This window comes from Ictalurus furcatus, chromosome 10 (assembly GCF_023375685.1).
Source record: "Ictalurus furcatus strain D&B chromosome 10, Billie_1.0, whole genome shotgun sequence".
Lineage (NCBI taxonomy): Eukaryota > Metazoa > Chordata > Actinopteri > Siluriformes > Ictaluridae > Ictalurus > Ictalurus furcatus.
Window position 1 is genome coordinate 30,873,261 of NC_071264.1, and position 72,089 is coordinate 30,945,349.

At 40.1% G+C, this 72,089-nt stretch overlaps 3 protein-coding genes, 1 long non-coding RNA gene and 1 other non-coding gene across 8 annotated transcripts; 2 read left to right on the forward strand and 3 right to left on the reverse strand.

The window, feature by feature from the left end:
• Positions 1-8,951: 8,951 nt before the first annotated feature.
• LOC128613945 (histone-lysine N-methyltransferase KMT5B) lies at positions 8,952-23,467 on the reverse strand. 2 transcript variants are annotated; one of them, XM_053635141.1, is made up of 10 exons: positions 22,339-23,467; positions 21,057-21,224; positions 20,375-20,522; positions 19,087-19,252; positions 18,877-18,986; positions 18,623-18,789; positions 18,496-18,515; positions 18,248-18,384; positions 17,964-18,163; positions 8,952-13,659 (listed from the first exon to the last, which is right to left on the reverse strand). In XM_053635141.1, the coding sequence occupies exons 2-10, from the start codon at positions 21,187-21,189 to the stop codon at positions 12,368-12,370; spliced, it is 2,373 nt and encodes a 790-aa protein (XP_053491116.1). In that variant the 5' UTR covers positions 21,190-21,224; positions 22,339-23,467; the 3' UTR covers positions 8,952-12,367. The 2 variants fall into 2 exon arrangements, with proteins under 2 accessions (XP_053491116.1, XP_053491115.1); XM_053635140.1 differs by having other exon boundaries at positions 21,057-21,229.
• A 1,694-nt stretch (positions 23,468-25,161) lies between these two features.
• LOC128614050 (heat shock factor-binding protein 1-like) lies at positions 25,162-32,290 on the reverse strand. Of its 3 annotated transcripts, none has more exons than XM_053635310.1 (4): positions 32,097-32,290; positions 31,074-31,140; positions 30,161-30,319; positions 25,162-28,564 (listed from the first exon to the last, which is right to left on the reverse strand). In XM_053635310.1, exons 1-3 carry the CDS (start codon positions 32,139-32,141, stop codon positions 30,198-30,200), a joined length of 234 nt encoding a protein of 77 aa, XP_053491285.1. In that variant the 5' UTR covers positions 32,142-32,290; the 3' UTR covers positions 25,162-28,564; positions 30,161-30,197. The 3 variants fall into 3 exon arrangements, with proteins under 3 accessions (XP_053491285.1, XP_053491283.1, XP_053491284.1); XM_053635308.1 differs by having other exon boundaries at positions 25,162-29,639; positions 32,097-32,264; XM_053635309.1 differs by lacking the exon at positions 25,162-28,564 and adding an exon at positions 29,978-30,072 and having other exon boundaries at positions 32,097-32,264.
• Positions 32,291-32,756: 466 nt separating this feature from the next.
• Positions 32,757-32,860, forward strand: LOC128614290 (U6 spliceosomal RNA). The gene has a single exon (XR_008387026.1). It is a non-coding gene; the product is annotated as a U6 spliceosomal RNA (small nuclear RNA).
• A 4,121-nt stretch (positions 32,861-36,981) lies between these two features.
• LOC128614044 (uncharacterized) lies at positions 36,982-41,565 on the forward strand. The gene is made up of 3 exons (XR_008386972.1): positions 36,982-37,092; positions 37,215-37,303; positions 41,169-41,565. It is a non-coding gene; the product is annotated as an uncharacterized LOC128614044 (long non-coding RNA).
• A 6,156-nt stretch (positions 41,566-47,721) lies between these two features.
• On the reverse strand, positions 47,722-51,764 carry LOC128613328 (uncharacterized). The gene is made up of 9 exons (XM_053633993.1): positions 51,485-51,764; positions 51,218-51,280; positions 50,903-51,073; positions 50,635-50,697; positions 50,172-50,426; positions 49,905-49,967; positions 49,584-49,754; positions 49,325-49,387; positions 47,722-47,859 (listed from the first exon to the last, which is right to left on the reverse strand). Exons 2-9 carry the CDS (start codon positions 51,254-51,256, stop codon positions 47,722-47,724), a joined length of 963 nt encoding a protein of 320 aa, XP_053489968.1. The 5' UTR covers positions 51,257-51,280; positions 51,485-51,764.
• Between the last annotated feature and the right edge of the window lie 20,325 nt (positions 51,765-72,089).

Below are 72,089 nucleotides of genomic sequence, written 5' to 3' on the forward strand. Positions count from 1 at the left end.
TTCACAGCTGCTATAACGCCGGTGAGAACAGGAAGTAACTTGTTTCGGAGACGTTCCACAGTATTAAATGCAACCATAAACAGATTTTTTTTTTTTTAAAGCAGGTGTCGCTCTGTAATAAATTGCTGTGATTAAGAGGAATAAAACATTACAGGATGTATCCCAGCAATCAATATTTTGCTACACAAGGAGTGTTTTATTTCTTACAAAATGGATGCCGGTGGAAAATTTCAGGCATTGCGTAAAAACATATCTAATGTGTCATGTAGGGAAAATGTGTAGTGAGGGTGTGTAGCCTTGAATCTCCTTCCATCTCATGGATTTTTATCAGATCTTTATGAAGATCTTATGTACGAGGTGTCCGAAAAGTCAGGAACCCATAAGAGTGAAACTACGTGTTCTACATTTCCTTATTTACAGAATATGATCTACATGCTCAGAGTTACGCTCTACACATTTGCTCACGTTTTTTTTATTTATTCGGACTCGACATATTCCCGTTGCTTCCTGACTTTTCGGAGGGCCTGTATAACGATCTTTGAAAAGGAGAACGGGTTTCAATAGGAAAAATATATACACCCTACAACCCAAAAATATAAGTAGATCTTAATCCCAAGAGTGCGAAAGAACAAATAATTGGGAATGCCGTATTAAGTTTGTTTAAAAAGCGTGCCGCTGTCTCTTTATGTCCTTATAGCCACAAATATCCCTGCTGTTACTGAGGGAACAACATGGGAAGTTGTCCCAGACCCAGGGGATCCATTGACATTTGAGATGAGCCTGTTTGATCCAAATATGTTTCTTAAAAGCTTCTGGCCCAAAAATATCACTCACGTGACAAGTTGCTGTTAATAACATTGATTAAACCGGCGCAAAATCCCGTAGGACTGAAATCCAAGGCCATGTATATATAATGTGCATTTACATCAGATTGTTGACCTTTAAGAAGCAACATGTTTCCACTGCTTCGACCAATAACAGCTTGAGATGTTGGGGAGAATATGGCAGAAATGCAACGTTACCGTATGTCCAAATGAAATCACTCTCTCAACCTCTCGTACCCCTAAATAACATGGACGTGCATCATGGTCCTGAATAATTGCTCTCATAATCATAAATCCGCTGTGCGACTTAAGTACGTTCAATAATAATTGCTCGGAGATGATCATCACGGTGAGATGTGCTGAGAGCTGCGAGAGGTCATGCAGGGATATTAGATGGCTTATGAATCACGCTTGCCGTCTCGGATGAGGATTCAACCAAAAAAACCCAAAAAAAAACAACAGACGTATGTGAGTGTGTACTGCAGTGCTCAAAAAGCAGCAACAAAAAAGTTGAAGAACGAAAACGCTCCAGGATTGAGTTTCACGTGTTCTCGCCGCGTCCGTGTGGGTTTCATCCGGGTTTTCCTGTTTACTCCTACTGTCCAAAAACGTGCTGGGAGGCGGAACAGACTCTAAATTATGTGAACGTGTGAATTCTGTCGTCACGTCCAGGATGAATTCCCAGTTCACGCCCAGGACTCCCGGGATAGGCTCCGGATTCTCGGCCACACCGAACAGGATGAAGCGCTTACTGAAGATTCATTAATTGTTTGATAATGAGATGAACGCTTGTGACGAACAGAAACTGAATCCTAATCAGACTAATCAGTGAAATTGCAGAGTCTCTCATGGGAAAATCCTGCACGCGTAGCCAGACGGCTTTGACTTTTCATGATATTTATAACTCATGGAAACGAGCCACGGATAAAGGGCAATTTCACCCCCCCCACTTCCCCCCCATTTGGAATGCATTGTTATAATGCATTCCTAAGGCATTAAACAAGTTCTTATAATTAGTTATGAAAATGCACAACACTTTATAGCGATGTTTATTATGCATTAATGAACTCTTAGCGTTATTAGACAACAATTCACGAATGCCATTACGCATATTTAACAGACCGTTAAACAGCTGCAATTCGTTCGAAATGCTGCTGCAAGAGTTCGAACCAAAACCAGGAGAAGTGAGCACATTACTAAAGTTCTCAAACCTTCATACTGGCTTCCTGTTACTTACAGAATCGATTATAAAAAGTGTAAGTTCTGGTCTGTAAATCACAGGAATAGTCTGGGTCCTGAACACACCTCGGACATGCTGATGGTAAGGCTGGTGAAATGTGCAGGTCAGGTGCTAGTACCCTGAACCACAGGTAAACACGGTGAAGCAGAATTGAGCTTTTATGAAGCTCAAAACTGGAATCAGCTCCCAGAACATGTTAGATGTTGGATGGTTTTTAGATCTAGAGTATAGTGTAGGTATGTCTCAGTAATCTCTATATTTCACCTACGTGTTAAAAATATCCACGTGGCTCTCAGCGTGTCTACAACTGGGCATAGTGTAATGCACTACGCAAACTAGGGCTGGAGTTCTTTGGTATTAGTGATATTACGCTTTATAAACACAGCTTATAATGCATTCTGTTACCCATGAAGGTCATACAGCAACCATATATATATACATACATACATACACATACATTATATATATATATACATATATATATGTATTATATATATAAAAAAGTAAACTACAAACACATTCGTATCATGTTATAATGCATTCATAAATCATTATACATAGTTTGAATTATTGATGAAAATGCATTACACTTCATAACTCTCATTATGATGCATTATGGATCATTACCATGGAGCACTATGCAGTACAGTAAGCAGTGTTTATGACGCCTTATATATCACCGAGCCACACTTTGAGAAGATATCACGGAGATATATTGTGTTACAAGGACTACGTATAATGCATTATTTTACATGAATAATTATAGCGATGAAGATAAATCGCATAAATAATTATAACGGTGTGTATAGTGCCTCATGAACGCATTATAGCATGTTGTAAATCATTGTTCATATGACAATCTTAGAAAGTCTTAAAATTTCTAAATGCTTTGTAAAGATCGCAGTGAAGTGCAACACCTCGGCATCTACGAATATAACACTGTGCATAATGCCTGATTAGTGCTTTATAGCAGGTTCCTTAAACATAAGGCTTTCACAGAATGCGGTAAAGACCATTTCCTTTGGGAATCAGTTGAGTAGGTTCTCCAGAGTTCTCGACATTTTATATAATTATATATAAAAATGTGCCAATAACTCTGGAGTGACGGAGTGACACAAGGTGATCAGAAGTAGCTGTAAGTAGGAAGGATGATTGTTGAGAACAGCTAAATGATGAGATCTGAGGAAATGGCAGTCATCAGGAGAGATTCCTCAACAGAGGCTCTCGGTGTAGAACCTTAATCATGGAACGTGGTTCAATCGGCTCTGAAACGCGATGGGAAGCTGCGAAAAGGTCACCTACAAGCAGGAAGAATGAAAGAGCAGACTAAAGCATTAATCAAGGGAGAAGACAGGATAGTGTTCAGACAAATGGGGAAAAAATAAATAAAGAATACATAACTCCAAATAAATAAATAAATAAATAAATAAATAAATAAATACGCGTGCACTTCTAAGTCACGTCAAAGAACTCCCTGTATTTCTTGCTCAGCTCGTGTTCTTGCTGTGATTCTCCCATTTTCCACTGTGCAATTTCATAACACGGAGCTTTCGAATGATAAGGAACTGGGAACATCTCCATGGCAACAGGCTCCCATGGTGCAGCGGTGGGCAGGTGGGATGAAAAGGGGGTCTGCCACACTCAGCAGGAGACTGGAACTACCACGATTTACAGGCTCAGCCGAAGAAAAACAAACAAACTCACCAAGAAGGTGAGATCATCATCATCATCATCATCATCATCATCATCACCATCACAGGAGCAGAGGGTCGATGTTTCCATCACCGCCGCTAACAAGATCAGGATTTAACCTGGAAAAATAGCTTAAAGAGTGGGCGCTCCTGACGGAAAGAAACGCAGGATTCAAAGCTTCAGGGAAACATCGTTAGGGATTCATTCAGATTTATACCACAGAATGCTGGACTCTGATTGGTCAGAAGGTGTTCAGAACGTCACAACATTATCATTTCTATAGCAACACCTCATTCACGGTGACTAATTGATAAACGATATGCTCAGGAGACTTTTATGTATGGAAGGAGTCTCCAGCGCCAGTAATAAAGCCGTAACTTTTCTTCAGGATCTTCAGGACAGAGGACTTTACACTTCTTTTTACGGTTTTTTTCTCTGTAAACATGACAATCTGCATTTTTCGTTGTTGTTGTTGTTGTCTTGAGTGAGAGAAAACAGAGAAGCTGGTGAGGGAACGACTGTTTATATCTGCTGTAACGTAAGTGAGAACAGGAACTCACTTGTTTCTCAGACAGTCCACAACTTTAAAGGCAGCTATAAATGGATAAGTCTTTGATTAACAAATGAAACGTAATCATTAGTAAATTGCTGCGGTACAAGAGGAATAAAAGATTTCAGGACGTGCTATTGTAGAAAAAAGTGGTAAGAGTACCTCCGCTTCATCGCAGCACCCTCTCGGTGAATCGCCCACGCTGACAATTTTTCCCAAATTTATTTCAGAATGACGCACATCGTACTTTTTATCCATTTACCTGTAACGTTACGGAATGTCTGAGAAACAGGGTAGTTCTTCTCGTCAGATACGTTACAGCAGCTATAAACAGTCGTTCCCTCGCCAGCCTTTACCTCTGGTCGTCAGTCCCTCCAGGATTTCACGATTCTGAGAGGAACGCAAAATCAAGGAAACTCTACAATATTCGGAGGAGCGTGCAATTTTTCTAAATTACCGCAGATTCGAGCTGAGACGCGTCACGTGACGTCATCACAACGCACAAACACGAGTACAGCTTAAAGGTCTCATTTACCAACAAACATCACTGTGAAAGAGCGCGCGGAACAATTTCGTGCGATTGCGATTTCGCCGATTTGAGTAGTTTTCCTCAAAAAAAAAAAAAAAACTCGTAAAATTTTGACAAAAAGTCACAGCAAAATCAAGCGTTTTGGCCGCAACGATCACAAAAAGACTCCGCGCAATCCTGTAGGGACTGTACTGTTACAACGCTGATTTATTTCAGCATCTAGCCCACAGAGGCGTAAGGTTTAAACCAGTGCTCACCAACCCCTCTTCCTGGAGATCCACCTTCCTGCATTTCATCTCCAAACAATCTAACACAGCTGTTTCAGCTGATCAGATGGTCAGGTGGGCACCATTACGGTTGGAGATGAACCTTTCAGGAAGGCAGATGTGCAGGGAGCGGCTTGGTGACCACTGGTTTAAATGCCATTTTAAGGCATGGACATTCGGTCTAACTTCCACAGCTACAGGAATGTACAGTAGTACTGTTATCTGACTGACTGTGTGAACCACATCATCTGAGTGGAGGGTAGAATCATTTTTGACATTTTGGCGTCAACACTAAAACAATTAAAAAGCTCATTATCGATGTCATCATCATCGTCCGCTTTTCCCCACACTGTGTTTAGAACTAATTTAGAAATGTGACTTGGCTTGAGAAGGTGGTTCAGACAGGTAAACCAGAGCAACTGAAAAACATGATGAACACCTGGAACCGAGGCTCACAGGAACAGCAGGAAGGTGCTGCCAACATTTAACAGCTCATCAGACGATCATACACAAACTCACAATTAACACAGGATACAGCTGAGCGGTGGGTCTGGGATTTGAACCCGTGACCCTCCAATAGGTGGGCTTATGCCCAGGGCCGCTTCTGAACAGCCTGTAGCCACACTCACAACACCTTTCCTTTAAGCGTCTGAAAATAAACATACAGCACCATTAGCTCGGTGAAACATTTTAACGGGATAGCAACTTAACTCACGTTAGCCTAACACTTCTTACTCTAGATGCTGGCGAGATGGTTACCCCCCCCCCCCCCCCATTTCAGTTCCATCAACAAGCTAAATCCACAGAATTAGCAGTTATTTCTTCTACTTCTGGTCCTCTGAGTTTTATTTTTGAGTTTTTCTGCCACAGAGAGAGATGAACGCTTCATGATCGCCGCTTCATGATATTCCGAAGTTAGTTACCTGATTTAGTAAGGTAAAAATGGCTGTTTCTATTCTTTCCACCCAACCGCAACTGTCTGATAATAAACCGTTTCGCCAAATGATCGTAAAAAGTGTGCATTTGTACATACCTATTAAAAAAAAAAAAACAGTGCCCTCTGGTGGTCTGGAGGTCCAGTATGACAGCTTAGCTACCACCAATTCTTTACTTTAACATTAAAACAACACTATAAAAATGCTTAGACGAGCGAAACGAACGACACCACATTGAAGTTCAAGTTTTCTATCAAATTTAATTTTAAAAAACGTTTCAGATGCTAACTTTTAGATGTTTAGATGTTTTAGATGCTAAATTTTAGATGGTTAGATGTTATGATAACCCTGAGATGTTTTAGAAGATTATATGTTTTAGATGCTAACTTTCCCCATTGGGTTTCATTTTAAACTAAATTTGTTAACCCATTAAACAAGGCTCTGGACAGTTTACTAGCAATTTTCTCAGCAAAGGTGCACAAATGGATGTCCCGCACGGCTTTCCGTACACCGTCTGAGTAAAACGTGTTACAATGCAACGTCAATCTGCTGTTCTGCTATTTAAATTAAGACTTAAATGCATTGTATTGAAAAAAAAATCGAATATTTAAAAATACTAAATACTACAAAATACATTGTGCAGCACAAGTCGAGAGCTAAAGTGAGTTCCTGTTCACTTTCAGTAGAGAGGAGAAAAATAAACCCTGCGCTCTTCAGAGAGTAGAGAACGTCTCCTGCCTCATCATCAACCCATCACAGAGCTGAGAGACTTGGGGAGAAGAGAAGAGCAGGATTCTGTCACGGTTTAGGAAGCGTGTTAAAGCCTCGGGGAACAGCAGACGACTAAAAGAAATCCCTCAGCAGACAAATATGATGTGATGAGCTTCAGAGTCGATTTCTCAGCAAGGACAACAAAATAAAATGCAGAATATTAGAAATGCAAACCCCAAAGCACTGCTGCACTTTCATTTCCCTTCACTGGAGGGTTAGAGAGAGAAAACAGCGCCACCACGTGGATCTCTGTGACAACCACATTCTTAGAGGGGAATTCTTGACACCTCATGATTTGAAAAATGAATAAAATTCCAAAGCACGAATCATCTACATGCTTACATGTTAAATAAGAGGGTGAGTCAAACGCAAAGCTCTAGAAGTGTGAGATAAATGAGAGAAACCGTGCTGCAGAAGTAAAAATGTTTCTCAATTGCTGCTTCTATGTTACACCTGATTTGAACAAACAAATAAACAAAACAAATAAACAAATAATCAAGGTTTTAATTTGCCTCATCCTCATAGATAGATAGATTTTTCTTTCTTTCTCTTACTTTTTAGAATTTTTAATCCTTTAGTTTTATTTTTTCCTTCCTTTCTTTCTCAGTAATTTTCCTTCACACTATTTTTTTCTTCTAATTTTTTAAAAATGTTTTCTTTCTTTTTTCCTCCTTCCTTTATCTTATTTATTCTTTCTTTTGTAATAGTATTTTCTTTCATTCTTTGCCTTAGTGTTTTCCTCTACATTCTTTTTTCTTGCGTTTTTATTTGTATTTTCTTTCTTTCGTACCTTTGGTGTTTTCCTTCTTTCTTATTTTCTTTCATTATTTCTTGATTATTCTTTCTTTTCATTAGTCCATCCATTCATTCATACAGTACTAACTTTCTCTTATTAGTTTTCTTTTACAATTTTCCTTCTTCCTTCCCTTCTTTCTTATTAGTATTTCTTTACTTGAGTGTTTTCTTTCTGTTCATTTACTATTAAAATGATTATTTTCTATTCTTTTCCTCCTTTCTTTTGTGAGAATCTACAGTGCTGACCTCATTACAGTTAAACCCACAGCCTCGCCTCATATCGCTCTGGGCTTTTCGTACGAATGCTGGTGGTCCTGTTGCACTCAGTTTCACAAAAAATCCTAAATAATCTTCGTTAAATGTTCGTTCACTGCAAATAAGATGACGTGGATGCCGAAATTAAACTTTACGCTGTTGTTTTGTTTTGTTTTGTTTTGTTTTTGACCAGTGGAGATTTAAGAGTGGTCCTGTCTGTCACTAAGTAAGGGGTGGGGACAGAAAGTGCTTGGCCCCCTTAGTTGCTGCTTGCAGCTATGTTTTTAATGTATTTTAATGAACTTCTGCTACTTTTTGTCTTTTGTCTTATAATTATTAAAACTATATTAAACCTGGATTGAAAGTGTGTAAATAACTGTAATTGTAAATGGCAACTGCATTAAATAATTTTGACAGAAGTATAGAAAGTACAACCTCGTGTCATTTACGCTGTAAGTTTTCTCGTCATAACGTAATTATATATATATATATATATATATATATATATGTTATACAGATTTTTTATTTTAAATCACAAAGCTTTCAGTGTCAGGATTCACAGAGAATCTCATCCTATTACAAGGACACTCCAAAGTACCAATAAAAGTCCATTTTTAAAGGAGATTCTGTAATAAAGATTCCTCTTTATTACACGTAACTTTACTTATGGACTTTAATGCTGTGAATTCTTTATACTTGTGGATTTTTTGAGTGAATACTGATGTCTGGTAAAAATTTCATGTGAATAACCTCATAGGAAATATAATTACGGAAAGAAATGTTGATGCGTGCAATACTTATGTCCCCCGCTGTATATAACAGAGCGTAATGTCCAGCATCAGGTGATGAGGACTGTTTGTGCTTTTTAGTGATTTTGTGAAGTCCTGTGCATTAAATGTTGACTGAATGAACACAGTTAGCCTGTAAATACTTTGTGAATCATTCGGACAAAAATAAATATCCTTTAGCACTAATTTCAGAACGAAAACCGGAGTTCAGGAGCTACGTTTAGCTTCAGGAGTCGTTATGAACCCGACTCCGGGGGTTTAAACAGAACTCACACACTGACCCAAACTCACAGCACGACACAGAACTGGTCTTACTTTCCCCAACGGGACTTTATCTTCAATTCAAGTATTCAAACCTGTTAAATAAAAAGATTTAAATAGTGGGCAACTTTTGCACATTTGCTTTTCTACTTAAATTGTACCCCATACCCTTATAAACAACTATACACACTTAGAGTCAGAGCTGGAATCTTAACAGGGAACTGTACAGAGATAATAAACGGAGCAGAAACAGAGGACTGGGGGCGAGGTGAGGGGAAATCCTTAGTGGGAAGACGGGATGAAGTCCAGTTCACAGCTGCTGGTGATACGAAGATTTAACGTTCATCTCAAAGCGTCACGTGATATGTAATACAGCATCGACCACCAGAGCAGAACGACCGGAGATGTCAGGGGCCCCGATGCAAGGCACCTTGTGCTATCAGAGGAATGTGTTTTCTTCCCATCTCTCTTAAACCACAGCGCTGTTCAATTCTGAATTCTGATTGGTCGGAAGATGATTCGTTTTCTACGACTGTAGCACTGACAGTAGCGCAGCTGCAAATCTCATTCACAGGGACTTGTATAACGTGTAATCGTTGATCTGGGAGTAACGTGACGAGCTGCGTTAACTTCAAGAGAATTTTTTGCGATCACAGAAACGAGCGGGAAAATCAAGGGAACGCCGCAATATTCGGAGGAGCTTGCACTTTTTCAAATTTACCGCAGGTCTGCACCGAGACGTGTCGCGTGACGTCAACACAACGCGCTTTCAGCCGACGCCCTCTTCCGTACACGTGCGTCGAACACGTCGAACACGAGTACAGCCAAAAGGCCTCAACAAACATCGTTGCGAAAGAGCACGCAAAACAATTCCGTGCAGTTGCGATTTTGCCGATTCGAGTAGTTTTGTTGCGGCAAAATCAAGCGTTTTGTGCCACAACAATCACGCAAAAAGAAAAAACCTCTGCGAAATCCTGTCCGGACTGATTTACAGCTGCTACAACGTAAGTGAGAACAGGAAACAAGCTTGTTTCACATTAAATGCAAATATAAACGAATGAAAAGTGTCGTCTTTAAGAAATAAACATAAGTCATTGATATATTGGTGTGGCATAAGAGGAAGAAAACACTTCAGGAAGTGATGCTATAGGAAAATAACCAACTTTTTCATGGTATCACCTCAACGGTGATTATTTTCCTACAACCGCACCATTTTAAGAAGTTATAGACGGCAGAAAGTGTAACTTTCGCACATTTTCTATAATCGTCTTCTGTTAACTATTTTCCTTTGATCGTATTTATTGATTTATTTTTAAAAACATGACTTGACAATGATTAGTGCTATGATTAGGTTTAACATGTACAGGGAAGAGGTATCGAATGAGAACATGATCGTTAGAGCTCGCAAATCATGCTTGGAATAATGCCATACGTGATTATTACACGCTCGGTTTACAGCGTACTCCGACGTGCATTCAAGAACGGAATATCCAGCGGAGTAGAACGAGGAGCTGAAATGTCGTTAAATCATTTAAATAATGCGCGGAATGTTAACCTGGTCATGAGAAATTCACAGAAGTCCCAAAGTATGAGCACCTATGGCATGGATGTCTGCCATTTACACAACTCCTACACCATATAACTGACATGCAAAATCGTTTCTCGCCATGAACTGTTGGCTCGGACAGAGACGGCGTAGAGAATCAGCACCAATTACATTTCAGAAGGAAAAAAAAAAAACACAGACAAACAAACAAACAAACAAACAAACAAACAAAAAACACAACCTCAGTTCTGTGCTCTGTAGATACGCTTACAATACAATACGACATCGTACGAAAGCGTGTCCATGTGTGAAAAGAAAAAAAAAAAAGAAGTCCCATGGTGCTACATGACTCATCAGGTTGGTTTCTTCGACTGGTTCCAGCAGAGCGAGCACACTGTTTAAAAACAACATCAGGATGATGTCACACAAGTATCGATACTTTACAAAATATTTACAAGAGCGGCGTCCATTTTAAGTGCATTTTAACAATATACAAACGTTAATTAAGGAAATACTCCAATCCGTTCTCTCTCTCGATCACTGTATCTATACTGTGTGTGATTACAAGACAAGAATTTCTACAATCTCTTGTAGGGGGAAAAAAAAAGAACAAAAATATTTATATAAAGACTAAGGGCGGACGTTGGATTTCAGCACTGAACGTTTACGCGAACGTATTTTCAGAGAAAGGAAATTGTGAACTGTTTTGTCGGAGGCTGCTGCTAATGATGCATTACAGACGCAAGGGCTATCTGCCCTCTTCCGCATACGTCACCTCACAGAAGCCCGGGATTGGCTAGTGTTGCTGTGATTGACAGGGGAGTCAGGGTATGCCCCTCCCGCTCAGAAAACTTCGACAATAGCCGTGGTGCATCGTCGGGATTCGAACTCACAAAATCTCCAAACATTAGGATGAATGCTTTTCAAGTTTCGTCAATAAAGCGAATAAAATTGTCTAAGTGATGTCAAGATGAATCGTACGGCTCAAATATGACACAATTTTGTGTCATATTTACGTAAAAATAAGCATTTAAAACGTTTACGATGCCATGTTTTAACTCTAATCAGCTAACTCCATTCTTTTGCAACGTTCCCGAAACGACCCCCGTGACCACAACGCGACCAGAACTCGGCTAACGACGATTTTTCCAGTTCGCTAGCATCAAAAAAGCCCAGTGTTTGGATTTCGCCATCTAAGCAGCTTGTTTTCACGTCCCATTGTTTATACAGTACGAATGTAAACGTTTGCTTGTGCGATGCTAGCATACACTTCACATTAATTTTAAAATAACCTAATTAATAATTGAATACTACATGGTTGAAGTAAAAAAAAAAAACGTATTTGAGAACCATAATCTGTATAAATGATACAGGTCTATCTGTATTAGAGAACTGCTTTTATATACTAATATAAATATATATTTTTCATTAACCACAAATCCTCACAGCGTGTCCCTTCAGTTAAATGGAAGGCGATAAACAGCACATTCTACCCCAAGGCCCTCATTCACATCCCGCGTCCGTCCTTTCCCCTTCGGTGAACTGGCTTTTCTTCAATTTTATTCACGTTTAATTAAAAATGATAAAAGGCTACAGAAACACCGTAAAAACGTCTAGCATCGATCTCATCCTCACACCTTTAGTGTTTCCTTCTAAACTTCTGCTGATTTAAATATTCATTAAAAGACTTGACATCCGCCCATAGACCTCCATTATAAGTTTGCTATTTTTCTAATCAGGGAAACATTGAAATTGTTACACACGGTAATCACACATATGCTACATATACAATGGAGAGAGATTAGATTGGAGGTGGGGAAAAAAGCTCAAGTTATTCCTTAAATGATGTATTTCTTTTCAGTGACGTAATCAGAGTTAACCTGAAGTTTATGTACATGTGAGTCCGAAGGTGAGCTTATGCACTGAGCCTCAACGACTGATCCTCTCTCCTCCTGGAGGAGATATCGATGTCTATGGAATCTTTGCCGAGAATAAGCCGGAGACGTTTTGCTGTTGGAAGCGGAAAATCGTCCTCGTAATCATCGTCGTCATCATCGTCGTCGTCGTCGTCCTCCTCCTCCTCCTCCTCCGATGAAGGCTGCTGATCCACATGGTTGCGCCGGTGACTGCCGTTGAGACACGTCTGCGCGACCAGACGCTCGCTGTCCTCGCGTTTCATCTGGATCTTCAGCTTTCCGGAAGTCTTCCTGGACGCGGAACTGAAGCCGTTGTTGCTGAACCTGGCTCCGTGAGAGCTTCCCTCGTCGCGCTCGCGGTCTTTGCCCAGCTTGAAGCCAATCTTTGAGGAGTCCGTGTGAGCCTGTCTGGTCTCGCCGCTGTCCCTACGTCTGCGCAAAGTCAGCTTGGGAATCCCCGTGCTGCTATCCAGAATCACTGCGTCATAGTGTGGAATTCTGTGTTTCTTCTTCCCTCTTCCCAAACTCCGCCTGCTTCCTTTAGACTTGTCCTTCTTGGAAGAACCGGAACGCCGAGGCCTTTCGGGAAACCCCAGGAGCACGTCCTTGACGCTAGGACTTTGCATAAACCTTGGCGTGAAAGGCTCGCTGCGCTCGTCCTCGCTTTTTATCCTCCTGTCCAGCTGGAGCTGAGGGAACTGGAGATGCTGCGAGTTAGAAACTCTCCCGATGTACGAGTCTTCCGGCGTTTTCTCCTTCAGCGTCAAGCTGTGAGAGAGGTACTCCTCCATGTCAGCCGGCTCCGTTTTAATGACCGGGTTTTGGCTTTCAAAAGTGCTTCGTTCACCGTCGATGCCGTCAGCTTCCTGCGCCTTATGCAAAGTCCTCGCTGACCTTCGAGTCCTGTAAGTGCAGCTCTCCGATTCCACAGAACACTTTAAAGACGGCTGATAGTTTTCCTTTGCGATGTGCTGTGTTAAGCAGCCTCTGGAACCCGCAGAGTTAAAAGTTCTAAGCGAGTCCTTCTCCTTTTTAACACGGACGTCTCTGCAGAGCGCGGCTTTCGGCTCCTTGGCGGAGGTCTTCGCGTCGGACCCTCGGCTCTGGCTCCGTAACCTTACGCTCGTGAGCGAAGGCCTGGAGGGTTTTGATTTCAGTCTCTTTGGTACCCTGTTATTAGCTTGACTTTGTTTGGAAGGTGAGGTAGATGTGTAAGCTCTTGAGAGAGACCGTCCATCATGGCTCCTGGTTTTACTTACCCTCGCACTAGCCGGCGTTCTTTTCCTAGACGCTGAACAGGAAAAAGACTTTGATTAGACGTGTTTTTCCTTCATGCACATCTTTCACACCACAGCAATTTTGAATTCGCAGGTTCATATAGGTTAACGCGCTCGTTCTGATATGTTATCGTTTCCATAGTAACAGCTCGTTCACGGGGATTCCTCAACCTGTAAGGAAACGTTTGTTTAACATGTATGGAAGGAGTCTCCAGTGTCAGAGGTAAAGCTGTAACTATAAAATTTCCGACATCGTCACAACGTAGTAGCTTACGCTTCTTTGCGGTTTCTCGATAACGTGACAAGCTGCGCCCCCCCCGCCCCCGTAAGAGACTGGTTTAGGGAACAACTGTTTATGCCTGAGAACAGGAGCTAACTTGTTTCACGGGACGTTCCACAACAACGTAACAACGTAACTAAAAACGGATAAAAACTTATTTTATAAACAAACAAATGTAGTGTTGGCAAACCGCTGTGGTTCAAGAGGAATGAAACACTCTGGGACATGCTCTTATAAGAAAATAATCAACTTCAGTGTTGTCACGGCGACCCTGCTTCCTCCCACCACCCAGTCGTTGATTATTTTATTGTAAAAGCACCACACAGAGTGCTTTATTCCTTAAACTGAAGCTTTTCTAGAATAAACAATCGGTCCACTTTTTCCCCATGGTGGTTAATCTGATTTGTTCCAGTATCCAGATCAAACATTTAAGCTCAATGGGGAAAAATTGCTGTGCTAGACGTCATAAAAATGTTATGCTAGACGTCAGCTTACAATTCACATCGCTCACAACAAACCAAAATGCCAAGGACTTTCTGTAGAATGTTTGAGGTTAATTATAAATAGAATAAGGTAATTACTTCCTCACAATGTTTGGGACTTTATTACCGAACTCTAACCACTGTAACTGAAGTTGAACCTGTAGGAAGGTATAACAGCGTAAGAATGAGCAAACGGGTAATATTCTGATGCTTGTGCATAGCTCTCCAGTTCCAATGTTTTACCTTCAGCGCTAATATTGGGCCTCATTTACTAAGCTGGACTGCATATGAACGAGTGTTTATAAAGGAATTTCATATTCATGAAAATCCTGTACATTTGTGTAAAAAGAAAATAAAATTAAAAAAAAAAAAACCTTTTTTAAAATAAATAAATAAATTTAAAAAAAAACCGTCGTAGCCTACACGTGCTCCTAAGTGTGCGCAAATTTAATCACAAATGCCTGTTCACACCGGGACGTATTTTTCAGCGTGTTTAACGCCTGTGTCTAAATCAATGCCTGTCAATGACAGTGCTCATGCCCAGGGTTAGTTGTTTTTTATGATGCACCGTGTTAAAAACTGGCCGACCAATGAGATTCGTGCTTTTGTTCACGTGCTCGGTGCCGCTGAAGTTACATAAAAACCAGGACTTGCCAAGCACACCTCGACACCTGAAGAAGAAGAAGACAAAAATGAAGAATAAGACAACGAAGAAGACGAAGAATAACAAGATGAAGAAGACGACAAGGAAGAAGATGAAGATGAAGAATAAGGCGAAGAAGAAGACGAAGATGAAGAATAAGACAAAGATGATGAAGATGCAAGCAAGAAGCAAGAAGAATATTAAGCTGCTGGTGTCAAGCATATATTCTACATGATCCTTGCATTCTACACAAAATAGCATCATTTGTTTCTTTGTCTCTTCAATGCAAATGTTTCACGTCTCTGTGCAACGATAATCCGCTGACTTATTTTGCACCTGGTATATAATTACATACAAGTATTCTTGACCTCTTATTCGAATAGCTGAGTGCCCAATCACTGCGCCGTTGTTTATTATTATCATATTGACCACAAAAAAGAAAAAGAAAAAAAAAAGACTATTCATATTCAACACTTCATCAATTTGCAGGAACATGAACATTTCTGGGCACAACAATAGTTGCCTTACACCCAACCACCCCCCCCCTCCTAAAAAAATCTATAAAAAATTTGTATCATTTGGGTCTTCTCATACGTATGTGAATGCTATTGCTGTGGCTTTGATATAATTAAAATCATTACTTATTTAAAAAGAGTATATTGTACTGCTACTTGAAAAATCCATTCTCAGTTAGCCAGTTCGCAAAAAAGTGTGAGAAGGATGTAAATACTGGCTCTTCTTCTTCTCAGTGATGAGCGGGTGTCAGACATGGAAAGTCGTGCAGCGCCACCTTGTGTACCGGGGTGTATCTGCTTTTCAATAAGCGCCATCTACTGTCAGGGTGTGAAAAACGTGCTGCGAAAAAACGTCCCGGTGTTAACAGGCCTTAAGAAGACTAACTAATGTAAACCTCTACTTCAAATCATATGATTCACATGGATTACTGAAACTGAATTAAAATGGTTTATTTTTATCACGTGTACAGCGTTTAGCCGACACCCTTATTCAGAGCGACTTATAGGAGAGCTTTGGAGTCTCGAACAAAAACACATCCTCATGCTAGTTCACTCGGCCAGGGACTAAGAACACCGTCAAGTACTTCTTTGTTAAAACCAGTCATTTTTTACATTACTGGCATTAATTTAAGAAGATTAAAAAAATAAAGACAGCAAGCCAACACGAGGCCATAAATTAAGACAAATAAAATGAATCATTCAATTGTGACAAAAGAAAAGGCGGTCCGTCTGTCTGTCCGTGCTGAGCCGTAAACAAACGCCTCAGCTGATGGAAGATTAAGCGCTCGTTTATCATTATTATTATTATTGAATATTTACATTTTTTATCATCATAGAAGTGCGTGACTATAACTCCCACTTCTGTTTTCCAGGCTTTTATCCTCCCGGATCGTTCATTTCGTGCTCTGCGTACTTTACCTCTTATGGAGTTTTGTGGGTGTTACTAAATGCAAATGAGCTGCAGGAATATGCTTTACACGTTACGGGTGATCGACATACCGTACTCACGCGAGCACGAAGAAAATCTGCGTATCGGAAGTTTTTGTAAATCCGGAAATTTGGGTTCGGTCTGGCTTCCGCAAATATTTTAATAAAAAGTTTAATAAAGAGGCCCATCAAGGCTAACATCTTAAGATAGCTTTTTTGTTGTTGTTTTTGTGTCCTTATTGGGTTATTAAATTATACAAAATGAATCCCATTTTAACTGTTAAGTGTGTACTGAACATTGACGCATTTGAAAGAAAGCCGTTCTACGAACCCTGGACATAAATTAAGAGCGACTGTTAAACAAAGCTGTCTGTATACAAAGACCCTTCTAAAAAAAAAAATCCTGCACGTTTTATGCACCACAGAGCTCGGTTACGGAAAACACACGGACAGGTGCGCGGGACAAACAGCAGCTGCGAGCACATCTTCACTGCCAAGTCATCATGGATCAAAGCATCAGCAGAAGCTTTGTAGAGGAACAGAAGAATATATGATGAAGGATCTCCCACCTTAGTGATTCGGTATAACACACATACATGTATACACACACATATACATATACACACACACACACACACACATACACACACACACACACACATACACACACACATACACACACACATACACACACACATACACACACACATACACACAACTCAAGGTCTTTCTGGACTTCCGTACTGTTCTCAGATATCGTGATATCTTTCTAGTCCGAACCGGTTACTACAGCAGACTTAGCGGACACGGTAATAAAAAATTTTTTAGGATTGACGTGAAATGTGAAAGCTCGTCAGTTGAAGATGAAAAGGAAGAAGGGACGCTAATTTTACCGGAAGAATCTTTAACGGCAATTTTACAAATCACTGTGACCTTGCTAGCTAGCAAGCTAGCTAGTACATTAAAGTGGGTGTGGCATCTTTGGGATCTATTTCCACTAGCGGAGCAGAAATAAACAGAACATTTTCAGCCCACATTGTGTCTGAAATGTCACTTATTCGATACCAAACCGAATCGTTCGGTTATACGGGACGTGATTACCTACGGCTGAACAATTATTATTAGTACTTAGAACTTAAAGATGCTCTTCTCTCATGTGGAATAAGGCCGACTCGATTTTGAGTTAACGCTTCTTCCTCACGCCGTCTCGGGGAAATTTTTTTTTCTCGCCATGTTTATTAGAGAGCTAAATCTACATCCGGATTTCTGCGACGCAGCTTTACGGAGCTTGTCGTTAAAAGCGCACGAATCGAATTGAATTAACACCATTTTGGAGATGGTAGTCGGTGGGCGGGGCTTACTGTATATTCTCGTTTAATACTCTGCCCCCTAGTGGACGCGCAGAGAATTCAAAGTATGACCCGAAGGTCCGCTGAAAATGAGAAGGCTCAGATTTGCCGACTGATCTTACATGAGTGTGTTTTTGGTGAATCCTGAGTGTCTGCGTCGGTGTGAGAGCCGACGGAACGGACGTCGGAGTTCTGGCTCGCTTCTTCCAGCTTCTTCAGCCTATTGATTCGCCGGTCGGTCTCCCTCAAGCCGTATTTGCTATTGATAACAGGAACTGCCACGGGAAGTCCCATTTTTGATTTGAAAGCACCAGTGCCACGCCTAAAAACAAGACACGCGTTAGTCGCATTGAAGCACAAATTCTCAAGACATGTTTAAAAGAAAATAAAAACGATTTAGAGTTACCTTTCGCACGTGTAGCATTCGCAAAATTCATTGTTTTCTCCGAAGAACCCGTCGCCGTAGTAACAGGAGATCTCTTCGCCCGGTTCGATATCTCGGAGAACTTTAACGCAAGCCGTGTCGCGCCCCGTTGACACAAACTAATTAAAGAAAGAAATAAAAAACAGAAAAGAAATATACATATTCAGTGGCGTTGTTCCGCTTTCCCTCGGGACGTGCGTCATGCTTTATGATTTAAAAAAAACAGTTACCTTGCAATTCGGCCGACAATCTGAAATGAGAAATGAAAAGTTTAGCCGAACGTATTCACATCCAAACGTCTGCAAGAAAAGTTTGGGGTTTGCGATGTTCTCCGAGCCGTAATTAAGTGGTTAATACCGTGGTTGATGAAAGCGGCGGGCCCGAGCCAGAGCTGAGCGCAGTTTTTGCGAGTGGAGTACATGACGCTGAAGTCGTTCTGCCCGTGGCGTAATAACATGTTCTCCTCGCTGGCTGACAGCTCAGCAATGCAACCCACCAGGTGCTCGATCTTATCATTCCTCTTCCTGTATGGACGTAAAATAATACGTTTAGACATCTCGTACGAGTACAAGTCCATACACAACATCGCCAAGGCTTATTCGTTCTCGTACCATTCCTTTGTCGCGACTATTTTGGCTCCGTTTTGTTCAGATGAATATCGGTTGCAGGGCAAAATCTCGAACCCGCTGTCGCTCGCAAACATGCGCAGATAAACAAATACCTAATGAAATATGAAGGGAATAAAACACCACAGGTTAAACGTGCGTTTTCTACATCCTCATCATCATCACGTGGAAAAAGCACGCTTTAAAAAGACCTACGTGTTGTTTGAAAAGTTTCTCCTGAGCCTTAGTCTTGGACAGAAGATGATTCCTGGAGGAATCTCCACATGTTAAAGCTTCAAAAGCTTTCTCGAGGTCGTTGTGTTTTTTAAAACTCTCTATGATGTCCTTCAGCTCGTCTTGTCTTCCTTTAACGGGCCGAAATCTAATCGGAATAAAATCAGAGCACGGTAATCGTCGGGCGTTTCATACAGAGCGTCCACACTGAGGAAGGATTAGGGCTGTTTTTAGGAAAATATAAAGACTTTCCAAATCACTTCCACAGTTACTATTTTATCTTTTACATTTAAAATAAACTATTTTATAAATATAAAACGCCAAGTCCACATCTATTGAGAAACGTTCCCAATTTAAAAGAAATCCCAAATTAAAAAATAGTTGTTTTTTTTATGCCAAACTTTAATGAATGCCGTAGCTTTTTCTTTTCAAACACTGTTTTATTGAAGTTTTTTAATGTCTGAAATCAGCTACTTTCTTATTTCTCTATATGCAATATTGCTAAATAATAAAGATAAACAAATCTGATCAACAATCAATATACTTATACAATGTACTTTCAACCTCAATGTGAGCTATTTATTTATTTATTTATTTATTTATTTATTTTAAAGAGTAGAAGTGGATTTTGTTTTTGTTCATACACATGGACAATCTGTTTACTTATAAGTGATATTTTAGATATTTTAAAATTAGATGTAGCTTTAAAAAAAAAAAAAAAAAAACCCTTCTAAAGAATGCGGATGTGTTTTACAGCATTTCTGCCTAAAGGAATTAATCAGCGCTCCATAAATAAAATCAATTCGATTTTTTTAAAATCAGCTTTTTAAAAAGCTTACGAATATATTTACAGAATTTAGGACTGTTTTTAGAAGTAAATCATCTACAAAATCCTTCGATCATTACAGTAATTAAACATGATCGTTATCCGGATTTCTGCTTTTTGTAAAACTATTTTTTTTTACCTCTGAAATCAGCTATTCACTCAGTTTTGTTCAGAAATTTTATTTTCTCACATTTTGGTCAACATTTTTAAAAAAATGTAAACTTTGCCATTGAATATTTCGTTGTTTTAACTCGTGGTACTGCTACAGACAGACAACATTTACTTTTTAATTATGTCCGAGTGATATTTAGAAAACGTTATGACACAATTTTAAGTAATAAAAACCTTCCTAAAGGATTTTTGGATGTTGAATTTCATCTGAAAGGGTTAATTAAGCGCTGGAGAAATAAACAATCGGAATAAAAATGACTAGTAATTAGCGACCTGGTGTTCATCTTATGGGTTTGAAAGCCGAGGTAAGGATCAAGGATGAGGCTCGTGGTCAGGTCGTCGTTCTCACACAGTTCCTTGGCGGTCATTCCTGACGATGGGACGTGGCGTCTTTCCGCCTCCATCGGACCACCGTTGAAACCTGAACGACCAAAAAAATCCTTTTTTTAATTAAAAGATTACAGAAAAATCAGTTATTCATTCATTCCTCTTCAGTAGATGCTTTATCCTGATCACTGTCAAGAGTGTTTTATTATTATTATTATTGTGGAACAAAAAATAACATGACAAGCATGAGATATGGTCAATATTTCAGAATATACTGTAGACAGAATAGACATGTCATACCAAAAGAAAAATTATTATTATTATTATTAGGTATATGTACACGTACACTAAACTTTTTTTTTTTTTTTAATCCTTTTATGAACTATTTATTTATATGCCTATTTAATTTTATTTGACTAAAATTGTCATTGTTTTTGTGTTACTGAGTTTTGGATTAAATGCCATTCGATCATGTCTAATAAGTAGAATAATAAATATAATAACTGATTATGAATCTCAATGTAAATGTTGTTCGGTGTTGTTGAATTCTATGCACCGTATCGTTTCGATTTGCACTCCTACGCTAGACGTGGAGTTTTTCGAGCGTACGGTGAATAAAATGACTCACGGCGGCTGCATCTCCGGCTGCTGAGCGAGTTCTTGCTGTGACGCAGATGCTGTGGGCGGCTTTCGGTGAACCTGCTGCCAGGACGTCTGCCATTTACTACCATGTTCTTCTTGGGTTCTCCCATCCACTTCATACCCGCAGAGCGCCCGCGTTAGTAGCATCGAGTCTCTGTGCTGAGAAAGAGATGAAGACGAGACAACAGCAGTGGTTTAGTTTCGCGAAACTTAAACGTAACTACAAACGGACAAAAAGTGCAATGCGTCCAGGCTAAAATTACCGCTGATCAAAATAGCTTTGGGGGTCATGGTAACGTTATGTTAAATAAATCGCTCAGAAAACGACTAAGTAAATGAATCACCAGCTAGTAACCTAATGTTAATGATATTCGACTATTCCCTAGGGCAGGACGACGTGTGGGCGTGTCTAAATTTGCATATTAGTGAATATTCAAAGGCCCAGGCATTTTGTTTAGGCTACAGGTGTACAGATGTTCCTGGGTCATTTTTAGGACCAACAAAAATAAATTCTAAAATGACATTTACACGATAAAAAGATATCGTGGCTTTGTTACTGTTAATATTCAGATTTTTTTTTTTTTTTAAACAAAACCTTTAGCTAATACCGAAAATAAACTCCTCCACCCTTTTCACAATTTTTTTTTTTTAATCTCAGATACACTCACAGGACTAATAATGTTTATATTTAACAGTTAAACCATAAGCTAGTTGTGTACATATTATTAAACAACAGAAAATATTAAATATGATAAACTTGCTATAATTTGTAGTTAAGAAACAAAAGTGATTACTCGGTTAGCTTTGAAGCTACATAGTCAGGGTTAGCTTGCAGTTGTGTCAAGAATTGATTTAGCTAAGATAATAGTGATTTGGTTGTTTACAAAAAAATTCGAACGTGTTATCTAATAATTATAATATAAACTTGAACTTAGAGGAATTTTTGTTTTAAATACCTAATGTTTTCTCAAGCAGGTAAAAGTTAGCTAGCAAACCGGTTAACCTAGCCTAGCTAGATACCGGCTACACCAGACCGGCTAGTTTAGTTTATTTAGGAATTAAATGTCTGGTAGAGATTATCATCGATGAGATTGTAAATTAATATAAATACATTTGTAAATATAAGCAAATCTAGTAAATACAGTAAATATAAACAGCACAGTTAGGTCGCTAAGCATTTTAGCGTATTAGCAAGCTAATTATCAGTTAGCTTCCTAGGCTACCAGGCTAACTTACCATTTTTAAGATGTTAGAAATGAAATACTCACTTAGTCATTGGCTGCCATGGCGAATCAGACCTGAATCTTTCACTATGATCCCAAATCAAAGTAATTAAAATCCTAAAAAAAGATACTGATTAAACATATGTCTAACTTAGCTACAGTAAAAAAAAAAATCAACATAAAAATTCAAGATGGCGGCCGTCCATGGAAAAAGAAAAGGCCGAACATCAAATCGGTGTCGAAAACTGGACCTTATTGCTTTTTATTTCCTCAATTAACGGAAAATAAATGATTATAAACACCGACTTGTGCGTTTTAAAATGAAACATTATTAATTTAGTTAGTGAAATAATATTTAAATAAGCGCTAAAATAGTCGGTTAAGAACTACTACCCCGTACTCGGAGGAACACGAAAGTAGTTCCGTAAAAACAAACCACAGTCCTTTTAAAACGGGTTGCCAGATCCACTCTTCCTAACCTGCTGAATGTATTGCGCACAAAAAGTTCGGAATTTAAATTAAGTAAAACTACGTATGGATTATTGTGCATTAGGGATTTTGTGGAGATATTTAGAAAAAAAAATTTTACGCATAGATTTGTCAGTTGTTTTTTTTTGTTTTTTTTTACACCTATAAAGAAACTTTTATACCCATTACAATGATTCCCAAACGACCCCAAATGGACATCATGAGATTTCTGCAACCCCAATACTTGACCCTACTTTTTTTGTACATTCCAGATTGATAATATAGGACTAGTGTAACATTTGAATATTTTAGTATGTCAGGAACATACGTAGCACATAGCTTATGTGTGACTAAAAAAACCAAAGGAATATTCCTTGCAGTGATTTATGAGTGTAGTGGGAAGTTCATCCATCCAGCTTCTATACCACTTATCCTTCAAGGTCGCGGGGAACCTGGAGCCTATCCCAGGGAGCGTCGAGCACAAGCGGGGTACACCCTGGACAGGATGCCAATCCATCGCAGGGATCACTACGGACACTTTGGACACGCCAGTCAGCCTACCGTGCATGTCCTAGGAAACCGGAGTACCCGAAGGTAAAACCAACAGGACAGGGAGAACATGCAAACTCCACACACACAGGGCTGTGGCAGGAATCGAACCCCCAACCCTGGCACTGTGAGGCGAACGTGCTAACCATTAAGCCATACCATATGTATGTCTGGAAGATTTAAAACTGGCACATCCCTGTCCGTCAGGTTTCCAAGTCAAACAGTAAAATTTTTCGCGATTTTATTCCCAGCAACGTCAAAAATTCCGACGACTTCTGCCTCTGTGAAAACGTTGCGCTGTTGTCATGATTGTCGTCATGAGCTGCATCTTACATTGAAAACTTTGACCTCACATTCAAAAGTATAGACTATTCTAGATAATCCAGAAGACTGGTATGCAAAGCAGACCTTTTGGAAGGCTACATGAGAGGTTTTTAAAATGCACTAGTGTGTTCAGTGGAGCTAGATGGTCGAGGAAATTTGTCAATCTGAGAGTACGGCATGTTAAGAGAGTGACACGACTAAAGACGAACCTCATACACTATTCCTTTAATCGTGGCTTGTCTGAATGTGACTTGTAGTTACATTTCAAAATATTAGCACACAAAATCCAATATTAATTTGTAATATAACTGATTAAAAGAAAAGAGGAGAAGGGGTCCCTGAATTACACCTATTCAGAATGAAACGTTCTTAACTCTGTACCGAACTTTGGTCAGATTCTGTTGTTTTAAATGTGCCTTAAGGACTACAGGAGTAAAACACCGTGGTGTGAAGTTATAGGGAAATGATTAATGATTAGATGGTGTAATGAGGCAGAATTACTATTACTACACCAAAGCTGATTATTTTTCTATAAAAGCACATCTTTAAGTGTTTTATTGCACTTATACCACTAATTATTATATTGTCATTATAGAGTAGCCAATTTCGTGACGTTTAACCAAAACTGTTAATACAGGGTGTGAAAGAATGCTTGAACGGCAGTGTATATGGACTTGATGTGCTCTGCAATATTCGTGCCATCCAAAGTAATGGATCGGCAAGGCCAATTCTTTTGTATCCGCTATACACTGAAGACGTTTGGGTTTGAGGTGGATGAATATGAGACGATAGATCCGAATTTCAGCTGTCATTTCCTCATATTTACATCTAGACGTGTTAAACGATTTAGAACATGGCGCCTTTTGTTTGAACCCAGCTATTTTTCAAGTGATCAGAAATATTGGAAGGTGTGATTTTGACAGGTGTTTCTTGCTGCTCGGGTGTGCCCTGTTAAGATTGATTGTTTAAGCACTTAATAGCTCTGAACGTCTACTCTTGGTCTGAGCCCCGGGTCTCACCTGTGAAGGACGATATTGTTTTTTGGTAAACCTGTGTTGTGTTTGCAATTGTTTAATATCTATGAGAGCAGAGTATTTTTGTGATTTTTTTTTTTTAACAAAAGATCAAAAGGTTAAACAATAAAGACAATTTTTTCCACAACCTTCTTTGCTCATATTTACCAAGGATGCCAATATTAGTGGAGGGCACTTTAGATATATACAACATAAAATCACCCCACAAACATGATTTAAGGTAACAGAGAAATCAAGGAGTCTTTCCTTTATTAAGCATTATTTAGGGGAGGGGAGGGGGTGATGATCGCAAGTTACATTCACACATTCTCTGTCTCTAACATGGTAGCAGGCTGAATACCATCATGCAAACACATGTTATACAACACAGAGTACATACAGTAAGATAAAAACAATACAAATAAAGTATTATTTTTAAATATAAATCCAGAAACGACTCGATGGCACCAAATACAGCTCTTTTAACTGGAAAAATCGAATTCCAGATGTAAGGTGCAAAGAAATAGCACATTTATTTATTTACTAAGTAAACTGATTCAAGTAAATTGAGTACAACAATCAGTAGATCTCAAAGATACATGGATATAACAATATACTATGGAGATAATTTACGCAAAAAAGTCATCCTTGATTTCCAACCCACCAAAAATAAATAAATAACTAATAATAAGTAGCACCTGTGTTGAAAAGAACAGTACTGTTATAACTCCAGCATTTCACAACACAATCAATTACTGTTTAAACATGCCCAGTATGATTATAGGCGTCATAGTTAATCCATTAACCGTTTTTTAAAAAATTGGGTCTATTTACTTTGCTATTTAGTCCATTTACTTAGATTTCAAAGGTCTGGGAACGAACACGCTGTTTACTGCCGTACAAATTGTCATATTATATCCTGACGTTAAATCTTTAAACATTCAATTAAGCTCTATTTCCAGATTGTAGTTTAAATCTAGACATTTGTACAGACAAAAAAAATAAAACGAAGCATGGAAAAATCTCCCTGAGCCAACATGGATCGTGGGCGGCAAAGTTAGTTCATGCATTAAAGCACTATTATTAAAGATAAATAGAAATGAAAATACAATTCCGGATGGTGTGTAGAGAATACGTTTATGTCCGTTGGGATGTACTTAACAATATCCTGAGAAAAAATCCAGCTAAACAATGTCAAAAAGCATAGAGCAGACTCGGAGGTATCTCATTAATTAAATATTTTTAAATATATATTTCGAGGTGTTTCAGAGTCAATTCCAGACCCTTTTGAGATATATATCTATATATATGCTTGATTAAAATTTGCCTGAGAAACACCCACAAGTCTTCAAAAACATGTCAAATTCTTGAATCCTTTGCTACTTTGTGTGCCCTTTTGTTAATTCACTATTTAAAAAAAAAACACAATTACATTTTTATTCTCATTAACTAGTAAATTACAGAAGTACGTTTCCTGTAGCTAGCTAACTGCGCTGTATAGCATTGTAATAAACCGATTAATCATTAATGCATGCATTAGCTAAAGATCAGAGCACCATTTTTGGTGTTAAGTGCTAAATATTCATAAGTATTCATCAGTATATTCATATGTATTACAGATCGTATGGTGTCCAGAATCATGCATGGGGTTAATGAATAGTTTTATTTGATATTTCTACACATGCACAGAGAAAACTGCGAACGCAGAATGTTGCGAATTTGCATTAGCGCAGTATTGAGGTGTGTAACAACATTATACTCCTGACATCATCAACCGTGTGTTTATTGACTCGATATTACGTTTAAAGTTGTGTATTGACTTTAAATGGTGGACATACTGACAGTTCTGTAAATAAAAGCTTTTGTTTTTTCCTCACATGATGCTGGCCTTATGGGACATCCTGTACTTATAAAGCAACATTTAGCAGTATTATAGTCTAATACGATTCATTTAGACGGTCTGTGTCTCTCAGAAAAAAAAAAATATTTGACTGATTTAAATTTTTCAGAAAGCTTTCCTTAAAATGTATGGCTTTAATACATTTTTTGTAGACATAGAGGCATTTTGTTTAGGGATAAAATTGTTTCTTCGATGTGTTCTGACTTACCCTTGGTAAAAAAAGAAATATATATACACACACACATACACACACTACTAATAAATAAATAAATCCAGCACTGATACAGAAATTAGACTAAACACTAGCAGAAAATGGTACATTTTCCTACAAAAGACTTTTTTTTTTCATCATAACAGAGCACCAAATTTTTTTTTCCTCCTAGTTCTTCACAACAAGAAAAAAAAAAAAAAAAAAGTTCAAGAGTTGTTTAGCGGTTTGTTTAATAATCAAGAGTTCCATTAGAGAACCTTTACGGGATCCCCACTAAAAGAGGTCTACATTTTCTAATAGTATAACATATTCTCTAATGTTTAGCGGTTCATTACATGCTCATTTTTATTAACGTATGTATTTAAAACATAAAATGCACACTTCAATATTTTTCAGTAATGTTTTAATATAAAGGTTAGGGATATACAGTACTGTGTAAACGTCTTAGGCACCCTATTTATTTATTTAAGTACAAACTTTGTTATAGATTTTTATTTTATGACTTCTACATTATTGAGTCAGTACAAAAAACATTTTAGATTTCCAAACATCAGTTGTACAGCACAAAATTAAATGGTACAGATGTTGAAAATGTTTGTATGTCAGTAAAGAAAGCAACATATTACATAAGAAACCACTTGTCAGACATAAATAAATAAATAAATAAATAATGAAGGCTGCTGGGTTTCGCTGCAAAAAATAAGACGTGAGTGCGAGAGTCAAAGTCTCCGGAAGAACCGTGCCTGGTTCTGTAAGATGCTCAGTAAAACTTACAGCTCATTTCCTTATAAAACTGCACACACTGTACCCGAGACTACTCATTTCCGTTAAAGCAAAGGATCGTCACACCAAATATTGACTCCGTTTCATTTATTACTGTTTACTGCTCTTTAAAATACTTTTTTTTTTTTTTTTTTTAAATGTAGAAGCATTTCATTTCATTATTTTGAAGGCATCTTTGCACTTTTGCACAGTACTGTACATAAAGACTTCGGCTATAGATATACATAGCTCCATTAAGATATGATTAATAATCTCATCGTTATCTTGAATAATAATAATCATAATCCTATGTGTAGAGCATTTAAAAAACACTATTTAAAAAAAAAAAAAAAAAAAGATGTTCAATGTGTAGCATGAGAGTGAACATGATTTCCAGATTTCTGTGGCTTTAAAACAAAAATATGAAGATATTAAGAGCAGTTTCTATATTGTTGCGTGCATGGTAAAGCTCATGCTAATTCCTTAAAGTGACACTATAAAATTTTAAGTACTTAGGCTATAACTTCTGCAACCAGAAACAACTAAACATCCTCATATTTTAATAAGATGTCGACTCTGTGTTATAATCAATATAAATGTATTACCTCAGACTTCTTTTTTTTTTTGTAGTATGAAAACATGCTTTTATTTGAGATACAGTCATCACACTGGGCATTAGAGCAATCAAATCTCTGGTGGTCTTTACAGAAAACCTCATGAACAGCACCAATAAATTTGCTGGAAAATCTGAGTGTATGTTCACAGTACGTCAGGCGTTTAATAAGATGTTCTTCTGTTTCGCTTAGGTTCAGCACGTAGGATTTATGCAGCGTGGGTTTTCTCAAGACACAGGAACAAATCAATAATCACCACCACAAATACTGAAAGGTTATTTTGATTGGGATGGGTGGGTGGGGTGGGGGGGGGAACTAGAGAGGAACATCCATGACGTCACACATCACAGTCTCATTTAACCACAGGCTACAGATTGCAGGACGCTCCCGAAAACGTACGAGGATTCTTCCGTTACCAAAACTGTGTACGCTGTAACAGTGAGAAGTGATAAAAATAAATAAATAAATAAATAAATAAGAAGTTTGGATAGTTACGAGTTGAGTGCCATCAATGAATTTGACATTTTTAGAATAAAAATAAATTTTAAAACCCCAAATAAATAAAAATAAAAACACAAATCGCATATGCTGCAAGAAATGAAACAATACATTTTTGTAATTATGTAGCATTAACATATACTTAAAAAAGCACACACACACACACACACACACACACACACACACACACACACACACACTAACTAAACTAAGATTTTAAAAGCTGCTTTCTGCTATTAACATTCTCCCAATGCAAACATTTCTTGGGCTCTCAAGTCCAGAGGGTGGGGTCAGAGGCCCATGAGGTGAGGTCAGACCTGCATTAACTCCTCCCACATGTCACTGTCATTGGTCGAATCTCAGTGAAAAGTTTCATCCTCATTTTCTGCTCCTCCGTCCTTAAGTGCTAAAGAGGGTTTAATTATTTTTTACATGTCGCAAGTAGCTAAAATTCCAGAGATACCATCATTAAGGTGTGCTAATAAAGATCGTTGTAGCTTTGGAGGCAGGAAATTAGAGAGAATTTGAGCGGCTTGTGAGATTTGACTTAAAGTGTGACGTCGCATGACGTATCTGTGAACTGGGCGATACAACGACATAATATCGAGATCGTGATCAACTACGTCATGATACAGTTTTCTGATACATCGCTGGTATCGTGATGTTTTCTTTTTCCCTAATAATTGCAAACTAACTGGAACTGAACGGAAACAGTTGCTCTGATATGTTTGTATTTAATCTTTACAATTGTAAAAAAATACATATATATTTTATTTTTTACATTTTATAGGTTCCTTTTTATTTCTTCCATTTAGTTTTTCTAGGTTGTGCCATCAAAACAACCAGTGGTACTGCCGTGCTGCCTCTAAACTAAATATTTCGTTTTAATGTTCACTCACTTTAACTTGTCTGCAAACCGAAAAGTGGGCAGAGCCAAACTAATTAAATAAATAAATAAGCAAGCAACATGGGAGATGATGGATCCAGTCCGGCTTCATCTTCTGGACCTGACTCAGATAAATCAGATACAACAGTTTTAATGAATAAAAGATGAATTAATTAATTTGCATAGTTAGTTCACTGAGAGATATCTGAGCACTGAGTGGATGATTTTAAACCCTGTGTCATTGCTTTATTGCTGTACAGGAAGGATGGCGGTGAGAGGAATTTTCCAGTCAGACTGCGTGTGTAAGTCTACGTAAAAATGTCTCATCATTCTTTCCTTTTTAACTAACTTTTTTTTTTGCAATGAACGTGTAAAACCCACAGACGTTCTAGTGTTTTGGTTTTTCTTAAACTTGTACTTACACTTCAGAAATATGACAACAAAAAAACCACACACACACACTATATATATATACATATAATTATATAAAGATTCTACCATCTTGCAGGAAAAAAAGGCCTTCATTACGACGCAGTGGATTAAAACTGCATCCTCTGAATTAAAACCAAAATGATTTTTTAGTACACGCAAAACACATCTGTAGAGTTCGAATCATAAAAGCGTAGGTCATGTGACTGATACCTCATGCACTTATTTGATCGCTGGCTCTTCGTCTTCATCAAGCTGTTCCTGACGCGTCGCCCATTTTGTTCTCTCCGTCAAACTCCTCCACGCCCGCTTGAGTCATGAGGTCGGAGATGTTCTTCTCCAGGTCGTCGATGCGGGTGCTCATGTCGTCGAGTGTGCTGATTAAGGAGAATCCCTAAAAGCGTTTGTACATCACTGTTTGGTCAGAAGGGGTCGATTAGTTTCCTATAACAGCAGCTCTGACATCTTCGAGACTGAGATTTTTATGCTTTTTGTCTTATTAGTTTTCAGAGAGAGAGAGAGAGAGAGAGAGAGAGAGAGAGAGAGAGAGAGAGAAAAAACATAGTATTTTGCTGTAGAACCTAAAGTCCAGGGGGTGGAGCTGGATCTAATCCTCCTATAACCCTAACCCACACACTTTAAACACATTTATCCAGCATGAAACACACTCAGTCCCCTGGACTGCTGGTTCAACAAGCTGCTTACTTATTTATTTAAATAACTTCAACAGAGAGAAAAATTTGCGGCTGGTCAGGGAACGACAGTTTACAGCTGCTATAACATAACTAGTTTCTTGGACGTTCCACAACACTGAACATAACTATAATTGGACAAAGAGTACGACGTGTCGCTGTTTAATACATAAACATGGTAATCGTTGACAGATTGCTGTTGTATAAGAGGAATAAAAACACTTCGGGGTGGTAAAAGTTACTCCGCTTCATCATCAGGATGCACCGCATTATCATGCCGTGCGGTTATCGGAAAATAATCAACAACGGGTCCAAACAACCTTCAGACTTTTTATCCATTTATAATTACTTTTAAGGTCGTGGAACGTTCAGGAACATCTAAACAAACACCACCCCTAAAAAAAAAAAAGGAACACTGCTGAAATGTAGGATATTTCTTCCGATAATCTGGTCGGACATGGTCTGGAACTTGTCCTGCATCTGCTGCAGTAAACTCTGCACCTGAACAGCAGGAAGGATAAAATAGACAGAAAAAAAATTAACTCAAATACTCACAGAGACAGGGAGAAAAAAAAATAAAATCTCTCAATGGTGTGCGTGTGAGCATGTGAGTGAGTGAGTGTGAGTGGGAGTTTGGGGTCACCAAGTCTCCTGCCAGGAAACTAATCTCCACGCCCACGCGCATGAGCTGTAGCCATGGCAACTAGCGAACAACACGAGGGCAATTCAAACTGAAATTTAATTCAAAGCTAATTAAAAACTAAGCGTTAATCACTGGCACGGGTTGCCATGTCATTCCAACACGATAATCGAACTACACGGGATGATTAAAGAATAAAGGCATTTTAAAAAGATACAAAGAAAGAAAAAACAACTACAAGGCAAATATTAAGAAACGAAGACATTAAAAATAGCCTAACCTGTAACGCAGGAAACGTAACTATCTGAACACGATTTAGATTTTCTGTTTTTAAACACCACAAACCTTTAAGTATCTTTATATAACCTTTAACACGAAACAATCATACTTCTTATGAAGTTAGCAACTCGTAACACTCAGAATGGTTGCTAAATCGTGTCTCGAAGAAAAGAAAATACATATATTTAATGACAATGGTTTGGATAAAATGTTAGTTTATTTTAAATGTAATTGGCCAAACATTAGAGAGTTTGGATGATTCCACTCTGGCAACCCGGCTTTTTCGTGTCCAAGGAAACGCTACCTGCTAAAACATCAACGCTAGATATTTAAGGACAAAATAAAAGCGATAATAAAGTGGTTTGCTAAGAAATTATCCAAACCCACATATTAACTCGAAATCTTGTAATATTTGATATTTAGTGACGTCGGTAGGAAACCTGGAAGCTAGCTGTCTTAGTTAGCTACGTTAACGCTAACGTTAACATTACGGCTACTTATAAATGCATGTAGTCATAATAATAAAACAATTACTCACCACCACGGTTAAATCCTGGGCTGATTTAGGCTCCATGTCAGACATCTCGAGTATGAGTGTGTGTGTGTGTGAGAGAGAGAGAGAGAAGGGTGTCCTAAAAACTCGTGTGAATTTACTGATGTATCTGCACCTCAGTGCGTAGGCAACTGAATGACCACACAGGAACGCGCACGCAGGCACACGCCCACGCGCACGCACCCACAGAGCGCGCAAGCACACGCTACGCACGCGCGCGCACGCACGCACTACCAATGAAACTGCAGCCAGGCATTGTGTGGCCAAAATGAATGAGAAGATTGAATCATGATTGAGATGCACTGCTTTTATGTTCTGTGGTTTAATATCTGTATCAAACCAGATTGTTTCCTTCAACTAGTCACGAACGGGATGATCAAAAGTGGTTGATTCTTTAAAATAAAATAAAATAAAAATAATAATCAGTATAATTGGATATCACTTCAGAATCATCATTCATTCTTTAAATCTACAGTAAGCACTTTATCTAGGTCAAGCTTGAGGTGGATCTGGAGCCTATCCCTGGTATGAGGCAGGAATACACACTGAATGAGACACTGGTCCATCACAGGACAATATTCACACACACACACACACACACACACACACACACACACACACATTTACACACATCCACACCTAGGGATGCTACGGTAGCACATATACCAAAATTGGAACGATATAGAGAAGATTAGCATGGCCCCTGTGCAAGGATGACACGCAAAATCGTGAAGCGTTACCACACATATAGTACATTTAGCATAGCCACTTCACCTACTAGCATGTTTTTGGGAGGTGGGAGGAAACTGGAGAATCCAGATGAAACCAAGACGGGCACGGGAGAACTTGCAAAACTCCTTACAGGTAGTAACCCAAGCTCGTATGATTGTGTTCACATCTGGTATGAACATGCGTCCTGGGTGATCCGATCATGAGAAGACAGCACTAAGTACAGGTGTGAACGGGATGCAACATGTCTCACAGACGTGTTGTCATCCAATCACTCAAACCACATTCAGAGGTAGTTTCAGATGCATATGACCACGTAACATTTGTAGTATGAACAGTGAAGCATCTCGATGCGTCTCAGACAGCAACAAAGGACCGCATAATGAACTGTGTCGTTGCCCTGGATTGCATTGTCGTCTCATCTCCCACTCTTTCATAAGTTTCTTTAGCAGACCAAACGTTTGAAACAGCCTGTGCAGGTACATGAGATAGGATTCACAAGACACTTCTGCTTGAAAACAAATGTAGTGGAAGACTGGCGTAATAAATGTGTGTTACACCCTGTCTCCAGCAGAAATGATGTACAATACAGTGATTTTTCTTCTGTTTTTGTGTATATCTCATACTAAATAGTTTTAGACCTTTAAACGAAATACAACAAAAAACAAAGGCAACCCGAGTAAACACACAATGTAGTTTTTATTTATTAACTTTTTTATTGAAGCAAAAAATCCAACACCTATCACACGTGAAAAATTAATTGCCCCTTTAAACTTAAAATTTGGTTGTGCCAACTTTAGCAGCAACAACTGCAACCAAACACTTCCGATAACTGGAGATCAGTCTTTCACAGTGCTGTGGCCCACTCTTCATTGCAGAACTGCTTTAGTTCAACTACACTGGAGGGTTTTTGAGCATGAACTGCCTGTTTAAGGTCCTGCCACAGTATCTCAATTGGGTTCAAGTCAGGACTTTGACTAGACCACCCCAAAACTTTCATTTAGCTTTTTTTTACTCCTATGCTTTGGATCATTCAGTACCTTTACATGGACAACAATAATCCAATACTAACCTGATTAAGACAATACTCTGATTAAGAAGCTAACATGTAAACAGCAATTTTTTTTATTACCTTAATCCGACTAAAGTCATACTCGAAGTAAACACAAATATAATTAAGACATGTGGAGTATTCCTGTTTTAATCGCATTATCGACGTGTATTACAGACATGAAAAAACCTTAATCACACTATTAATGTTGTGTGAGAGTTTTCAGCTCATTTTGTGACAGGACACGTACACACACGGCAGTGCTCAACCATTTGACGGCAAACAAGAGAGCACGGCTGCGTCCGAAACCCCATACTTACCTGATATATAATAGGTGAAATACAGGTACAGTATATAGTAGGCGAAATACATTTATCTTGGCTACTACACAGTGGGTAAGTACACGATTTGGGACGCAGCCTACGACTTCAAGCAGTCGTCTATTTGCACGTATAGCATGACAAATAATCAACTGCACTTGATGCTTTCGTAAAATTAAAAATGAAACACCCAAAACTGTATATACTACCATAACAAAGGCCAACTGTATGTCGATACAAGAAATTCTGGCGGGAACGTCGGGTGGCGTGGCGTGGGGACGTAATGACATATGCTATTAATCGATCTATGTTCTATAACATGTAAAAAACATGAAATGAATACTCCAAAAGCAACTCGTGTAAACACCTTAATCACAATATTATCTTGCGCAGAATAAGGTCAGTAATTAGATTACTGCTGTACATGTAAACGTAATCATTGTCTTGCTGCATAATCCAGTTGCGCTTGAGTTTCAACTTACGGACTGAAGACCGGACATTCTCCTTTAGGATTTTCTGGTAGAGAACAGAATTCATGTTTCCCTCAATTACTGCAAGTTGCCCAGGCCCTGAAGCAAGAAAGCATCCCCACACCATCACACCTCTCCACCATGCTTGACCATAGGTATGATGTTCTCTTTGTGGAATTCTGTGTTTGGTTTACTTCAGATGTAACATGACCCTGTCTTCCAACTCATCAGTCCACAGAACATTCTCCCAAAAGCTTTGAGGATCATCAAGGTGTGTTTTGCAGAATTAAGATTAGTCTTAATGTTCATCTGGGTTAGCGTTTTTCATCTCGCCACTCTTCCATGGATGCCATTTTTGCCCTGTGTCTTTCTGATAGTGGAGTCATGAACAGTGACCTTTCTTGATGTAAGAGATGCCCGTATTTCCTTTGATGTTGTCCTTGACTCTTTTGTCACATCCTGGATGATTAGTTGCTGTGCTCTTGGAGGAATTTTAGAAAATCTGCCACTTCTGGGAAGGTTCACTACCATGCCGAGTTTATCTATATGGAGATAACGGTTCTCACTGTGGTTCTTTGGAGTCCCAGAGGCCTTTGAAATAGCTGTGTAACCCTTCCCAAACTGATGGATTTCAATCACCTTCTTCCTCATCATTTCTGGAATTTCTTTCAACATTGGTATAGTGTGTTACTGAGTAAGACCTTTTTAACCAACTTCCTGCTGTTGAAATTGACAGCATTTCTGAGTTTACAGACTAAAAGTTTTTATAATTCTTTATATTAAAAAAATTGCAAAACCGATCAACTTTAAATACATGTTGTAAAGGATTAAGCTGAATAAAAATACATATATTAAAACATAAGAAACTATTTTTTAAAAACTATATGGTTGTTGTTGTGGTTGTTGTTATTGCTACTGCTGTTATTATTATAAATCTAACCATAAATACATTTTTAAAACGTTACGATGGTTAATTTCACAGAGGAAGTCAAAATATTACACCAAAATGTGAATATTTTCATTTCGTCTTTTATTTCGTATTTTTATATCGTTTTTTGCTTTCTTTCCAAATTGGTAGACAAGCAAACCCACTCAGAACAGTCTGGAAGGCTTCCACCATATTTGTAGACTCGGTGCATTCTGGGAATTGGAGTTCCGCAATGGTGTGGACATGACAACAATAAAGATCAATTCATTTTACAGAATTTTAAAGTAACTGCTCTTCAAATTCATTTGATTAAAAAGATGTTTTTAGTAAATGTAGATTTATTTGGTTTAATGCTTTACAACGTCTCTTTAAACTTACTTGATTTTGTAATAGTTTAAATGTAAAGGGTTATAAAACCGTGTTGACTGTATACTCATAAATACTGTCAATTGTTGTGTTTGTATAAATGTTCATTTGCTTGATGTGTAGGAGCTCGCCGACGCTCATATCCGCTTTCGCTGCTGTTAAACTAAGTGTGTAAAAGCCACGCCCTTATTTATGTGCAGCTAGATTAACCGTGCTTTCAGGAAGAGCGGCTGGTTTAACTAATGAGTTAAATTTGTGCCAAAATTAAACAAATAAATATACCATTTCGGAAACAAACACAATCTGCTTTGCAAAGGAAAGCTCGATTCAAACAAACAGGAGGCGATTTTCTCACAAACGCAGCTGAGCAACGTCCTATTCCAAACCAACAGATGGCGCTATCGGTCAAGTTACACTAGTGTCCCGGGAGAGAGAGATAGAGAGAGTGCGTTGCGCCACCGGAAGTTCAAAACTCTTGATCGTCACGTGATTCATGTACACTTCAAGAAGTTATTTGCGGGCTTTCTTAAACTTGTAAGTTAGTCAAGTGCAATCTCTAATGTCATCTTTATGACTTTCAGATCGGACAAGAGACAGGACAACTCAACAATGGGTCAATGTTCTAGCAGCAACATGATCATAAGTGTGTTGTCTTAGAAAATCCACTGCAAATAAGTGAAATGTAAAATTAAATTAAGTGAAATTAAATTAATCTTATTGTCAGAGTAATTTTTATATTAGTATTTTCTCCAGTAATGAAATTTTTTTTAAAAATCCACAATTGCGTTCCCACAATTTTTCAATACACTAATAGGCAATAATATTATTTTATTTTTTAATGCCAGGGTAATAACAGCACAAGTGTGGTGATATAAGTGTGATTTTTAAATGATTAAAAACAAACAAACAAACAAAAAAGATATAAACTTTGTTTACACCTCACAAAACTTAAATTGTTACTCGCCTGCACAGCTCGCGCTTCACCACCATGTCCCTTTAGGGGCGCCGTACCGCTACAGCCTGTTAGAGGGTATATAAACTGAGGTTTGAGTCCAGCGCGCGCATAACGGTCGTCCCTGCTGAGAGGATCTCCAGATAGCGAGTGAGTTTTCCTGAGGTAAATACTTTCTACTTAACACATTTCTTTTATAAGTTAGTTTTAAAGCATAAACCATTACCACGATCAATTAAATATAGCTGTAGTTCTGGAGTCATGAATCTCTGTATTTTTTCTTCCAGTGTCCTGATTCTTTACACCTCTTATAGTGAAATCCAGACGACGCTCTTCAGGAAAATCTCCACAGACTCCTGCTGCTACTGGCTCAAAGGTAAAGTTTAGTCATGTGTCTGATTTCTCTTTTCATTTTTAAACTCTGAGAGCTTGTTGATAATTAAATAACCATTACAACACTATATACAACAAGCAGAACACTTCCCAGCAAACACAGCATGCTCTGTTGATGACCGTGTTGTCACCACGTCTTGGTAAAGTTGGCATTTGAATATAATATGGGAAATTTACTAAATGTATCAAACATTTTACTTAAATACATGAATCGAGGTCTGAATTTTATTATCTTTTGATGTTGTTTGTCATACACCAATGGCAAATCTCTGCAGCAAAATGGTAATTTACAACACCCGCCAACCATTCTGCTCAGTAAATGGTGATTATTCATGACATTATATCTTTGTGAATGAAAGATTTTTGAAAATGCTGATCTAAAGTGTCTAAAGTGTCCGTAGTGTATGAATGGGTGTGTGAATGTGTATGTGATTGTGCCCTGCGATGGACTGGCACCCTGTCCAGGGTGTACCCTGAAAAGGAGTAAGCGGTTGAAGATGGATGGATGGACTATCAAAAACGCTTTAGGTGTGTTGTATCAGTATCATTACTGTTGGGAATCAGTCTAACTGTCCTGTTCAAACAAACATATTAATGGGTCCGAGTTTGGGAAGCTCTGCCTGTTCTTTAGCACAGAAATGATAAAATTGCATATGCAGCCCCCCAAAAAACTGCTGAAACACCACCGTCAATTCCTTTGTTTGTGCTGTACACCAAAGACATTTGGGATTGAGATCAAAACATGGATATGTGACGAGCGATTAAAGATTTCAGCTTTTATTTCCTGGTATTTACGTCTAGACGTGTTAAACAACATAAAAACATAGAACCTTTTGTGTCAGACCTCCCAATTTTGCGGTGAGCAAAAATATAGGAACAGATAAGTCATAAAGTAAATGAAAGCAAAAAACAGTTAATATTTAGCTGCATATCCCTTGCTTGCAATAACTGCATCAAACACCAAATTGTTGGTTTCCTCTTTTACGTTGCTTTTACTGCAGCCTCTTTCAGTTGTTTTTTCGGGGGTCTTTCGGGGGTTTCTCCCTTCAGTCTCCTCTTTACGCGTGTTATGACCCCGGTCGAGGTGTAACGTAGAAAGTATAAACAAAAATCATAATCATAACTAATGAGGTTGACACACGTGTCTTTCAAGTCTTCGATATATTATAAATTTGCACAGAATAAGCATTTCCAGTTTCCACACTGTGGAAATACATGTATCATAGATTTGAGTGTCTGATGGAAACGTTCTAGCGCTCCTTGTGACTCAGGATGATAAGCGCTTGATAATTGGTGCTTAATTGCTAATTCACGCAGAACTTGCGAGAACAGTGTGGTTGTGAAATTGGAACCTTGATCCGTTTGAATAATTCTTGGCAACCCAAAAGTAGAACAGAATTTTATCAGCTCTTTCATTGTACCTTTAGCTTTAATGCTTCTCATCGGTATAGCCTCTGGGTATCGTGTAGCAGCACACATTATGGTAAGTATATACTGGTGACCCGACTTAGACTTTGGCAGTGGTCCAACGCAATCAATGATGATGCATTCAAATGGTTCACTCATGACTGGGATGGGATGTAATGGAGCGGGAGGTATGCTTTGGTTTGGCTTACCAGTCAGTTGGCAGAAATGGCATGAGCGACAATACGTAGCAACATCTGACTGTAGACCAGGCCAGAAGAAATACCTCAAAACTCTATCATAAGTTTTCCTGATCCCCAAATGGCCAGAAAGAACATGGTCATGAGCAAGACTTAGTATGAGGGAGCGGTAACCTGTGGGAACAACAGTTTGGCACACACTATTGCCGTTCTCCCACTTGCGCATCAAAACATCGTTCTCCCAAAAGTAAGTGACTTTATCATTAAGGTGTTTGTATTGTTTGTAGTTGCAGCAATACACATACTCAGAGTATGAGCCCTCTAGTGGAGGCACATTAACACTGCTACAAAATATTAAAGTTCTATTCATTCATTTATAATTAAGAGGCAGATGTACCTGCAGAAAGAAAAAAAGATGGATAAGATTTCATGGTTAAACACTGACTGAACTTAGAAGCAGCAGTTTGGAATGGTGACATACACACAGGTGACCCATGGGCCTGCATTCAGCCTGTAGAGATGCTAATGAGCCTTAACACCTTAGTCACCTGAACAATGGATTTTGTAAGTTTACCTGCTGAAGTTGCCACTGTTGGCAGCTGGAGAAATTGGAATAAATTGATGTATGTCCTTTTCAAAATTGAAGAGTTTAGGGTTAATAGTGTTAAAGAACTGGCAGGTGGTCAGCTGAGTCTCTAGCGGTGTATTTTCTTAATAAATTAACTGTAACAGGGTTTATAACTTGTTGAAACCATGGCCTGTTTTTGAGCGTTTTCACTTCCTTTCTTAGTATGCTTCTTACATTACATCACCACAGGAATTCATACAGTGCTGTGAAAAAGTATTTATCCATCCTGATTTCAGTTTTTGTGTATCATACTAAAGAGTTTTAGATCTTCAAACGAAATACATCAAACAAACTCCCAGTACAGCTTTTATGCATTTATTTATTTTTATTGAAGCAAAAAATAACATAAAATGAAGAGAACAATAAATTAATCAATATCTCCTTGCCTGCACACACTTGAAACACGCGCACAGAAAGCCGCCTCATCATGCGAGAACCGAATTGAGTTTTTATTTCATTCCTTCTCTTTTTGCTGTGCTTTTCAGTAGCTTCGTCCTGGTTTAGGTCTGAGACTCCATGGCAGTTAGTAGCTGACAGTTGACAGTCGGTGCTGTTGCCAGTTAGCTTGCTAGGTAGCTAGCGTCTTCCACCATTTTCTCTACTGATTTTACTTTCATTTATTATAAAACTTGATCTAAAAGCAATTAAATAATTTGCTGAAGTAGGAGCTTTGTTTCTTTTTGTTGGATGTTCTCTCTGTCCCTACCGATCTTTCTTTCTCCCTCTCTCTCCCTCTCGCTCTCTCCTGCTCTCTCTCTCCAAGTCTTTCTGTAAAAAAAGAGAGATTTAATGTATGAAAACACACATGACTGAAAAAATGTTCAAAGCTGAGTGCTTAATGTTTACATCTGCAATGGGTCACTTCTATTCAGTAAAAATCTGTCAACTTAAAAATACAACTTTTATTTTGGTTAAATGAACCTCATCCTGCAGCATAAACATGAAAAGTCCTCATATTATTTCTAAAGGAGCTGCTTAATGTAAGGACCTAAACAAGTACAACATTTAAGGTTTATTGGCTTTATTTACTTCTACACACACTTTCAGAGACTTTTAGAAATCGACTCATTACTCATGAGAATAGTCTATAATGTATAAGGGGAAAAGGACAAAATGTCCCCAAAATGTAAGGAAACAAGTACACACACATGTACACACACACAAAATAATACAATAGCAGTCATAGATTCATGAGAAGGAAAGTTTACCTTCAGTATCTTGTTTACGTCTATCAGAAGATTAATCTCCCTGTCCTTCACCTGATTATCCTAAACACACACATGGGGCAAACGATGTTCAAACTCGAGTGCTTCTGCAATGGGCCATGTCTGTTCATTAATCAAATCTAACAGCTTAAATTCTATTTGAATTTTGGTTAAATGAAACTCCAAGCAGCAGAAACATGAAAAAGTCTTCGTATTTCTAAAGGAGCTGCTTAATGCAAGACTTCTCTCACTTACATGTGCGAGTGTGCCGAACGCCCAGTCAGTGTCACAGAGAAGATTCTCCGTGGTCTGCACTGTTCCTTGCAGTCTCTTCATTGTGTCGGCCAGTTTAAACTTCTCCACCTCAACAGAATGGATCAGGTTCTCAGTGTACATCACTCTTTCTTGTAGTGACTCCACCTGGGTGGTCAGGCCAGAGTTCTCCACCTCCAGCTGAGAAATGGTCTCCAAAGCCTTCTGATGTTCCTTCTCAACTTCAGACAGGGTGACCTAAACAAGTACAACATTTAAGGCTTATTGGCTTTATTTATTTCTACACACACTCTCAGATACTTTTAGAAACCGATTCATTACTACACACACACACAAAATACAACAAAAGTCATACTTTCATGAGAAGGAAAGTTTACCTTCAGTATCTCCTCTGCGGTTATCAGATGCTTCTTCATCTCATCCTTCTTCACCGGAACCTCCTAAACACACACACGGGGCAAAAGATGTTCAAACTCGAGTGCTTAATGTTCATTTCTGTTAATTAATCAAATCTAACTTAAATTCTATTTTAATTTTGGTTAAATGAAACTCCATGCAGTAGAAACATGAAAAAGTCCTCGTATTTCTAAAGGAGCTGCTTAATGCTAGACTTCTCTCACTTACATGTACGAGTCTGCCGAACGCCCAGTCAGTGTCACAGAGAAGATTCTCCATGGTCTGCACTGTTCCTTGCAGTCTCTTCATTGTGTCGGCCAATTTAAACTTCTCCACCTCAACAGAATGATCAGGCCAGACTTCTCCACCTCCAGCTGAGGAATGGTCTCCACAGCCTTCTGATGCTTCTCCTCAACTTCAAATAATGTGACCTAAACAAGTACAACATTTAAGGCTTATTGGCTTTATTTACTTCTACACACACTCTCAGATACTTTTAGAAACCGACTCATTACTACACACACACACACACACACACACACACACACAATACAATAGAAGTTCAAACTCGAGTGCTTAATGTTCATTTCTGTTAATTAATAAAATCTAACAACTTGAACATTCTATTTGAATTTTGGTTAAATGAATCTCCATGCAGCAGAAACATGAAAAAGTCCTCGTATTTCTAAAGGAGCTGCTTAATGCAAGACTTCTCTCACTTACAGGTACACGTGTGCCTAACTCCCAGTCAGTGTCAAAGACAAGTTTCACCATGGAAAAAGTGTCATTTCTTCAGTGTTGTCACATGAAACGATATAATCAAATATTTACTAAAATGTGAGGAGTGTACTCACTTTTGTGAGATACTGTATATATAGTAGATGTTCAGCACAAGCACTCCAGAGCACTTTCATTATTCTATCCTGCTTTCTTCTATCCTATATTCATCTATCTGTAATAAACCTTTTCACCTTAGAGGACAAGTCTGCGAGTGTTGTCTAATTTCACTGACATTTGGCATCCCTGGCTGGGTTGCGCGAGTCTTTCAGCTTTTCTGTACAACAAGCAAACCGGAGGACGCTCGTGAAAAAGTTTCACCTTGAAGTCCGTGTTGACATGAAGGCAGTTTGCCCTTTGTTGTGCAGAGCGAAAAACCGATGCAGCCTCACCACTGACTGGTAGGAATCATCAATAAACAGCCTGAATGTAAATTAGAAGTTTATAAAATCATTGTGTACTACTGTCTGTATGGAGGGGAGTCAATGATATAAGAAATGTGTGTATTCCATTGAGAGAAGTATTCCATTGTGCGATTTCTTATAAGAAGTTCCAGGAACTTTTCTATCCAGACCTCACTGCGCTGGAAGCTCTGCCTGATTACTCAGAAAATGAAACGCAGGACTTCTCACCGCTGGGCCCAAGATCAGGACTCAAGTTCAGGGGGACAAAACAACATCCACATGCCCACAACTCCCAAATCAAGCCAGATGCACAGGAATCTGGCATGAGGTAATAACAGTGCCTATGGCGGAAGTGGCAGGGTCTGATGGGGCAATGCTCATCCACCCGCCCTGGACAATGGCAGACTGGACCCAGGATGCCAATGCAGCCTACACAGGAGCGATTGCAGCTCTCCAACAACGTCTAATTTAAGCATTTGCTGGGCGAACGGACATGACAAAAATAGCAATGTGCAAGCAGCAAGATTCCGAGACTGTGTCTCAGTATCTATCTCATCTCACTGAAGTCCACGATGCAAATTAAGACCAGTAGCACTGGCAGATGGACAAGCAGCCGAAGTCACGGCAACATAGGAGCAACATATTCAGTAATAAAACACTGCGAATCAAAAGAAGCCCCTAAGATGAGTTCACGATCACTGCGCTCCATGTGTAACAGGACATTCAATATTGGAAAGGTTTTCTGAGCCACTAGCCTGTGAATGAGAAGGTGGGAAAAGAGTAACCCACCAATTCCTAATTTCATCTTCATGTCCAGTCCATCTACTGGGCAGGGACTTGATGTGTGTTTTACACTTAAATTTGATCTCCTCACCTCAGGGAGGAACAGTAACTGACGACTCATCTTTGGGAACTCCGTTTGTTAAAGAAACAGGTTTCTGTTTATCAATGGTCCAAGCCTAACAAGCCTAGAGCCTGTGCTTGCCTGATGGCATCAGCACATAATAAAATGAAGGACACTTGTGTTGATTTTATGTGTCCTCTATCCTACATTACACAATGCAAGTGCATGAAGGAAGAGACTTTAGTTTTGAGAAGGAATGGTTTACAGATGTCCCAGAGGGCAAACAGCTGTAGCTGAAGGCACTATATAAGGGTGACACGTTTTGTGCATGTTCAGTGAAATTAAGCAGCACGCAGTTGCGTGTATTCTCTGTCCCAGAGAATCAGCGCCTCACATCTCATTAGCCAAAATAAAGAACATACAGTAGAAAGACGTGGGACCGTGGGTCAGATTATGTGAGAGTGATAATCTCTCTGATAAAGCATCACTGCTTGGAGAGTGGAGGAACCCACCTCCAAGCAGTGATGGCTTGGCGGTTAAGGCTCTGGGTTCCTGATCAGAAGGTCGGGGGTTCAAGCCCCAGCACTGCCAAACTGCCACTGTTGGGCCCTTGAGCAAGGCCCTTAACTGATTCTGCTTCAGGGGCACTGTATCATGACCCTGCACTCTGTCCCCAACCTCATAACATGATGGGATATGCGAAGAAAAGAATTTCACTGTGCATATGTGTATGTGATAAATAAAGACTCATTATCCAACGTATGGTACAGCCCAACGCTGGAAGTTTATAAAACATTCTTTCAGGAAATGTGCAAGGTTAACCAGGAATCATGACAAGGGAATGTTTATGAACCTTGGGACAAGCCTCACAACCCTAGATATTAGGGATGTCACGATACCAAAAATCTAGTAGTCAGTACGGATACCACCAAAAGTACACGATACTCGATACCATAGTCGATACCCAACAGTTAACCAGGAATCATGTGGTATAAAAATGAAATTAAAAAAATTAAATGAAAAACTCTCCTGGAGGATATCCTCCTCTGGCTGATACTGGCGAGAGGGGGGGGGGTATTTTAGTCATCAAACACTGTCTGACAATGAGTGGAGGCTACAGTGAAGGTGCACTCCTAAACGCGCATGCGCGCACACACACACACACACACACACACACACACACTTATACTCTGAATGCAAGCATTAGTTTAAATTCACTGATATAGTGGCAGGCCAGAAAGATTTATTAAAAGCATGAACATGTGAATAATTATTGGTGACATTAGGCTACATTTTGCTGACAGGACACGGGCTGAATGGCGATGCATGGTGTCCATTAGGAGGTAGTTCATAACACTGCAATGCTTTAGCGTTGTTAACAAATAACTGTCTATCGCTAACATTACATGGAGTATAACGTTAGCTGGTTTCACGGCTACAATGCAGCTGCCTCAAACAAACATAATATAGGATTGTCTTTCAGGTGCTTCGCCAAATTCCAGGTGTTTCCTCGCTTTGTCTGAAATGAACGATAGCATCGGTTGCACACCGGCTTCACAGCATCAATTATATGTTCGTTGTCATCCACCTTGAATGCGAAGTATTTCCATATTTGACTCTTTACCACCTTTCCGTTCAACGAGTCGGGGTGGCAATAAACTTCTGTAGTTTTTCCCATGTGCTTGTAGTTGTTGTTGTTCTTCTTTTTCATCACTTGTGGACCGACTAAAACACTTGCGCGTATTCGCTGCCCTCAGCAGGTCCGGAAGAATTGCAACTCGGTACCTCCATAACAACGGTACCTATGAATACCTATGCTATTGCAGAAAAACAAGTACTGTCACGTTTTAAGAATGTTGGTACCGACTTAGTACCGAAGTAGTTCTCGTGACATCCCTACTAGAGACATACAATTGAAGAAGGTGCTTCTGGGGCTGTGGGCCTAATGGAAACATGACATAGGCCTGATTAGAAGTGCACCAGTCGTGATCATGCCCAAATCTGACTTTAGGCCCAGACAATCTCAATACCCTCTTAAATCAGAAGCTATTGAGGGAATTAGACCAGTATTTAATTCACTACTAAAAGCAGGGGTCATTGTTCCCTGCCCAGATTCTCCAGTGCGCACTCCAGTATTTTCAGTGAGAAAAGCAAGAAAAAACCCACAACCTGATGACTGGAGATTTGTAGATTTGGAAGCCGTTATTGAAGCAGTAAAACAGAGAGCTCCAGACGTGCCAAATTCTTACACTATATTAAGCCAGGTTCCAGCAAATAGTGAATGGTTTTCAGTTGTAGGTTTAGCTAATGCGTTTTTCAGTATATCTCTTGATAAAGACAGTGAGTTTTGGTTTGCAGTCTAGAAGCACCGCTCAAAGAGATGGCATATGTTACAGGTTGGACAGCTCATTCTCAGGTAAGTTGGATCCAGTCGCTGCAGAGTTTCTCCCGCGCGTACGTGCAGTAGCAGCAGCTGAGAAAACTGTGGTGGCATCCAGAGACCTGGTAGATTACACAGAATTGACCCTCTTGGTTCCACATGGTGTCATTACTCATGCTTGAACAGAAGACCTCACACCTGTCCACCCAGCGGTGGCTGCACTATAACCCTGTAGTACTAGATATGCCAAATGTCACTATAAAACGATGTACTGTCCTTAACCCTGCTACTCTCCTCCCAACAGAGGAAGACGGGGAACCACATGATTGTGTCGTACTGACTAACGAACTCTGCTCCCCTAGAGTCGACCTGTAGGATGTTCCTTTGCAAAACCAAGATCTGATTATTTTTGTGGGCAGGTCAGTGTCACGCAAGCCAGAGACAGGTAAAAATCGAGTGGGCTGTGGCAATCGCACATGAGACTATCGTGTCAGGAAGTCTCCCCTCAAATCTTTCAGCAAAAGCAGCTGAAATGTATGCATTCATAGAGGCATGTAAACATGATGAGGGAAAGTCAGTAAATATATACACAGACAATATACATGCCTTTGGGGTAGTACCTGATTTTGGGACAATTTGGAAACACAGGAACTTCCGGAGGAGTTCAGGAACACACTTAGCCCACCACAAACTAGTCTCTGAGCTGCTGGAAACAGTCCTACTCCCAGAACTATTGAATTATGCAAATGTGATGCACACACTAACAAATCAGATCCTGTCTCCCTAGGTAACACCCGAGTGGACCATGCAGCTAAACAAAAGCAGGCAGCGACAACGACACCCCTAGCACCAAAATTCTGTGCACTCTCCTCTGAGAAAATAATCACTCCTTCTTCACAGCTTCCAAACCTCCAAGCACGAGCTACGGTGGAGGAAAAGGCTGTGTGGTGCAAAGCAGGGCTGTCCTTGTCTTCAAAGTTGACGCATGGCAGGGACTGTTGTGTCATTGTGTTAGACTACAACTTGAGAAAAATAAAGGAGACACTCGGAGGTAAAGTTAACTCGTGTATTAAACAGAGCAAGAGCAAACAACATATCAATGCACATGGCTAATTACCAATCAGAAGTCAATGCTAAGGGGAGTGATTCCACTTAGAGAAATACGTCCACTCTATACACTACAGGGATTATGCATCAAAAGGGGGAATGATAGCCGCGTGAACAAAGCATTGGTTTCGCTAATTACGTAAAAAAACATTTTTGTTTACGTTGTTTGCGCAACTCAACATGGGTTGAGGTTTAAGGTAGAGAAGGCCACGTCCCTATGTACAAACAGGACTCGGAGGCGGTAGCAAAGGCGTTGCTTAGAGAAGTAATTCCTAGATGGGGAACTCCCACAAAAAATCTCCAGTGAAAACGGCACACCTTTTGTGAGACATGTCCTCAAACAGGTGGGTGAATATTTGGGTATTGACTTTAAGCAGCACTTTGCATATCATCCAGCTAGTGGTGGGCGGTAGAGAGAGAAAACGGGATACTAAAAAACAGATTGAGCAAATGCTGTTCTGAAACAGGCTTAGGATGGGCTTAGGCCTTTTGGGATACTGTTTGGGAGACCTCCACAAACAGGAATTGGACCTGTGACAGCTCCTCTTCCCAATGCAGCATGTGATGATGCAATGTTAAATTACTGAGCAACCCTGTCCTCTGCTCTGCACTCTATCCACAAGCAGGTAAAAGCGCCATTTTCAGCTCCAGCCATGGGCCCGCTGCATGATCTGAAGCCTGGAGAGTGAGTCACGATCAAGGATTTCCACAAAACCAGGTGGAACAAGCCACGGTGGTCTGGGCCATTCTAGATCCTTTTCGTCACTCGCTCCGTGGTAAAGGTCAGCCAGAGAGCCACATGGATGCATGCCAGCTGTAGGAGAGTGCCAGAACCGAGCACTGAGCTGGAGAAGACGGGACTTCGACAGGAAGACTAGAAAGTGATTCTCTATCAAAAGGGCCTCTAGAAGGACCGATTATCTACATATACACACATGTAGATAATGTGTGTAAAGACAAACATAAACAAATGGGCACATTTGCTTGGGATACACAAGTAGGATTTAGCTAATTTTGCCAAGCTGGGATATTTATCTTCATTATCTCTCCACCATCCCAAAGGATTTTCTTCCTTGGTTATGGGCTTCTCAACAAAGTAAGCCATGACTTCATTTCTTATTTGAGTGTTGAGGTTCTCCTCAGCATTCTCCACTCTGCTCTCTTCCTCATTGCTGCCCCCAGACTCAAGGAGTGAGTCAACTTGCTCTGCAGGGGAACTGCTCCCAGGAAGACCCCGTTTGTCCCAAAATCCCAGCATATGTGAGAAGAATGTGAGAGCTAGATAGACCACCCTCAGCTCTTCACACAGGAACCTCACCTGTGTCCTGACTCGCTCTGCTGGACCACTGCTCCCAGGCTATCCATCCATTTTCTGTACCACTTTTTCTACACAGGGTCGCGGGGAGCCTGGAGCCTATCCCAGGGGACTTGGACACAAGGCGGGGAACACGCTGGATGGAGTGCCAACCCAAATTCACACATTATGGACAACTTGGAAAGCCTACAACGCATGTCTTTGGACTGGGGGAGGAAACCCCCCTAAGGTAACCCCTTTTTAAAATTAAGACCACCTTGATTTTTTACTTCACATTAAATTATGTTACTTTCTTCTTATTTTCACCCCTCATACCCCGTCATGTTGATTCTGATGAGGATCCAGAAGGTATGCCATGTTTCTGTAAAAAAAAAAAAAAAAAAAAGAAGAGAGATTTAATGTATGAAAACAAACACATGACTGAAAAAATGTTCAAAGCCGAGTGCTTAATGTTTACATCTGCAATGGGTCACTTCTATACAGTAAAAATCTATCAACTTAAAAATACAACTTTTATTTTGGTTAAATGAACCTCATCCTGCAGCATAAACATGAAAAGTCCTCATATTATTTCTAAAGGCGGCTGTGGCTTAGGTGGTTGAGCGGGTGTCCACTAATCCACTAATTGTAGGGTTGGTGGTTCAATTCCCGGGCCACATGACTCCACATGCCGAAGTGTCCTTGGGCAAGACACTGAACCCGAAGTTGCTCCCGATGGCAAGTTAGCGCCTTGCATGGCAGCTCTGCTACCATTGGTGTGAGTGTGTGTGTGAATGAGAGTGTAAAGCGCTTTGGATAAAAGCGCTGTATAAGTGCACCATTTACCATTTAAAGGAGCTGCTTAATGCAAGGACGTAAAAAAGTACAACATTTAAGGTTTATTGGCTTTATTTACTTCTACACACACTTTTAGATACTTTTAGAAACCGACTCATTACTCATGAGAATAGTCTAAAATGAATTAGGGGAAAAGGACAAATTGTCCCCAAAATGTGAGGAAAAAAGTACACACACACGTACACACACACAAAATACAATATCAGTCGTAATTTCATGAGAAGTAAAGTTTACCTTCAGTATCTCCTCTGCATCTATCAGATGTTTCTTCATCTCATCGTTCTTCACCTGAACCTCCTAAACACACACATGCGGCAAAAATGTTCAAACTCGAGTGCTTAAATTTTCACATCTGCAATGGGCCATTTCTGTTAATTATTAAACTCTAACAATTTTAAAATTCTATTGTAATTTTGAACTCCATGCAGCAGAAACATGAAAATGTCCTCGTATTTCTAAAGGAGCTGCTTAATGCAAGACTTTCCTCACTTACATGTATGCATGTGCCAAACGCCCAGTCAGTGTCACAGACAAGTTCCACTATGGTTTGCACTGTTCTTTGCAGTGACTCCATCTGAGTGGTCAGGCCAGACTTCTCCACCTCCAGCTGAGCAATGGTCTCCAGAACCATCTGATGTTTCTCCTCAGCTTCAGCCATGGAGACCTAAACAAGTACAACATTTATGGCTTATTGGCTTTATTTACTTCTACACACACTCTCAGATACTCTTAGAACAGGAGTCATTACTCATGACAAACAAACACACACACAAAATACAATAGCAGTCATAGTTTCATGAGAAGGAAAGTTTACCTTCAGTATCTCCTCTGCGTCTATCAGATGCTTCATCATCTCATTGTTCTTCACCTGAACCTCCTAAACACACACATGGGCAAAAGATGTTCAAACTCAAGTGCTTAATTTTCACATCTGCATTGGGCCGTTTCTGTTCATTATTAAAATCTAACAACTTGAAAATTCTATTTGAATTTTGGTTAAATGAAACTCCATGCAGCAGAAACATGAAAAAGTCCTCATATTTCTAAAGGAGCTGCTTAATGCAAGACTTTTCTCACTTACATGTACACATGTGCCTAACTCCCAGTCAGTGTCAAAGACATGTTTCACCACAGCCTTCACTCTTCTTCGCAGTGTCATCAGTTTGGTGGTCAGGTCAGACTTCTCCTTCTGCACAAAATCGAGTAGGTTCTCTGTGTACCTCACTCTTCCTTGCAGTGACTCCACTTGAGTGGTCAGGCCAGACTTCTCCATCGCAAGCTGAGCAATGGTCTCCACAGCCTTCTGATGTTTCTCCTCAGCTTCAGACAGGGAGACCTAAAAAAAGTACAACAGTTAAGGCTTATTGGCTTTATTTACTTCTACACACACTTTCAGATACTTTTAGAAACCGACTCATTACTCATGAGAATAGTCTAAAATGTATTAGGGTAAAAGGACAAATTGTCCCCAAAATGTGAGGAAAAAAGTACACACACACACACACAAAATTCAATAGCATGGTTTCATGAGAAGTAAAGTTTACCTTCAGTAACTCCTCTGCGTCTATCAGAAGCTTCTTCATCTCATCATTCTTCACCTGAACCTCCTAAACACACACATGGGGCGAAAAATTTTCAAACTCGAGTGCTTAATTTTCACATCTGCATTGGGCAATTTCTGTTAATTAGTCAAATCTAACAACTTGAAAATTCTATTTGAATTTTGGTTAAATGAAACTCCATGCAGCAGAAACATGAAAAAGTCCTCATATTTCTAAAGGAGCTGCTTAATGCAAGACTTCTCTCACTTACATGTATGCATGTGCCAAACGCCCAGTCAGTGTCACAGACAAGTTCCACTATGGTCTGCACTGTTCTTTGCAGTGACTCCATCTGAGTGGTCAGGCCAGACTTCTCCACCTCCTGCTGAGCAATGGTCTCCAGAGCCGTCTGATGTTTCTCCTCAGCTTCAGCCATGGAGACCTAAAAAAAGTACAACATTTAAGGCTTATTGGCTTTATTTACTTCTACACACACTTTCAGATACTTTTAGAAACCGACTCATGACAAACACACACACACACAAAATACAATAGAAGTCGTAGTTTCATGAGAAGTTAAGTTTACCTTCAGTATCTCCTCTGCGTGTATCAGATGCTTCTTCATCTCATTGTTCTTCACCTGAACTTCCTAAACACACACATGGGCAAAAGATGTTCAAACTCGAGTGCTTAATTTTCACATCTGCATTGGGCCATTTCTGTTAATTATTAAAATCTAACAACTTGAAAATTCTATTTGAATTTTGGTTAAATGAAACTCCATGCAGCAGAAACATGAAAAAGTCCTCGTATTTCTAAAAGAGCTGTTTAATGCAAGACTTTTCTCACTTACATGTACGCATGTGCCTAACTCCCAGTCAGTGTTACAGACATCTTTTACCACGGTCTTCACTCTTCTTTGCAGTGACTCCACCTGGGTGATCAGGCCAGACTTCTCCACCTCAACAAAATGGAGCAGGTTCTCTGTGTACCTCACTCTTCCTTGCAGTGTCTTCACCTGGTCTTTCAGGTCAGACTTCTCCACCTTCAGCTGAGCAATGGTCTCCACATCCTTCTGATGTTCCTCCTCAGCTTCAGGCAGGGTGACCTAAAAAGTACAACATTTAAGGCATATTGGCTTTATTTACTTCTACACACACTTTCAGATACTTTTAGAAGCCGATTCATTACTCATGAGAATAGTCTAAAATGCATTAGAGGAAAAGGACAAAATGTCCACAAAATGTGAGGAAACAAGTACACACACACACACACACACACACACAATAATACAATAGCAGTCATAGTTTCATGAGAAGGAAAGTTTACCTTCAGTATCTCCTCTGCGTGTATCAGATGCTTCTTCATCTCATTGTTCTTCACCTGAACTTCCTAAACACACACATGGGCAAAAGATGTTCAAACTCGAGTGCTTAATTTTCACATCTGCATTGGGCCATTTCTGTTAATTATTAAAATCTAACAACTTGAAAATTCTATTTGAATTTTGGTTAAATGAACTCCAAGCAGCAGAAACATGAAAACGTCCTCGTATTTCTAAAGACGCTGCTTAATGCAAGACTTTTCTCACTTACATTCATTACACCAATAGCCCACTGGTAAGTCTCATTGAGCATGTTCCACATGAGCCGCAGTCTTCCTTGCAGTGTCTTCACCTGGTCTTTCAGGACAGACTTCTCCTTCTCAACAGGATGGGGCTGGTTCTGCATGTTCTCCACTCTTCCTTGCAGTGTCTTCACCTGGACTTTCAGGTCAGACTTCTCCACCTCAACAGCATGGAGCAGATCCCCCATGTTCTGTATCGTTCCTTGCAGTAACTCCACTTGTTCTTTTAGACCAGGCTTCTCCACATCAACAACATGGAGCAGGTTCCCCATGTCCTGTACTGTCCGTTGCAGTGTCTCCACCTGGTTTTTCAGGTCAGACTTCTCCACCACAACAAGATGGAGCAGATTCCCCATGTTCCCCACTGTTCTTTGCAGTGACTCCACCTGGTCTTTCAGGCCAGACTTCACCTCCAGCTGAGCAATGATCTCCACAGCCGTCTGATGTTTCTCCTCAGCTTCAGACAGTGAGACCTAAAAAAAAAGTACAACAATTAAGGCTTATTGCCTTTATTTACTTCTACACACACTTTCAATTACTTTTAGAAACCGACTCATGACAAACAAACACACACACAAAATACAACAGCAGTCGTAATTTCATGAGAAGTAAAGTTTACCTTCAGTATCTCCTCTGCGTCTATCAGATGCTTCTTAATCTCATTGCTCTTCACCTGAACCTCCTAAACACACACGGGCAAAAGATGTTCAAACTCGAGTGCTTAATTTTCACATCTGCATTGGGCCATTTCTGTTCATTAATAAAATCTAACAACTTGAAAATTCTATTTTAATTTTGGTTAAATGAAACTCCATGCAGCAGAAACATGAAAAAGTCCTCGTATTTCTAAAGGAGCTGCTTAATGCAAGACTTTTCTAACTTACATGTACGCATGTGCCAAACTCCCAGTCAGTGTCACAGACATCTTTTACCACGGTCTTCACTCTTCTTTGCAGTGACTCCACCTTGGTGGTCAGGCCAGACTTCTCCACCTCAACAAAATGGAGCTTGTTCTCTGTGTACCTCACTCTTCCTTGCAGTGTCTTCGCCTGGTCTTTCAGGTCAGACTTCTCCACCTCAGCAGCATGGAGCAGGTTCTCCATGTCCTGCACTGTTCCTCGCAGTTTCTTCACCTGGTCTTTCAGGTCAGACTTCTCCACCTTTAGCTGAGCAATGGTCTCCACAGCCATCTGATGTTTCTCCTCAGCTTCAGCCAGGGAGACCTAATGAAGTACAACATCTAAGGCTTATTGGCTTTATTTACTTCTACACACACTTTCAGATACTTTCAGAGTGTGGAGGAAAAAAAAGAGTTTTCCCAAAATGTAACTGTGTACACACAAACACTCACTCTCATGCTTTCTCTCTTTCTCTCTCTCTCTCTCTCTCACACACATCTAAAACACAGCCATGGGGCAAAAGAGGTTAAAAACCGGAGTACTCAATGATCACATCTGCAATCTGGCCCAATATCATTCTTATTATGCCAAGATGATAACAAATAATACATGATAATAAATAATAAACCTCATGATATAATACGTTACATGACTATTATCCCTAATAGGTTCATTGCTGAGCTCGTGATATTTTAGCCTCCCATCTAATCTACTCTAATCTACTATTGCCAGCATCACTGCTCAAACACACTGCATCAAACTCCAGTGTGCAGATATGTCCTATTCTCACTCATCCCCATCATATGGTGCTCATCCATCCATCCATCCACCCTCAACCGCTTATCCGTTATTGTGTCACGGGGCAGCAGCTCCAGCAGGGGACCCCAAACTTCCCTTTCCCGAGCCACATTAACCAGCTCTGACTGGGGGATCCTGAGGCGTATAATCTATCCACCTAGTCCTGGGTCTTCCCCGAGGTCTCCTCCCAGCTGGACGTGCCTGGAACACCTCCCTAGGGAGGCACCCAGGGGGCATCCTTACCAGGTGCCCGAACCACCTCAACTGGCTCCTTTCAATGCAAAGGAGCAGTGGCTCTACTCTGAGTTACTCTTGGATAGCCAAGCTTCTCACCCTACCTCTAAGGGAGAAGCTAGCCACCCTCCTGAGAAAACCCATTTTGGCTGCTTGTACCTGCAATCTAGTTCTTTCGGTCACTATCCAGCCTTCATGACCATAGGTGAGGGTAGGAATGAAAATTGCCCGGTAGATCGAGAGCTTTGCCTCCGGCTCAGATCTCTTTTAGTCACAAACAACGGTGCGGTAAAGCGATTGCAATACCGCTCCTGCTGCTCTGATTCTCCGGCCAGTCTCCCGCTCTAATGTCCCCTCACTCATGAACAAGACCCCGAGGTACTTGAACTCCTTCAATTGGGTTAAGTACTCATTCCCTACCCAGAGTAGGCACTCCATCGGTTTCCTGCTGAGAACCATGGCCTCAGATTTAGAGGTGCTAATCCTCATCCCAGCCGCTTTACACTCAGAAAGTCCTTCTCCATGTCCTCTCCGAACTTCTCCCACACCCGCTGCTTTGCCTCTTTCACAGCAGAGGCTGTAGCCCTTCGGGCCTGTCGGTACCTTGCAACTGTCTCCGGAGTCCTCTGGGATAACGCATCCCGGAAGGCCTCCTTCTTCAGTCGGACGGCTTCCCTGACCACCGGTGTCCACCACGATGTTTGAGGGTTACCGCCCCTTGAGACACCTAAGACATTGAGACCACAGCTCTCTGCCACAGCTTCATCAACGGAGGCTTTGAACATAGCCCACTCAGGCTCAATGCACCCAACCTCCACAGGGGTGCCAGAAAAACTCAGCTGGAGGTGTACGATGAAGATCTCATGGACAGGGGCCTCCTCCAGACGTTCTCAGTTCATCCGAACTACCCGTTTGGGCTTTCCAAGTCTGTCCAGAGTCTTCCCCCACCCCTTGACCCAACTCACCACCAGATGGTGATCAGTTGACAGCTCTGCCCCTCTCTTCACCCTAGTGTCCAGAACATGCGGCCTCAGATCAGATGATACGATTACAAAATCGATCATCGACCTTCGGCCTAGGGTGCTCTGGTACCACGTACACTTATGAGCCTCCTTATGTTTGAACATGGTATTTGTTATAGACAGTATATGACTAGCACAGAAGTCCAATAACAAACGCCCGCTCGGGTTTACATCAGGGAGGCCGTTCCTCCCAATCACGTCTCTCCAGGTATCTCCATCACTGCCCACGTGCGCGTTGAGGTCTCCCAGCAGAACTATGGAGTCCCCTAATTGTGCCCCATACAGGACTCCGTTCAGGGTCTCCAAGAATGCCGAGTACTCTGAACTGGTGTCAACAGTCAGAATTCTCCCCCCACAATCCGTAGGTGTAAGGAGGCGACCCTCTCGTCCGCCGGAGTAAACTCCAACGTAACGGTGCTCAACCGGGGACTTGTGAGTATCCCCACACCCGCCCGGTGCCTCACACCCTAGTCAACTCCAGAGTAGAATAGAGTCCATCCCCTATCCAGGAGTATGGTTCCAGAACCAAGACTGTGCGTAGAGGTAAGCCCCACCAGATCTAACTGGTAGCGCTCCACCTCCCGCACAAGTTCCAGTTCCTTTCCCCACAGAGAGGTGACGTTCCACGTCCCCAGAGCCAGCCTCTGCCGCCCTAGTCTGGTCCGTCGAGGCACCTGACCTTCACTGCCACCCGTGTAGCAGCGCATCCGACCCCCACAGTTCACCCCACGAGTGGTGGGCCCATAGGATGGAGAGGGGGGTGCCACGGTGCTTTTTCGGGCATTGCCCAGCTGGGCTCTGTGGCAAACCCAGCCACCAGGCGCTCGCAGTCGGGCCCTCCCTCTGGGCCCGGCTACAGACGGGGGCCCCGGGCTTCCTCCGGGCAGGGTAACTCCTCCTCTCTTTGCTTTCTTTATGAGGGTTTCTTTGGTGCTCAAATTATTTTTGAAAAGTACTTTTTAATCAGAGGCTTATCTCACGTACCTTGCTTTTCATGTCATCTCTGCGTGCCTCACAGAGCAGTTCCTCCAGTTCCCTCACTCTCTCCTCCAGCTGAGTATTAGACACCACAAGCTTCTGATTCTTCTCCTCAGCCTCAGTCACAGCGTCCTGAAATTCACAGTGCAAATATTGTTGGCTTTAGGTGTTTGAAGCACTCCTGAGTACTAGCATTCAGTCCAAACATCATGTGTAGTTGCAGCTCTCTGATCTATCTAAAGGGCCATACAGCCTACAGTACAGTGTGATTAATGCACATGTGAGGGGAATTTTTACTTTGTAATAGTTTTGTTCTTGTTCTATTCATCTGAGGATAACGCCTAAGAAGGTCATGTCATTTAGATTAGTACAGAATGTTCATCTGCTTACAGAGACACAAACGTTTTTCTGTTAACAAAGCCTGTTTGAACTGCCTCAAACTGTTCCTTATCGGTACATAGAAGTGTATCGTGCCCTGCATTTCATATATACAGTATCTCACAAAAGTGAGTACACCCCTCACATTTTTGTAAATATTTGATTATATCTTTTCATGTGACATGTAGCCAAAGTGTAATATTGACTCTTGCTGGAACATTTTATTTATATTTATCTCACAGTGCTGCTAAATTACCAAATGTAATTTTCCCAAAGCCACTGATTAATTTTTTAGAACAGCACACACTGCCATATTTTAGTGCTTACGCTTAAGTAAAACTCATTGTCACACACACAAAACACAAACTACGTGTCTTAATACATATAGGAATTAGAAACCCTGTCAGTAGGTGTTTTAATCACCCTGCATTGACCCTGTGTGTGAGTGTGTGTGGTACCTTTTGTAATGGGCTAGCACCCCATTCAACCTTCAATTCTTGCACTGTGCCCAGTGTTTTCAGAGAATACTCTGGATCCACTGAGACAGTTATCTTTGCTTTTGTTTTGTTTTATTTCTATAGTGAGATGTCTTAATTCACAGTAGAAAAGGTCTGATTAAATTTTCAAAAACATCTTCACATTTTTTTTGATCAAGATTTCTTTATTAACATTTTTCAAATTAAACATACAACACCAACCAAACAGACAGAACAACCCCCCCCCCCCGTGCCAGACACAGAACATACATATTACATATTATAAAGCCAGACCACCATAGAAGAGAGCAAAAGAAATAAAATTATAGACAATGAACACATAACAATACTGTCAGCATCCACGTCTCTGACAGAGAACAGAAAAGGTTGCCAGATTCTGTAAAATTTCCCAGTCGCCCCCGACAGTGTACCTAATCTTTTCCGACTTAAGATGAGACTTGACTTCCCTGACCCAATGACCATACACTGGTGGAGCAGGATCCTTCCATCTAAACAATATTAATCTCCTGGCCAGGAGAGTGCAGAAGGACATGATGCTGGTCTCGCACCATCTAAAAGGAGTATTCTCCGGGGTCACCCCAAACATCGCAATAAGAGGGGACGGCTGTACTACTCTTCCCAATATCTTAGTAAAGGTCTCAAATATAGATTGCCAGAATGTGTACAGCTTTGGACATGTCCAGAACATATGCAACAGAGTGGCTGGGGCCTGTCTGCATCGATCACATGTGGGATCTATGTCGGAATTAATCTTCGAGAGACTAGCTTTGGACCAATGCAGACGGTGAACAATTTTAAATTGGACAACCGCATGTCTGAGACATATGGAGGAGGAGAAAATCCCCTGGATTACCTTGCACCAATCAGCATCAGAAATTGATTCGCCTAAGTCCGCCTCCCATTTATTCTTAAGGAGATCTAGGGACGACAAATCATGCATGCTGAGTAGGTCATATATAAACCTTACTGTCTGCTTCCTGGCCAGTTTACAGTTAAAAATTGCATCTAATAGCGAATTGGAAGGGCACAATGGGAAGGTGTCCGAATTTAAGGCCACAAAGCTTCTAAGCTGCAAATATTTATATTTATAAATGCGATCTGGGAATGTCATATTTCTGCATGAGCTGTTCGAATGAGACAAAAACGACCTCAAAATCGATATCAGACAGTAAGACAGCTCCCTTTCTAGACCAAGTAACGAAAGTCTTATCCAACAAAGATGGGAGAAACAGATGATTATTTGCAATTGGCCCCATGAGTGACAAGTCCCCAAGAGAGAAAGATCTTCTAAACTGATTCCAAATTTTGATTGAGTGTACAACAACTGGATTACAGGTAAAGCTAGACAGAGGTTGTGCGAATGGTAATTTAGCACACAGTAGGGCCGCCGGGGAGGTGGACGCGATGGACGCCCCCTCCATAAGTGTCCATACAGGGGCTGCCACACTCTCCCCCATCCAGTACAACAATGATCTTATATTAGCTGCCCAGTAGTAGTACATAAAGTTTGGGAGTGCCATCCCTCCCTTCGCTCGAGGTCTCTGCAATATATGCCTTTTGATCCGTGGTGGCTTTTTGTTCCAGATAAAGGCTGATATCTGATTGTTCAGTTTTGAAAAGAAGGATTTCGTAAGAAACACTGGGAAACACTGAAAAACATAGAAAAATTTAGGCAGCACATTCATCTTTATAGTATTGATTCTGCCACCCAGGGAGAGAGGCAGGGGATCCCACCGCTCAATATCCTGCTTCAGATTAGATAACAGGGGCTGATAATTAGCAAGGTATAGGTCTTTATAACTATGTGTAACCCACACCCCGAGATACTTAAATTTCTTTAGACTAATTTTGAAAGGTCCAGGGGTACCTGGAGTGCCCCCTCCCCAACAGGCATTAGTTAACTTTTTTGAATATTGACCTTATAGCCCGATATTCTACCAAAAACCTCGAGTAGGGTCATTAATTCAGGGAGACTCTCAAGGGGCTGTGAAATGAACAATAGCATGTCGTCCGTGTACAAAGAAACTTTATGCTCTATCCCTGCACGCCAGATCCCCCTAATGTCAGCATTCTGTCTTAGCACCACAGCAAGTGGCTCCATTGCAATGGCAAATAGCAGTGGTGATAGAGGACATCTCTGTCTTGTACCCCGCTGGAGCTCGAAGTAGGTGGACAAATTATTATTAGTGCGAACAGCAGTCCTCAGAGACGTATATAGAAGTTTGATCCATGATATGAACCTGGGACCAAACCCAAACCTCTCCAGCGCGCTGAACAGATGAAGCCCCATGCCACCCGGTCAAATGCCTTTTCAGCGTCAAGTGAAAGCACCACTTCTGGGGTACCAGGTGGGGAGGGGCTATAGAGGATATTGAAAAGGCGTCTGATGTTGAAAAAAAAGAGTATTGATTCCTAATAAAACCTGTTTGGTCCGGTAAGATAATGGATGGAAGAACTCCCTCCAAGCGATGTGCCAGAGTTTTAGCAAGGATTTTAACATCGCTATTTAGTAAAGAAATTGGCCGGTAAGAACTGCACTCGAGGGCTTTTGTCTATCTTAAGGAGTAAGGAGATAACTGCTTCACGCATAGTAGATGGCAGGGCTCTCAAGGAGAATGACTCCTTGAAAACCAACAATAACAAAGGAGATCTGTCTTAGTTGGTGGGCGAGAATTCGTCCAGCCTTCTCCCCATGCTCATAAAACCCGTATTGTGATTTGGAGATAAGATACTCAGCCTTTTTCGTCGATAAAAGGTCAAACTCTGTCTGCAGTGACAAACGCCTCTTCATAAAATCTGCAGAAGGTAGTTGGCTATGTGCCCTATCCAGCTCAAGAATCTCTTCCGCCAGTTCTTTAAGTCGAGCCATGTTCACTCTCTTCTGCTTAGCACAGTATGAGATGACCTGACCTCGTAAATATGCCTTCAGTGACTCCCAAATCGTCAAGGAGGACATTCCAGGTGTTTGGTTAATATCCAAAAAAAACGAAATTTCAGATGAAATAAAACTAGTAAAAATATCATCCGACAGGAGCAGAGGATTGAGTCTCCAAGGGCGGTAATTGGATTGTGTATCCGGGATGCGCATTCTCATAGTCAAGGGGCAGTGATCTGAAATAACTATGGGTCCATAATCACATCTGTCTATGAGGGGAAGCATTCTATTGTCCAAAAAGAAATGGTCTATATGGGTATATGTATGAACTGAGGAGAAAAAGGAGTAACTCCTGGAAGCAGGGTTGCGAAAACGCCATACGTCCACCACTACGTACGACTCGAGGAAGAGCTGGATAGAACGTGTCACCCCCGACAGGGATGAGGATCTAGGTGAGCTACGATCCAACACGGGGGAAAGTGTACAGTTCATGTCACCGCCGAGGATAAGGTAATGCGATGACATATTCGGTAGGCATGAAAAAAAATTTGTGAAGAACATTGAATCATCCCAGTTTGGTGCGTAAACACTGGCCAAAATGACCTGAAAAGTATAAATTCGCCCAACGACGATAACATAGCGCCCAGCGGTGTCAGCTTCCACACTTGTCATCGTAAATGGTGTATTTCTATCAATTAATATAGCTGCCCCCCTAGCCTTCGAATGGAAATTTGAATGAAATATCTGTCCTGACCACTCCCCTACCAATCTAGCGTGGTCTGATGACCGTAGATGCGTCTCCTGAAGAAATGCAATATTTATATTAAGCCGTTTCAGATGTGTAAATACCTTCTTCCGCTTCAAAGGATGATTAAGCGCCTTAACATTCCAGCTCATGAAATTAACCATACTACCATCCGATCCTCTGGGAATACTGAAGTTAGTCATAATGAGAGAAGAAAAAAAAAAGGTTAGATATCTGAGCCCTGCAGGGAACCTAGAATGACCGCAGATGGGCCACAACACAGATGTCTGGCAAATTAAACACAATAAATGACAAAGTCTGGCACACCCTCCCCTTAACCCCACGTCCACCCCACCCCCCACAGCACCTACAGGTACAGGGTGCTCACCATACCCACCCAAAACAAATCTGCACATTCAGTGCTTGTGTGGGGGAACTCTATAGAGCCACAGCCCAAGCTCCCACCGAACCCCTGGTACGAAAATTAAATTGAAAAAGTGCATCCTATCACAGTGTAGAAGCATACACCCTATCATAGCGTATATAACAGAAAATAAGACAGCGGAGTTGACCATCTTCTTTGTTACAGTAAAAGTCTGATCAAACAGTTATCATCCAGTCAGAGTTCAGAGACGATGAATTAGCTGGGGCAACGTTACTCACTCAGCCCTCTACAGTAGTAATGATATTCTTCTTGACGTAGCTCATCGCTTTGCTTGCGTCTATGAACACCTTTTCTTCTCCGTTGAACGTAATACGGAGACGGGCTGGAAACACAATGCCATACCGAACCCCCTGCGGTTACGGAGCAACTTCCTGACCTCATTGAAGGCCGCCCTGGCCTTAGCCACACTCGCAGTATAATCCGGAAGGATAGCAATCGTCTCACCGTTACGCCAGAGCGGAGCTCGAGAGCGCGCCTGGCTCAGTACCTCAACGCAGGCCTGGTAGTGGTGGAGTTTGGCTATGATGGCGCGTGGTTTCCCATCCTTCCTCACAGGACCCAGGCTTCTATGAGAGCGGTCCACAAGCACATCTCTATCCAGCTGTAGTATTTCTCTCAGTAGCTCCGAGACCGATGTTGTGGAGCTAGATCCATTCGCTTCCACCACCAGAATTCTGATATTACATCTCCTCAGTCTGCCCTCCATGTCCTCACACTTGTTTCTGAGTCCAGTCACCTCCACTGCCAGGTCCTTCACCGTAGTCTGTAAGACTGCCACTTCGTCCGACCAGGTCGTTAGCCCACCTTCCACCTCTTTAATTGCAGCTTTCATCAGGTCGATTTCGGAGTGAATTGTGGCCGTATTGTTCTGTATTTCCGCTTTCACTGCTTGCAACTTGCTCTTAAGAAAGTCAAAACCTTCAGCAAGTGTACTTTTCAGCTCAGTTTTTATCACCGCAGGAATGTCAGCCCTTAGTGAAAGTAGGATATCCGTCTTCAATGATTCAGCGTCTAACTCCTGGCTGTTTGGCGGGGGCAGGGGCTCCGAGCCCGGAGAGGCAGCAGAACTCGCGGCCGAGGCGATGCTGGGCCTAGATTTGGTTGACTCTGTGAATTGATACTTCCGCAAGTTTGCCGCCATCTTCACACAAATATACGCACAATCAAATTAAGAAAATGTGTTATAAACAGGATTTGCTAGTATTTAACTATGAAAAAACACTTATTAACTTAAAAAAACATAAGTTCGACGGGAGCTCAAACGAAACCCGACCTACTCCATTTCCCGCTCGACAGCGCCCCCAACATCTTCACATTTGTCTCTCTTTTTGTTTGCTTTAATTTACAACTAAACTATATTAGGCCACTTCTCATCACCTGAGGAGGGTGTCGGTATAGTCAACACTGGAAAAATTCATTTATATGGTCATAACCACATGCTAGATATCCATAAAATCAGATTTATTTGTGCATGTAACTTAAAATATTTCAAACATTTTAACTGCTTATACAAGACAATGTAGTATTGACAACAAATCATATGCATGGCTACAGGCACGAATCGATGATTAACCTCTGATTATAAAGGCAGACTTGCTGTTCAAATACCACCTGTACGTTCTAAACGGGACCTGCTTGGAAATATAGCAGGCCTCTTTGGCTCAGTTAATTCCATAGCAAACACCTGCAACATAACCAGTCAATCACAATTTTCAACATGGTTGGTTAACGAGGTGGCCACTGGTTTTCAACACATCACAAATAGCAACAAAAATATCATAAAAGCGGTCAGATACGAGGCGCAGGCGCTTCTACTGATCAGTCATGCATTGTTCAGTCAGACCCGTACCATCGAACGTGACTTAGCCTTCAGATCATATTCATAAGATTTCTTTACTGCTGCAAGACAAGAAATTTGAATTATTCTGAATTATTATCCACTGTAATTATGTATACTGGTGATGAATGTTCCGGATGCCTTAGATTCTTTGCCACTTTCCCGTTAATCCACCCAGAGCAAGTCTTTCCAAATTCCACCACTATACGCCCTATTGGCGTGGTGGTGAAAGATCAGGTAGTAAAATGGGATCAGCTTACTAGATACATGACCTCAAAGTGTACTGAGACCTTGTTTACCAGTCACACTTGTTGTCATGAAATGCATAACTATGATGTTTGTACTTGTAACACATTTGTTATGTTACAGTTTTATTCCAAAATGGATTCAATTCATTATCCCCCCCCCCCCCCCAGAAACTGGGCCACAGGGCAGTATTCCAGCATGATCACGACCCCAAACACACCTCCAAGATGACCACTGCTTTGCTAAAGAAGGTGAGGGTGAAGGTGATGGACTAAACCCTATTGACCATCTGTGGGGCATCCTCAAACGGAAGATGGAGGAGTTGAAGAGGACTCCAGTGGCAACCTGTGAAGCTCTGGTGAACTCCATGCCCAAGAGGGTTAAGGCAGTGCTGGAAAATAATGGTGGCCACACAAAATATTGACACTTTGGGCCCAATTTGGACATTTTCACTTAGGGGTGTACTCACTTTTGTTGCCAGTGGTTTAGACATTAATGGCTGTGTGTTGAGTGTTAAGGGTTCGACCCTGAAACAAAGCCTGTTTGAACTAGGGATGTCACGAGAACAGATACTTTGGTACCAAGTCGGTACCAACATTCTTAAAACATGACGGTACTTGTTTTTCTGCAGTAGCGTAGGTAACATTGGTAATGAAGCAACCGGGGTTGCGATTCTTCCAGGACTGATGGGGGCTGAGAATATGCGCAAGTGTTTTAGTCAGTCCACAAGTGGTAAAGAAGAACAAGAACTACAGAAGATGGAGACATGTTTTTAGCTGCGCCCCGACTCGTTGAGGGGAAAGGTGGTAAGAGCCAAACATGGAAATACTTCGCATAATGCTTGCATTAAGAGTATAAGGGTGTGTGTGTGTGTGTGTGTTTTAGCATGATATTTAGCAGATATTTAACATGTTCATATAATGGAAAACTGGATTTTTGAATTTTCCCCATAACCAAAGTTAGGAGCAGAAGAAACTTACCGTGAGCTGGTCCTGAGGAACCTCTGTGGGTTGGAGGAGAGCCGGTTCCATGGCCTGGTCACACACTGGGTCTAAATAAAATAATAAAAAGCCATCAGACATCATCTATTATTTATGTTTTGAAGTCCAGAACAGCAGTATTTTCCACTTCTGATCCTGGTGAAGCTCTACAACACAAGTATTCCCACTTTCTCACTGGCCTCTGGAATAAAAACACTTTACTGATGGTCAGTATGTACATGTCTAATGTGAGCTAAGGCTAAGAACACACTGACTACGTTTACATGGACAGCAGTAATCTAATTATTGACCTTACTCTGAGTAAGATAAGAATGTGATTAAGGTGATTACATGAGTTGCGTTTAGAATGCTCCTTTCATGTACCCGTTTTACATGTTATAGAACATAGTTGGGTTAACAGCACACGTCATTATGTCACTGCGCCACACCGTCCGACGTCCCTCCAGAATTTCACGTATCAACATACAGTTGGTCTTCGTTATGGTACCGTATACAGTTTTGGGTGTTTTTATTTCAAATTTTTACGAACGCTTCCAGTGCAGTTAATTGTTTGTCATGCTGTACATGCAAATAGACAACTGCTTGAAACCGTGGGCTGCGTCTCAAACCGCGTGTTTACCTTCTATATAGTAGCCGAGATACATGTATTTTTCCCCACTACAGGCCTATAGTAGGCAAGCACGTGGTTTCGGACGCAGCCGTGCTCTCTTGTTTGCCGTAAAACGCTTGAGCACTGCCGTGTGTGATCGTGCCCTGTCTCACAATGCTGTGAAAACTCACACACAACGTTAATAGTGTGATTAAGGTGTTTACATGTCTGTAATACACGTCGATAATTTGACTAAAAAAGGAGTACTCCACATGTCTTAATTTGATTTGTGTTTACTTCGAGTATGACCTTAATTGGATTAAGGTAATTAAAAATTGCTGTTTACATGCTAGTTTCTTAATCAGAGTATCGTCTTAATCGGGTTAATAGCGGATTATTGTTGTCCATGTAAACGCACTGACTGACAGATTTTATTACACATTCATGAAGCCAAAATAGGACTAAAGCCTCTTAAATTATGAAGGACTGTACAAATCTAAGAAATTCATTTCTTTTAAAAGACAGAAGTAAACTGAGCACTGCAGGTGTAACGGGTATGGAAAGTATTCCACACATTTAATATGTAGAATTACACAAAAGAAAATGTATACCTGAAGTGACTGTCTGGATGTGTGCATCTTCCCCTTTAATTTTCTGACTGCAGCGGGTAAATGTTAATTTCCTGTCTTTGCTCCTCCTCTTCCCTTTCCACAATGTGTTTGCATGTGTGAGGTAGGATTTTATTTAGCTCTGATAAATCTAATTCCATTTTTGCCTTAAAAATTACTTTTAAACTAATATTCCTTTTTTAAATCACATTTACTGCATTATTTCCCCATGTATGATTTATTATTTTCATGTTTTTAGTTTAATTAAGGTTATGATTAGTTTTATGCATCATCCGTGAATTTGAGGCGTGTTGATTGCAGTGGACTTCTAATTTATTTTACAGAAATGTTGAGGGCGAAAGCACACTGTAATGAGACTGTTATCATTTATGTTAAATCTTTATTTTAATTTACCTCCTCCTCTTCCCCTTTCTGCAATGTGTTTTCATGGGAGAGAGTCGACCCAGTTGCCGTCCGCATATTGATTTGGTCAAAAGAAAGCACACGACGCAGACAACAACCAGTTACACATGATTACAGCCGCACGACTGAGAAATAGTTGTACCTTCAGTTGTGACCTCGGGGTCCGAAGTTGTTGTTTTCTTTCCATCGCCTCGTTTCACATAATAATAAATGGCGGCTGCGGTGGCTGCAGCTCCGGCCATGTACAGCAGGGGGCGCAGAGGAAGTTCCACTACACCAGCGCCAAATGCACTCAAAAACTTTTTCATTTTCTCTCTTGATGAGAGCAACCACAATAATCACCTCAATCACACAAAGTTAAGTGAATATCTGAAAGCTCCGCGTTCTTTTTTCTCTCTCATAAACCGAGCCGTTATGTGACGTCACGTAAGCTAGACACGTCGCGGTCGTCATAGCATGTTGCTTAGCAACACCTTCCAACAATCCGGAAGTCCCGATCGTGAATGAATGAAGCGAATCCCTGAGCAGTTTAAGGCTGTGTTTATCATTTTCATCCGCTCAGTTTAGGAGCCTGTACACTTTGGGCATAAATCAACTGTTTAGCTTGAATGGAAATATATTTTATTGTCTATAAATAACGACTATAATGTGCACACAAATACATTTCTAAGCTTTTGGGTTACAATTTCCTTTTCATAATTTTCATACACAAAGTGACTACAAGCTACATGAAGCTAAAATGAAATGACTCATAATTTTTTTATCATATTTATCCCACACAAACTTTTAGTCCCTTTAAATCATTTAAGATAAAAAACACTGAATTTCAGTGGTGAGTGAAGTGTAGCTGGTTTAGTCTGTTATCATGTTTACATGACAGCTGATTCATTAAATATTATTTTCTGTTATTTTTAAATATTTCTGAATAAATTCACAGTAAGTTCGTCCATTTATCCATTAATTTGCACATTTATAATCGGAAGAGGAAGCATTCCGCCACTCAGTGGCTTGCTCAGTTGGGATAAATTCGCAACTTTAATATCTGTATACCGTGTTGATATTTCTGCAAAGATGCTTTGAGACAATGTCTATTGTAAAAAGCGCTATACAAATAAAATTGAATTGAATTGAAATTTATTTGACATGATCTTGATTAACTACATTTATTAATCAATAAATATATATAATATATAATTGCTCTATTTATCTATTGATGTGCACAGCTCTTAAGGCAAAACTCTACAAGTGCATGGTGAATAATGATAATATTTAAAGAGGAAAACGGGGTGAGAATGGGGTGGGATGTTGGAGGTGGTTACATGTGTTGGTGTTTAGAGATTGTGTTCGGTTGTGCTGCTTGTATGCTATTTTCTAACGGCTGTTCTGATTTTTGGTTTGGTTGTCCCTGTATGTGTTATTGTGTATTCTCTTCACTATTGTATATATGTTCACTTGGTTCACCAGCAGTAGGGGTGTGGCTGATATTTCTTTTGGGTGAGAGTCCTTTTGTCTCTGTTTTTTTTTTTTTTTTTTTTTTTTTTTGCTTAGGTAGTCAGGGAAGTATTATTGTATTTTTCTTTCTTTTCTTTTGGGTAGGCTAGCTACCTAATAATAGAATTCTTTTGTTTATTATTTTGGCCTTGGCCCACCCTGAAGTTACGCCTGGTTTGGTTAATTTGTACAGTTATATGTAGATAATTGTCTGTTACAATATACCACAACCTTGTTTGTGTTGTTATTCCTGGTTTCCCGTTTTTAAAGATCATACATATATATATAGTCCTAAACGGTTGGATTTGTAATTTGAAAATTTTATATATATATATATATATATATAGAGAGAGAGAGAGAGAGAGAGAGAGAGATAGATAGATATATCGATCGAGATAGATATATATATATCTCGATATAAATAGTGTGTGTGTGTATATATATTTTTTTTAATTTTCAAATTACAAATCCAACCGTTTAGGACTGAGCGAAGACAAAATACACAAACAAGATGCAAATCATAAATACAAGCATACAGGTCATAAACATAAAGAGAATAAAATAAAATTACAGCACGATTGAACAGACAAATAAATACATTTTATAAGAAGAGAAAACAACCAAACAAGACAATCCAGTTTAACCTCTAATTGGAGTCCAATTAAATGATAAGACTGACGTAAGCGTATGGAGTAAATTATCTTTCCTAGATTTAATTACTTTGAGTGAATCCAAATAAAGAGACAGTTCTTTCAGAAATGCAATGAAATATGGGGTATTTTAATATTTTTTAAAAAATTACATTCATATAGAAAAAAATTATCTAAAATTATTATATAAAAATTCCAGCTCTCTTTCCTCCATTATAAGACCCAGTTGAATCGTATCATATGTCAAGGCCGGTACAGTCATATTGTTATTAATATTCAATTGTGAAAATCCTCCACAAATAATTTATATATATTACAAAGGAACATCAAATGTTCAACTGTTTCTACTTCCGGGTTACAGACTATGAAGACTTGTAGGCCTTCACTTTCTTCCATTGTAGAAAAGTGAAGCCAGTGTCCCAACATGGCGCTGACATCTCTGAGCCCGAGTCTGCGCAGTAGTGAGCGTGACGTGGAGTCGCGGTATCAAGGTCCCGCCCACACTCCTGCACAATCAATCACAAGGACACGCCCATGAACTTTTTCAACTCATTATGTTCGTGTGAAATAAACAGTTATGGAAATGTAGAAATTAAAGTTAAAACTCCAGTCTCCTCCAGAAGATCCTGAAAAAAAGTCCGTCGGTGCCTCAGTGACTACTTCGCTCAGAGAAGCTGTCAATCACAGCTGTCAATCATGACGTCACACCCCGTTTTTATGGCATTAAATAACTAACTAAAATCAAACTTATTTAAAATAATAAAAAAAAGACAAACACTTGAACTTACGTCAGCGTGATAAAAACTACCTAAAATGACAGAAACCATCTTTGGAAAAACTTTATTTGAAGTGTAATTTGATGGTTTAGTTTGTCTCCCGTCCCATTAAATTACATGGAGAGGGCGGGGTTTATGACCTATACTGCATCCAGCCACCTGGGGGCGATCGAAACGTTTTGGCTTCACTTTTAAAGACTTGTGCGGCACACTTGGCTTTAACACGCAATAATTTCCCTCTCCTACTAAAATACGTTGTTAGAAACACATGAAATATGTTCATTACTTTAAAAAGTAAGAGGAGATCTCATTATCTTAGGGGGAGATTTTAATTGCACTTTGGACTTTACACAGGACAGGAATAGTGAGGAACCTCATGCACAGAGTGCCATGTGTTTAGCCAGTGTGATTAAAAATCTAAATCTAATCTGTTGTATGGAGAGAACATACCCTTTACACCGTTTACACATCAGTATATACGCGTGAAGATCAGTAATGAAAAGATCTCTGCTGCTAGACTCTATACATCATGCAATATGTGGAATAGAGTTCTAAAGTCATGTATTTCTCCCATCTCACTATCTGACCATAAACTTGTCACTATAGAGTGTACTTTACTAAAAAAAAAAATCATACAAGTTGTTATTGGCATTTCAATGTTAAACTCTTAGAAGATAAATATTTCTGTGAGATTTTTAAGCATTTTTGGGAGTCTTGGAAGAGTGGGAAGAATTATTATGAAAATTGCATTCAGTGGTGGGAAATAGGAAAGGTACAAATAAAGAATGTCTGTCAACAATATCACATTGCATGTTTGGTATAAAAAAAAGGAATTGGAATATTTTGAAAGAAATTATTGGTATAGAGCAAAATATGATTAAAAATGACTCTGTAAACCTTAAAGATCTGTGGACTGAAAAGACTAACCTGCTGAGCTCGATTTTAAATGAAGCTCTTGTAAGAAGTCGGTTTCTAACAGCACAAGACATGGATGCTCCTACTTCTTTCTTTTTTAATCTAGAGCATAAAGAAGGACACGAAAAATTGATGTACTGTTTAAAAGACTGTAATGGAAAAGAAAAGAATTAGCAGGCCTACAAATTGACTAAACTCCCAGTAATCTATCAGACTATCTGCATATGCGGATGACATTACAGTTTTAATCAGAGGCGATGGGGATGTTGAAGTGGTAAAACATGCTCTAGAGCAGGGGTGTCAAACTCATTTTAATTCAGGGGCCACATACAGCCTAATTAGATGTCAAGTGGGCCGGGCCAGTAAAATCATAGCATAATTACCTATAAATAACAATAAGTCCATGTTTTTCCCTTTGTTTTCATGCAAAGAAGTACAAGTACATTAGGAAAATCTTCATATTTAATGAAATATCCTTTTATAAAATATATCATGAACAACCACAGATTTCTTAAGACAAACATGTGCAATTTGCTTCTGATTATCATTTACAGATGTGTATTACAACAGGTCACAGTGTTTGTACAAATGCAAAAAACTTCACAGGTATTTGGAACTGAAAAATATAGTATTGCGCTTTAAAATTTATGGCATTGCATGAACAATAGGTTTCCACCAAACCAAACTCTTTTGTAGTGAAGCTGTTGACTAACATTAAATTGCACATTTTTTAACTATTATTCATTCATCTCTGGGAATAAATAGGAAGCGGTCCATTTTTCTTGGAAAATTCTACACTGTATCCACTTTTCTCCTTTTTGACAGACATTTACAGTCACGTTCATGGGAACGTTTAATGTTAGGTTTATTAAAAATAAGGAACAGCGAAAGACTTGCAAAACCCAGGGAGCTGAGACTCATGGTGACGTTGTCTCTTTGCATTGAGTCTTCAGGCCGTTGTCTCATGTTCTTAGTTGTCTTTTATCTAGGTATAAAGTGTTCCCTAATACTGTGCATTTAACAACTATGGGATAATATACAGTATGTGGGTAGACAAAAAGGAGTTGTGTGTGGGGAAATAAACTCAAGTCACTCTGCAGGAACATTTTGAGGCAGACCAGTTTGTCAGGACCAAAAAGGCCAAGAATAGGCTGAGACCAGATGTTATTCACACCATCTCTGTGCATCGTCCTGTGGTCAAAATTAGGAGAGCCCCTGCACCATGATGCACCCCTGGAGCTACAAACATAGAGCACATTGCTGCTTGTAAGGGTCCACTCACTGGTCCAACGACGGTATCCACTGACGTGGTAGAAGGATTCCTGCGTGTTCCTGTCTATTTGAAGCAATGTGAATATCGTCATTCATCAAATGACAAAAGACAAAGAGAAAATCACTCACTGCTTATGACTGAATAACTTCAGTAACTTATAATGTAAAAAGTATAGTGGAAAGAGGAAATAATGACCAAGGACGGAGATGTCTATTTAATATCCTAAGGAGGACGGGACTGGAAGGATGAATTTAATGAAGAAATGGTAAGTTACAGTGAGACAGCAGGTGGCAGCAATTCAACATTATGGATCCCAACTGCTGTAAAACACCAAAGAGAGATGGAGGATGGTGGAAGTGGATTTTCGGGTCTGTGTGTTAGGAGACAGTGTTTTGGTTCTTGTTTGCTTACCCTTGTGGTTAATAGTATTCTTCAGTTCAAGTGTAATGTTAGTGTGTATTAGAAATCATTTTTACAGCCATAAAAGTAGCATCTGGCCAGTCATAAAGACGTCCCCATGCTCTACAAGTTGCATGTTATCTCCATTTCTTTCTCTCCCTGTCCCTTGATCTCTCTCTGTCTCTCTGACACACAGAGCAGAAGAATAAAAACCTGGAAATATCTCAAGACCCTGTGTGTGTGTGTGTGTGTGTGTGTGTGTGTGTGTGTGTGTGTGTGTGTGAAATCAACTAATTATAGACCGATTATAGGATTATTTCATTAATAGGACATCTATTTATTTTTTTTTAAGAAAACCATTCAATCCAGTTCGGGTCATTTTGACCCCCTTTATGCATTTGTGAAGGTTTTTTTGGTTCATGCATTGTAGGGTTAAATATCAGAAATCTAAAAGGTGTGTCTCATATCTGACACCTAGATGAACACTGTACAGTTGGATGTGTGACTGTAAGTCATTCCCTTCAAATGCTATTGAGCTTTAAATAATGGTATATTTTGTGTATGAGCCCATGCAATAATAAAATACATGGCAATATTTATATATGATTTAATAGTTTATTTTGTTAAATATAAAAAATCTAAGAGGTGTGCATTATAGCTGACCCCTAGATGAACACTGTACAGTTGGTTATATGACTCTAAGTCATTCCCTTCAAATGCTATTGAAGTCAGAAACGTGTTTAAAAATGTCGT

Excerpts from the sequence above, each read along its gene's own strand:
- LOC128614050 (XM_053635310.1), bottom strand. The coding sequence starts at position 32,141 with ATGTCTGACATGGAGCCTAAATCAGCCCAGGATTTAACCGTGGTG. Across the intron at positions 31,141-32,096 it reads CCCAGGATTTAACCGTGGTG|GTGCAGAGTTTACTGCAGCA; the intron begins GTGAGTAATTGT and ends CCTGCTGTTCAG. Across the intron at positions 30,320-31,073 it reads CGACCAGATTATCGGAAGAA|TCGACGACATGAGCACCCGC; the intron begins ATATCCTACATT and ends TAATCAGCACAC.
- LOC128613328 (XM_053633993.1), bottom strand. The coding sequence starts at position 51,256 with ATGAAGAAGCATCTGATACACGCAGAGGAGATACTGAAG. Across the intron at positions 50,698-50,902 it reads CGTTTGGCACATGCATACAT|GAGGTTCAGGTGAAGAATGA; the intron begins GTAAGTGAGAGA and ends GTGTGTGTTTAG. Across the intron at positions 50,427-50,634 it reads ACGCAGAGGAGTTACTGAAG|GTCTCCCTGTCTGAAGCTGA; the intron begins GTAAACTTTACT and ends TACTTTTTTTAG.
- LOC128613945 (XM_053635141.1), bottom strand. The coding sequence starts at position 21,189 with ATGAAGTGGATGGGAGAACCCAAGAAGAACATGGTAGTAAATGGCAGA. Across the intron at positions 18,385-18,495 it reads ATTGTCGGCCGAATTGCAAG|TTTGTGTCAACGGGGCGCGA; the intron begins GTAACTGTTTTT and ends TTCTTTAATTAG. Across the intron at positions 18,164-18,247 it reads GAATGCTACACGTGCGAAAG|GCGTGGCACTGGTGCTTTCA; the intron begins GTAACTCTAAAT and ends TCTTGTTTTTAG.